Below are 72089 nucleotides of genomic sequence, written 5' to 3'. Positions count from 1 at the left end.
AAGAAGGAATAGAGGACACCAAAGGAAAGGAATGGGTAGCAGGCTTCAAACTAGTAAGAGAAAGTTGTTCTTCACAAAGCAAAGAGTCAACCTGTGGAACTCCTTACTTCAGGAGGCTGTGAAGGCTAGAACTAGAACAGAGTTTAAAGGGATGTGAGATCAAGTCATGGAGGTTGGGTCCATGGAGTGGTATTAGCCAGGGGGTAAGAGTGGTGTCCCTGCCCAAGGTTTGTGGAAGGCTGGAGAGGGATGGCACGAGACAAATGGCTTGGTCACTGTCTTTGGTCCATCCCCTCCAGGGTCCCTAGGGTTGGCCGCTGTTGGCAGACAGGCTACTGGGCTAGATGGACCTTTGGTTTGACCCAGGACGGCCATTGTAAGCTCAGGGCTCAGGGTCGGGGTCTCAGTGGACCCCCTTGATTTTCATGCACACCTGCTCCTGGGTGGCCAGGCTGGCAGCAATCCTGCCCTAGACGGCCACTTTCCTGTGCCTAGTGCGGAGGTCATGGATGAGGTCCACGATGTCCGCACTAGCCCAGGCGGGTGCCCGCCTCTTGCGGTCCCAGGCAAGCTCCTGGGAGCCGCCAGCCTGGTCCCGGGAAGAGGGGGAGGGCTGGGGGACATCGGGTGGCTGGCTCGATCCGTGCCAGGTGCAGGGTCTGCTGGGTGGGTGCTGGCAAGCTTGCACCTGGCACGGGCACCGTAGCCAGCCCGTGCCCCTTTAAGGGGTCCGGGGCTGGGAGGGGGGCATAGAGTTTCCCTGGTGTTGGCCAGAGTGGCCACCAGGGAAACCTGGGGAGGGCTAGCCTCCCACTAGTTCGAATTAAGGGTCTACACAGCCCTTAATTCGAACTAGCTAGTTCGAACTAGGCTTAATCCTCGTAAAATGAGGTTTACCTAGTTCGAACTAAGCGCTCCGCTAGTTCGAATTAATTTCAAACTAGCGGAGCGCTAGTGTAGTGCCTATGAAAGTTAGTTCGAACTAACGTCCGTTAGTTCGAACTAACTCTGTAGTGTAGACATACCCATATATATTAAAAGAATCACCATATCACAAAATTAATCTCCTGCACAGTAATTTTGTGTTTCTTTGACAATTCCTGCCCCAGATTGTCAGCACCACCTACTAGCAGACTTCTAGCACTGGAGCTAAAGCAGTAATTACACTATTTTACAGCTGTAGTAGAATGTTGTTCTTCATGTATATTGGCCATTAGTTTATTTTACAAGCATGTTAAACAAAATATTTGAATTGGAGGCATCATGTAAATACCATACTCTTCATATCCAAAATCAAGTCTAGAGAATTGTTCACATACCTAGAAGTGGGTAGTTAAGATTATGAGAATCAAATGAAACGTGACAATTTTGATGTCAGCCTTACTAATGAGAAATTAAGATTTAGAGGAAAGGTAAAGAAAAACTCAAGGAGAAAGGTAATAAATACCTGATAATAGTATACATAGTATAATAAATACAATAGATGGTCAACACTGTGTCGATATCTCAGTGTACAGAGTGAAAATTGAGAAATGATCAGGTTGCTAAAACTTAAGTTGTCTGCATTTCCTCAGTCCTAGAGACCATCAATAAGACAAGCAGTGACTTAATTCACAAAAATTCATCAAGTGGGAATATTCTCCACAGACAAATGACTTTGTATTGTGTGAATTAATGATAGTACCTGGAAGGATTTAAGACCAGCATTTAAATGACAAGAAACACTTAAAGGAAATGCAGAGAACGGAAGATTCCACGAGTTTTATGACATTACTGGAGAAATGCCAGTGATGGATTTATAAAGATCTTATCTACAAACTAACAGAATTATTCCAAGGAGTCTTAGGTAGCAGAGTATATATTAGGTCGTATTTAACTATGTGATTTTTGTGTGGGTAAATTTTTATGAGCTCTGTTATAGTATCTTGTATGTAAAGCAAAAGTAAGTAGGAAATATAACTTATGCTCTAATGAGGGATGAAGTAGTTTATTTTCTATTGTATGTTGATGCATTGAACTATAACATGGTATACCAGCGTTTCCTAAACTATGGGCCGCGGCCCGGTACAGGCCGTGGGAAAAAATACTGGGCCTCAGCATGGCTGCTGGGAGGAGGTGGGGAGGAACCGGCCACTGGGAAGCAGTGCTGGGGGCAGTGGGGCTGTCCCGCAGAGATCCAGGCAGGTGGGCAGGCGGGCAGGCAGCCAAAGCAGGGTTGGGAGCAGCACAGCTCTCCGGCAGAGATCCGGGCGGGCAACAAAAGCAGGGCTGAGAGCGGCGGGTCTGTCCCGCAGAGATCCAGACGGGTGGCGAAAGCAGGGTTGGGGGTAGCAGGGCTGTCCGGCGGTGGAGATTGGAGAGGGCTGGCAGCGGAACCAGGATTGCACGGGGGGTGGGAGAGCTGGCCGGGGGAGATCAGGAGGAGGAGAATGGAAGAATCAGTTGCTGGAAGCAGGGCTGGATGGGGGCAGCGGGGCTGGGGGAGCGAGCTGACCGGGGGAGATTGGTGGGTGGCAGGAGGAACTGGCCGCTGGAAGCAGGGCTGGACGGGGGTGGCGGGGCTGGGGGTGGCGGGTCGTCAGGGGAGCAGGGCTGACAGGCGGAGATTGGTGGGTGGTGAGGGGAACTGGCTGCTGGAAGCAGGGCTGGATGGGGGCAGCAGGGCTGGACTGCGGAGATTGGGAAGAGAAAGGGGGGGGGAGCGGGACTGACCTGGGCAGACGAGTGAGTCTTGCCGGGGATTCCATTCTCCCCCCTCCCCCCCCACATACGCCCCCTGGAGTAGTTGCGAACTGCCTGGCAGGTAGACACGCACAGACAGTGTGAGCACATCAACCAGCCAGGCAGCTAAGGACTAATACACCTAATTATAATAAAACGTACCTAATTAGAAAATACCAGGCATTTTATATGTCTGGTAATGTCTCAATTTCTTTCCCAGACAAAACCTTCAAATACCGGACTGTCCAGTACAAAACCGGACACCTGGCAACCCTACCCTTCCTTGCACCCTGCCTCTTAGCCAGATACCCAAACCCCAATCTGCTCCTGCTCCCGCCTCCTGAAGTGCTCATGTGGCGCCGGGTCCCCCAAGCCCTGGGCCAGGCTGGGTGGAGGATGCAGCCGGGTGAAACACTAAAAATTTATTCATTTTTCATTCTTTTTTTTATGCGTTTATATTTTTGGGCTGCAAAAGATAGTACTGAAAAAAATGGGTTCCAACTAAAGTAAAAAGTTTGGGAAACCCTGATCTAGCCAGCTTTCTATCCATCTTACAGTCCATTTATCCAATCCATATTCCCTTAACTTACTGGCAAGAATATTGTGGGTGACTGTATCAAAAGCTTTGCTAACGCTGGCACTGGGGACTTTGGGAGAACCAGAAACAACTTATTTGAATATTCATCATTTGCTTAGTGAATATGCAAATATTCAAATGAATGTTACCAGTCCTCCGAAATCTCGTGAATGGATTTACTGGTCCCTGTGCCATACGATGGGCTTTCATATCTTCCTAACACATCTTAAATAATAAAGAGATGGCGAGAATATGGACATGCAGGAAAAATTAGTCCACAAACAGAATTAGTATGAATTCTTTTTAAAAACTCTGGGTTATTTAAATCACATGGCCTGATTTTCTAAACACCTGGTCAAACTACTTATGGAGGATAATCACAGGGACCAAAGGTTTACTTTGGAGAAATCCCCAAAAGTTCTATTCTCCTTCTTCCTCCCAGACTACTCATATCCTTTTTTAGATTCCATACACCATCCCAATGACTTTTTTCCTTCCATATTCTTCTTTGAAGTTGCATCGATGAAGTTTCATTGATGATTTTTTTCTAATCCCTGTTATTTTTAAATTCATATTTTGGTATATGGTTAGGGGGTGAGGAGGGTGGCCCACTGCTGCCAAAGCTGCCAGTGGTTGTGCAGTGGGGACTGCAGTGGTGACAGTGACAGTGCAGTGGTGGCTCACCACAACCACTGTTGCCTAAGCTGCCAGGCTCAGATGCTAAGGACACCAGTCTTTGTCCTTTCCCAAATACCTCTTGACAGTCACTGAACATCTGATCAGTGGTTCCCATTCAATAGCTGCGTATAGTGGGGGCTAAGAACCCCCTTTTATTTTCCATGGGTGCTTAAGCTCTGCTATCATTCTCACCATTGTCACATGCACAGGTAAAACCAGTTCCTTACTTCAGTTGACTACTCCCCAGTTCATAAATCCAAGGATCACATTGCTCTGAGAACTCATATTGAGCTGCTTCTCTGCTATCACCCATATTTTTTTTTCCAGAATCGCTGCTTTTCAGGATTCAGTTCCCCATTCTGTAGTATGTACTGAATTCCTTGTTTCTCAGGTATAATTTGTATTTGACTGTACTCAGATGCATTTTGGTTAAATGGCCCCAATTTACTAACCAACCAAGATGACTCTGTCCTATCCTCATCATTATGCACCACTCTTCCAATCTTTGTCATCTGCACATTTTATCAGCAGTGATTTTACAGTTACATCCTGATTACTGATAAAAATGTTGAATACTGTAATACCAATGCCTGGGAAACTTCACTAGAAATATATCCGTTTAATGATTCTCCACTGACAATTACTTTTTTTTTTTTTTTTTTTTTTTAGATATCGGTTATCCTGCACTCAGTCCTTGAAATCATTCAATTTATTTTGGTGAAACTGTACTTCACTATGGATAATTAGTAGAAAAAGAATATAGGGGGCTATATTAAAAACATTTGTGGGTGAATTTAGAGTTCATGAAAGTGAGTGGCCAATAGTACAGTTTTAAGGCATGCAGAGAGATTCAACAGCTGGAACTGTCAGTACCAGATCTTGGTTTCTAATGTCACTGATAAGGTAGTAATTAACCTCTTTTAAACAGAGAATATCAACCGCAACAAATATTACAAGAGCAAGATCTGCCGGACCTAGAGGCCAGCCACTGATTAAATGTAGGAGCTTATTCTCTGGTACATCACCAGGCTGGATTTATTGGACAAACAAGCTATGTTCAGACATAGATTGTTCTTCTTCCTATTTCTGCAAAGATGATCCAGGATGAAAAGCAGATTATTCAATAGAAATAAACCATCAATATATTTTCAGACTTGCCAAAACCAGTATTTTTGAAAATTTAGTATTTCCTATAGTACAAAAGTGGATAACGAAATGTGCAGTATTTTAATGTTTTTCTTCATAAAACTATTCCATTGATAATAGGCTCCTGGCAAGGTGTGAGCAGGAGGGCGGGGCGGGGGGGATTTGTGTTCCCAGAAGGGGCAGGCCTTGGGCAGAAGAGGTGGGGCTGGCGCTCAGCAGCCATGAGCACTGCCTGGAGCGCAGTGCATTGGCCCCCAGGCAAGCCTCTGTGCCACTCAGAGTGCAGTGCCCCTCCAGCCCTTAGCGGTGCCCAGGGCATGCATCACTATACTCTGGCAGTGATTTAGCGGGCCTGCAGGAACTCCTGGCTCCGTTGAGTCACCAGGGCCCTAGGAAACTTTCCCCTTCCCCCCCACCCCTATCAGCAGGCCTGAGTATCTAAAAGTAAGCATTCTTGAATAACATTGGAAATGATTGAGAATTGCCTAGCTCAGATTATTTCTTATGCATTGATGATGAATTTGGTAATAAATATCACAACCTTGTTTATAAGGTCAAATTATCTCTAATGCACACAAATTAAAATGAAAAGCAGAGTCTGCAAATAACTGAAATGTTTTGTTTTGGAAACTACCATGTCTTTTGTCAAATGCTTCTTTATAGTTATAGATTTTGCATTATTTTAGCCTTTATTCCAAAGGACCATTTTGTTAATCCCAAACCACCTTACCGTATAAAGAGATCGTTTAAGCTCTATTGAAATGATGCCATCTCTTGTGTACAAGTAGTTATGTGCCAGAAACATTACACAACAGGATTGTGAGGAAAATGGAGAATAATTTCTCCATCTGGGAATTAGGAAGCTGGAAAGTAATTTGGAATTTGGCCAGAATACCAGGTTTAATAGCCCTTCTCTTGTGAAGAGTGCCATGGGATATTTAATGACAAGTTGTCAGGAAGGCTTCAGTTTTATGTGTCCTCCAAAAGATGTGATTGGCTCATGAAACTGAGATAGAGCTCTGTTGACTTTTAGTAACAGTGTTTGGACCCATTAACTGTTTACATTTCTATTGGCTAAAATAGCATAAACTATAGATAATCCTTTCACTTTGCTCTTGATCTCTTTTATCTTCCCACCAAAGGAAGTGAGAAGGCTTTTTAGATCACTAAAACATGTAATTTTTATTAGTTCTTTAAAATATGCCATCATAAAAAAGCACTAAAGATGATTGGTGACCTGAAGGCATGTTTAGAAACTTTCTCACTGTAAACTAATTCTTTGCCTTGTCCCAGGCCAGACACCTGAAGTCTAAATTAAATGTATTATATGCTCTTAATGTCAGCATCAGATTTGTAGAAGAATATACATGTACATAATGACACAAACAGCTATAATAAAACATGCAAATGTATCTCTGGCTTTTGTGTGTGTGTGTGTGTGTGTGTGTGTGTGTGTGTGTGTGTGTGTGTCTGTATGTTTTATATTATATGCATTTTATTTTGTGTTGAAATGTAAATAATTAGAATCAACACTGAATCTGTATTTCACAGTGTCTAACAAATTTGTGTATCTCATATTTTACTTTCCTGGCAGCATATTTTTAGAGTTCATTTGGGCTGTGAATACTGGGGAAGTGCAGTTACCTTACTTAGTTTTTGGCCATTTGACTATTCTTTATTTTGGGGAGTTTGAATTTTATGTAAACTTTCTGTTTTATGTAAACTTCTTCCCGTGGCTTATTGTTATACTTCCCTAACTGAGGAGTGAAAGTTGAAGAAGCAGGGGTTTCCACATGATTGTGATAGAGGATGCAGCCCGTACACTCAATAGAGAATATTTAACCACAACTACATAGTGCCATTTTTAAAGCTTCTTGTCCCCCAAGCAAGACTAGCTAATAGTTCCCTGAACAGGGTCAGAGTTGGTGTAGCAGAGAATTTCACAACCCAAAATGAAAGCTTTCATATTCCAGTTCAGAAAAAAGATGCCAGTAGAAGTACATCTCAGTGTCACATTGTTAGGCAGAGATGTTGTTATCATCACTGATGTATAAGTGCAAGAAGCCAGAGGCACAGAAGTGTTTCTGTGTGGTTAAAATATAGACACCCAGGCAATGCCAGTGGACATTTTACATTTAAAGGGACAGAAGTGACTTTTTGTGGGAGACAAATGAGCTCAAAGAACACTTGCCCCTATCAGTGCCCCTTCCACTTTGGTGTCCCATGTGGACACTTGTTTAGAGTTCCCTTAAGGCTGTCCCTGCAGCTACAGTGTGTACAGAACAAGATTGCCTACTGTATGAAAAGGAGGAGCAGAGGGTTCAGGCCCCTAATCAGCAATGACATTTCTGCTTCCTGACACTGCAGAATGAGGAACAAGGGGTCATTCAACATAGGAAACTCAAATGCAAACCTGCCAATTAAGGGAAACTTATAGTTAGAAAGAATGTCACAACCAAAGGGAGACAAACACACATTAAGAACAAAGACACTTTTAAAAGGAAAGTAAGCATGAAGAGTTGCTGAGGGATATGAGGGGAGGGGTTACGGATATGTGTGGAATAACCTCAATGTGCAATTCACAAATAGCTTTAAAATACATGTGATATGTTAGCTACATTTATTCACACAGTTATTTTCTTCTGTTGAGTATTGTGCTGACCAAAACAAAGGCCAGAGATTACAGTACATGAAAAACTTGGAGGAGCCTTACCCTTTTAAAATTAGCTTAAAATTCAGAAAGTGATCTTAAGTTACCACTGTCAGGCTAAATAAATATGGAAAACTGTGCTGTTCTGTTCTGATACCTTAACTATGAATTTCAATAGAGAAAGCCCATAGAACCATTAATACATGTATTCAAATGGACATCTAAAAAATTTTAAAGGAGAAAAAAATCCTTCTTTTGAGTTGGAAAATCTTTCCTTCACCTGTCCTAGATTCAAGTATCAGAGGGGTAGCTGTGTTAGTCTCCTCATCACTTTTGCTGTCCTAGACTACTCACTTTTGTTTGTTTGTTTGTGAGTGTAGTCAAAAAGACTGCTAGAAATATTCACACAGTTTACTTATCTAAACATTTTTAAGATATCATAATAGGACAAAAAGAATGCAAAATATCATTCAGAATGGAGGACAGAAAACCTGCTGGTTGTGAAGTCATATTATTTGAAACCTAATATCCTGTCCATTAAAAATTTCAGCCCATTGTAGTGATATTTATATTTTTGTCTATATTATTTGTATTCAAAAAGTCACAAGGAAAAAATACAAAAGTGGAAGTTTTGTTCTATACGTAATTTATAGTCCAGAAATGTCCCCTTTCAAGAACTTTTTATAATCTGGCTGATTTGGTATTAAAACATATACATTTAGATTTTCCATGTTTTAATACTAAGACATATCTATACCCAATCAAATTACAAAATAAAAAAATAAAAGGCTTGCTCCGATATAGAGCCATTTTTGAATGAAAATAGATTTAGAAGTAAATTTAATTTGATCAAAACAAATTAAATGAAAATTTTTATGACTACAGAGTATGTGAACTCTCTAATTTCAAAGATTTCGAATTGTGCTGCATAACATTACATAGTATCCTACATCCAGTTTTATGTTGAATATTCCCTTTAAGGAGAAATCTCTTGCCTAGATTGATGGCAGGATATGGCCTTTAGAAATATTTTTTTCCATAACCCAGGATGTCCTTGTGGCTAAAACTTGACAACAGTGTCTGCATAAAGCCCAACACTACTTGTTATTTGGGAACAATATGGGGTGACTATATTGTATCCATAATAAATATTGTCTTTGGAGGAAAAAAATATAATAAATCTTTCAGCACAAAATGTAGTGATTCCCTCCATTGGCTTCCATTTCTGCCACTTTTGCAAATAATTAGCATTAATTTTTGTGATCTAGTCAACCCTGGTCCTAAATCAAATAATTCAGGAAGTATTTCTTTCTCGTTTTTATATTCAAATTCATCCCCTGACACAAATCAGCTTTATGCCTTACCTATTATGAGGTAAAATGAAGTGAACCATCCCTGCAGAACAATCAGTTTGCTATGGTTCTGAGGAGGAAGTCTTGGTCCCAGAAAAACAAGATGCAAAAAATATGGTTTAACAAGGCTGCAGTTTTATTAACTCATCTAAGAACTACACAGTAATAATTTGGACAGCACAAGTACTAATTTGGACAGCATAAGCCTTTCCACTGCTATCAGGTCATCCATCCATAGCTGGTCTCAGATCATTACTGGAAACCCACTGCTCTCACCTTGAGAGAGGGTTAAAAGACTGGAGAAGTGAGGTTGTTTCATCACTGTACCTGGTATTAAAAGCCCCAGTCTTTCTAGGGGATTCTTTCCCCATAAATCCACTTCTGGTACCTGTGGAATGACCAGCCTGCCCACCAGCTCACGTGATGCCTTGCTCTCTTCTCCTCCCGACTCCAGAAGGAACAGATACTCTTAAAGGAGCTATTACCTTTTCCACCCATCATTCCAGGCAAAGCTGCTTTGCGATTGTGGAAACTGGAGGTTTGCAGCCTCTTCTTTCTCTTCAAAGACACAAACACAGCCACATACAAAATTTTAGTCAAAATATGTATATGCCATAATGCAAACAATGAGTTTCTCACTATTGTCATTGACTTTCATTCATTATGTTTTAAGGTTCACTGATGCTTGTATGAATATTTCATTTATTCTGAATTAATGTGTGTAGAGTTAAGATTTTTTCTTTGAAAAACTCATGAAATATGCACAATAGAATCACAGAAGTCACAAAAATGCTTTTTCTGCATGCATTATCTCATGAAAATAGTATATTTTCATGACAACCATTGGAGAAATCCTGGCCCCACTGAAATAACTGGCAAAATTCTCAGACTTCGGCTGGGCTAGGATTCCACCCTGTGGTTACAAAAGTTACCACTCATTATACGTGTGTGTGTAATACGTACACATTATAATTGCACATAAATAGATTTTTTTCAAAGCTAACACTTGATTAAAAACCTAAGTTTTCAAGATAGTAATAGATGTCTAAATGTATTTGTGTGACAAGTTATATCTGAAATTAGATGTCTACTTTGTGTGCTTTCACTTTATGTATGTGTGGGTGACCAGGCATTTGCCCTGCACTGGCCCTTTAAGGGCAAAACCCCATCTCTGAGCAAAGGCTGAGAGGGAAGCCCCAGCTGAGGCAGTTCTGCTAATGAGGGCCCAGCTGGGGGCTATATAAAGAAGGGCTCCTGACTGCTACTTTGGACAGAGAGCAGTAGGGATCTGACTGCCTGGGAAGCAGGAAGCTTCCTGGAGGTAGAGCAGTGCTGGAGAAGGAAGGCAGAACTGGTGCAGGAGGAATAACGGTAATTCAAATTAGGAGCTTTAATTTGAACTACCTAGTCCGTGCCACATGCAGCCGCGAGTAGGTAGTTCGAACTACAGGGCATTTAAAAATCCCAGGCTTCATTTGTAAGTTTGAATGCCTACATTAGCCACCATAGTTCGAACTAGGGTGGCAGTGTAGACATACCTTAGTTTGGTACTATCAGAAGCCGATCAGCACAGATCGGTGCTCCTACCTTTGCTCTACTTGGCTTAGATAGGCTGTGTCTATACTGGCGCGATCTTGCACCAGAGCTATGCAAATGAGGCTCAGCGTGGAATATTGCCGAGCCTCATTTGCATAACTAATGAGACGCCATTTTGCGGAAGAGGCTCTTGCGCAAGAAAAACCCCCTTGCGCAAGAAAAACCCCTTCTTGCACAAAGCTGTTATACTGATTATAAGCCACAAGACATATATTACTTTTTTTACCAGGGTATAGGGCTTTAAAGATTCATAGTCCCTCATATCTTAAACCTGGAAAGGGAGAAACTACCTACCCAAACTCCTTCTACCCTTCGCTGTCTGGGGTAACCATATTACAGCTCTTTGACTCAAAAGAAGCACTCCATGGGTACGTCTACACAACAGTGTTATTTTGGAATAACTGGTGTTATTCTGAAATAACATAGTCCGCATCTACACAATAAGTAGTTATTTCAACATAATGTCAAAATAATGTTGAGGTGAGGGATTTCTTACTCCGACTCCTGTAACTCTCATTTCATGAGGAGTAAGGGAAGTCAGAGGAAGAGTGCTCATAGAATCATAGAGCTGAAAGAGACCATAGAAGGCCATCAAGTCCAGCTCCCTGCCCAAGGCAGGACCAATTCTTTGGACTTCCTGTTACGTACACAGTACCAAAAGCCAAAATAAGGTTTTTTGACTTAAGCTACGCAGTTGACATAACTGAGGTTGCGTAGCTTATTTCAGCTTTAGCCCTGCTGTGGAGACATCCCTATGTGTCAGTGCACCCTCGTGCATGTTTCTCAGAGTGCATTTTAAACTGTGAGTTGGCCTTAACAATCTGTTTCTGCAACCTACAGCTGAAGGGAAAAGTTTGGGGCCCATGATGAGAGCAATCTGACTTTGCAGCTCTATGGCAGGAAAGTACCAAGTGAAGTATGGTAAGAACTCTCTTCCTCCCCTTCAAAACAGATTATAGGAAACTTATTTGTGAAGAAATATTCCATTATACAGATCAGATGATACTTATATTCAAGGTTTCTGAATATCATGCGAATGTTAAGGGCCATAAATATGACTTCTATTCTGCTATTAGTTAAATTTGCCCATAGTATTAAAATAAAAAAAAATTGCTCCATAGATTTTCTTTTCACTAAGGCAATTGAACAAATGCTGGATTTTATCACAGCTTAATATTACTATGTATAGAATCTTTTCCTTGTCTGATACTCAACAAGTATTGTAGATAATGGCTGATACTTTTTGTTAATTCTCTTTTATTGGCTCAAGCCTGATAGAATTTATATGTCAACAAGTTAAGGTAAGTGGTTTAGAAGGAATTGATAGTGGTAAGAGTAATATCTGACAAGTGTAGTAATTGAAAGTTGTAGTAATTTAATTTACTGAATGACAAATTGTAATATTGAAAATGTTGATATAATGTAAAAGAAAATTTAAATGTTTAGGATGCTCTGCAAAAATATTTTACTTTAAAAGTACTGAGATAAAAATCCATAAAGTCAGTGGAGTGACTCCGGGGCTTCGTCTACATTGGCCCCTATTACGGAATAGGCATGCTAATGTAGAACTTTAGAAGAGGCAAGTGCGCGGGGGATTTAAATATCCCCCGCGGCATTTGCATTTTTATGGCTGCCGCTATTTTCTGGCTTGGAGATAAGCCGGAGAAAAGCGTCCAGACTGGCGCGATCCTCCGGACTAAAGCTCTATTCCGGAGGATCTCTTATTCCTACTTGCAAGACTGGAATACTTGCAAGTAGGAATAAGAGATCCTCCGGAATAGGGCTTTATTCCGGAGGATCGCGCCAGTCTGGACGCTTTTCTCCGGCTTATCTCCAAGACGGAAAAAAGCGGTGGCCATGGAAATGCAAATGCCGCGGGGGATATTTAAATCCCCCGCGCATTTGCCTCTTCCAAAGTTCTACATTAGCATGCCTATTCCGTAATAGGCGGCCAGTGTAGACACAGCCCAGATGTATACCGATGTACCTTAGACCACAGTCTGGCCCTTTTTCTTCAGTTTATACAAATGGTTCTTAAATAACACTGTTTGGTAGATTGAAATACAGTGAATAAATCAGACTGACATTTTGCATCACATGTCATTTATGTAAGAGGACATTTTTATATTGGTGTCCTACCTTTCTAAACTGAACAAATGTTTCTGAAACCAAAAACTCAGCTAATCCCTTTGCTGGTTTAATAACAGATAAAATATTTTATTCCATAAATATCCATCAGAAACAACTTTAAAATATTAAACTGCAAACAATTTACTAGAACCCTTAGGAGCAATCATTATAACTCCGTATCATGCTAGTGCACACTGCATAGAAATTTCTCCAAATAGTGTATTCACTGACACATAGGTAACCCAGAAAATATTTATGTGGGTTGACCTGGAGCTGTTTTCTCACATTCTCCTCTTAAATCTGGTCCTCTCTTAAAACTGCTTTGTGTTTACTATAGTTTTCTTCAATTTCTCCTTCCGAATTGAACCTAGTCTGGTTCCTCTACTCTCAAAATGACAATACCCTTCTTCACAGGCAACTTCATCTTGTACCATTGCTTTTAGAATAGTTCCAATCCTGTCCAACTTCTTCTATCATGGACAAACAGTTTGGTCTAAGTGGTCACAGAAAAATTTCAGCTTAACTTGGTGTTGTAGTATCTACCTTTATGGAATATTAGACAAGAGAAGCCTCCATTGTCACTGAATGACGACTCCTTAAAAGACTTCTAATTGACAGACTCAGGCTTTATTGAGGCCATTGTAAATGGCTGAAACTAAAACTTCCAAAACACAACCCAGGCATGTTTAAACACATACAGACACACACATGCCATCATCACAACCACAACAATCTGGTTACAAATAATATTAAACATCAGAACACTTGAAAAACAACTCCTGTTTTAATGTGTTCCCATAAACTTTCTTCCTTGGAGTTTCCCTTTATGCCATCATTTAAAAAAAATGCAAGACAGGTTAGCAATTCTCTTTATTTAGCCTTTTATTTTTCATATTCCATTACATTTGATGATTGGATATCTGCATTTATAATGGTGATATGAAATGGGCTTGGCATATTGCATTCAAGTCAAATGATTTGAAATCAAGTGAGAACAAGTGTTGTTACATAGTCACAGAAGTGAATGTATCACAGCGCTTGTATTACATTCACAAAGGAATATATTTGACTCTCGCCTTTGAATCTAATTAAAATGCCACTGGCATACAATGGGGTGGCTCTTAAAGTGGCAATGGGATTTCTAAATTAAAGCTATGATTAAAAAAACAGTTTTAGCGGCACAGTTCCCCACTGGTAACCAGTGGGATGTGGGTGCCTTATGCGATTTTACAAATCACAGTCGGAACTAATAACCAAGTCTTGCCAATATCTTCATTTTATCTGTTCACCTTTGGATTTATGTAGTGTTTGATATTGGTACCTAAGGCCTGGTCTACACTATACCAGGAAGGTCAGCTTAAGGTACGCAATTCCAGCTATGTAAAATACATAGATGAAGTCAGTTTAACTTAAGCTGAGTCTTGGCGGCATCCACACAGCAGGAGGCTGATGGGAGCAAATGCTCCTATCTACTTCTCTTAGTTCTCATGAATGCAAGGAGTACAGAGGCTGGCCAGCGCTGCCCTCAGCATTGAATTTATGGGTCATAGAATCATAGAATACTAGAACTGGAAGGGACCTCAAGAGATCATTAAGTCCAGTCCCTTGTCCTCACATCAAGACCAAACACAGTCTAGATCATTCCTGATGGATGTCTATCCAAACTGCTCCTAAATATCTTTAGCTATGGAGATTCCATAACCTCTCTGGGTAATTTATTACAGTGTTTAACCACCCTGACAGTTAGGAAGTTTTTCCTAATGTCCAACCTAAACCTCCCTTGCTGCAATTTAAGCCCATTGCTTCTTGTCCTATCCTCAGAGGCCAAGGAGAACAATTTTTCTCCCTCTTCTTTGTAACACCTTTATAGCTAGTTAAAAACTATATCTTTCCCCTTTCAGTCTTCTGTTTTCTAAACTAAACAAACCCAGTTCTTTTAGTCTTCCCTCATAGCTCATGTTTTCTAGGCCTTTAATAATTTTTGTTGTTCTTCTCTGGACCTTCTCCAATTTTTCCACATCTTTCTTAAAATGTGGTGCCCAGAACTGGACACAGTACTCCAATTGAGACCTAATCAGTGCAGAGTAGAGCAGAAGAATGACTTCTTGTGTCTCACTTGTGTCTCACTCACACTAACTTGCTATACTAGACCCGCTAAATCAAATGCCAGATCAACCTCCAGAGTGTTGATCCACCAGTAAGTATAGACGTGCCCTAAGCATGACATGGTTGGAGTTTCCCAAATGGTATGTACACAGCTATGGCTACATTTGAATTGGGAGGTATACGTCTCAGGTTAGGTAGAAGTACCCATGCTAATTCGGTTTGATATAGTGGATTAAAACATCGGGGGTACGCAGGTGGCAGTTCAGAATAGTGTCCTGCTCGGTGGGGCGGTGCACAGATTGGAATGTGTGTCCCATCAAGCGCTCCTCCACAGTTCAGGAAGCCAAGGGCAGCAAAGCCGGTCACGACGCTGTCCAGGTCTACTAGATGGATGAGCCTGTTTAGCAACTTGGAACTGATGGCCCTCACCACCTACAGAAAGAGACAAATGGACAGACAACAAAATTTTAGAAGGGGTACCTGATCTCTTGGGAGGAGAACCCACCACCCACCTTCCCCCTCAAACACCCAGGGAATCCCCTCCTCAGAACTCCACTCCCCTTCCCGGCAGCTCAGGGTGAGTGAAGGAGCTCCCTCCCACTCCAACTCCCACTCCCACTCCACCCCATCCCCCACTCTACCTTGCCCTTTCCTGACAGTCTTCTTTTTTTACCCCACCTCCAACTGTGACTGTCCCCTGACAATGACTTACGTCCATCAGGATGGACCCAACAGTAGACCTGCCCTCTCCAAACTGGTGTCCCATGGAGCATTAGCTGTCAGGGGTGGCCAGCTTCCAGAGGGCAATGGCGACCCTCTTTTCCAGGGGGATGGCGGGCCACAGGTGGGTGTCCTGCCGTTGCAGAGCAGGGGCGAGCCAGGTACACAGCTCCTGGAAAGTGGCCTTCCACATCCGGAAGTTGCGGAGCCACTGCTGGTCGTCCCACAGCTCCATAACAAGCTGGTCCCACCAGTCAGAGCTGGTGTCAAGCCTCCAAAAACACCTCTCCACAAAGAAGTTTGGCGAAAAGGGCAGTGGGGCTACATGACGGGCGAACCTTTCGTACATCTGGTCTGGGTCCAGATGGGGAAGTAGCCTCATGACTCTGTCATGCAGATGCAGAAAAACATGCAGTATGATGGCGTGGGGCCATCGCCTGCCCAGGGGCAGCTCTGGCTCCATGGCAAAAAACGGGGATCCAAATCAGGAAAACCTCCAAACAAAAAACCCTGCTGTGCTGTCCCAGGAAGCTGGGCATGCCAAACAAGCACTGCAATACCTTGCATACCTCCTAGAGGGACAGCAAAGGCAGCTGTAGGAGCAGAGCAATGGGTGTTCTGGGGGGGTCCCTTTAACCACGCGTCTCTGCAAAGGGCAGGCAGCAGCACCGGAAGGAAATGCTGCCCCTGTACTCTGGCAGAAGCGGTTCCAGGTGGCTTTTTCTTTTGAAATAGCGTCCAGCAGTCAGGGTGCTCTTTTTCGAAAAAGATCGATTTTCCGATCCGCATAATGTAATCTAGATGCTCTTTTTCAAAAGCGTCTTTTGAAAGAGATGCGCAATCTAGACGTACCCTCTCAGAACTTTAAAATGCTTTTGTCACATCGCTTCTCTGTGGACAGGAGACCTGGACACCACATAAATGGCATATCAAACAACAAGAGGCCTTGTATACGTGGTCTCTGTGGTTATCTGCTTGGAAGACAACATTACCAACCTAGAGGTTCTCCAAAAGTCAAATGTCACAAGTATGGAGGCCACGCTGATAAACACGTGACTGTGCTGGATTGGGCACACTGGAATGCTTAAACATCCATTCCCCAGAAAAATCTTAGGTGGAGAATTGGCACAAGGACACCAGAATCACGGCTACACAGAGAGCATTGAGAATAGGATATGCTTTGGTGCAATAAAACCAAATGATCTTGAGAAAACTGCATCAAATAGATCAGCATTGTATTGACCTACAACACTCTAAACTTCCTAAGCCTTTGAAGAGGACAGAGGAAATAACTGACTTAACTTGCAGGGAAAAGTGTCATATGAGTGCTTGAGCTACTAATAAAGCCCCAATCTAGGTCTATGGGCTAATTATGGAATACAGATACTAAACAATAAAAACACTTGCATCTTTTTAAAATGTATATTACAGTGAAACCTTTGTTATCCAGCACTCTGTTAACCAGAAAACTTTATTAACTGGCATTGCCTCCAGCCACAATACTGTCACATCTTCAGGCGCATGGACCTGGCTTGGTTTACCATGATTGGCTTAACAAATTTTTATTTAAGAAGTACTAATCATCTTTAACTCAGAATAGAAATGTGAGACCAACTGCCTCACACTACAAAACTACCAATATTAAAAACTTGAGTTTTACAATTATTGTCCATTGGTTTTTCCTAAGTTACAGATAACCAGATAACCTCAGATAACCAGAATTTTAAGATAACCGGATTGCCCTAATCCCTGAGCGTGCCGCATAACCCAGGTTTTACTGTATTTTTAAAATTTTGGATGCTCATATATTCATCTATTCAGGATGTCCCAGGTTATCATTAGCCTATGCATTGTATATTTTGTTTACATATGAGAGATTCCTCTGGTACAAAATATTTAAAAAATGTAGGCAAAAAGTGTCAGAGCTGATCATGTGGACATAATCACACATGCATCTCCTACTAAATAAATTTTGGAGACTTTATTGACTCTTTCTTTTTTTTAAACAAATGGTTGCTTCTTTGTTGGTAAAAGCATAATATAGATAAATCCTAATATGTAATACTAAATTCCAGTTTCAAAACTGCCTTCCTTTGGATTGAAGATAGAAATGCCTTTGGTAATATTTTTGTGGTCTGCTTTGAAAAACACTGCAAACAAAAATCCTTCTTGAGTGCTCCTATAATACATTGTTTTCAAGTTTCTTTTACTTCTAACTGGGAGCTTCAATTGTGTATTGGTAAATTTAAGGCTTTTTGTAATCCAATACAATTATTTATTTGGTGGCTGAAGAGGTAGAAAAATAAAGAGGGGAATCTGTATTGGCCTAGAGCAACTGAACTGATGCATTGTGGACATGGTGAAAGGGAGTCTACAATCAGAGAATCAGAGAATACTAGGACTGGAAGGGACCTCGAGAGGTCATATAGTCCAGTCCCCTGCCGTCATGGCAGGACCCAGTACTGTCTAGACCATCCCTGATAGACATTTATCTAACCTACTCCTAAATATCTCCAGAGATGGAGATTCAACAACCTCCCTAGGCAATTTATTCCAGTGTTTAACCACCCTGACAGTTAGGAACTTTTTTCTAATCTCCAACCTAAACCTCCCTTGCTGCAGTTTAAGCCCATTGCTTCTTGTTCTATCCTAGGTGGCGAGGAAGAACAATTTTTCTCCCTCCTCCTTGAGGCACTCTTTTAAATACCTGAAAACTACTCTCATGTCCCCTCTCAATCTTCTCTTTTCCAAACTAAACAAGCCCATGTTCTGCCATTGCCCATATTCAGTCAGTGTGAGTGAATATGCCCGTTCTGGGGAAGTGAGGGAGATGAGAAAAATCATGATAAATATATTCTGTTGCATTTGCATTCCACATCCCTGTTGATTGGTATTAGCATTAGATTAAAATATTTATCACACTTGTTCTGGATAAATTGCATCAATATAATTTATTATTTAAGAACAAGTGTGAATGATGTGCTTCCGTGACGATAATATGGTTATTCACACTGTTCTGATGAATGTCAGCTTTAAATAAGTGGAAAAATGTAAGTCTTTGTAAATTCTTAATTTAGAGAACTGTAACAATGTTATTATTTTAAATATCCTCTTTTAATTTAGAAAAGGCCACTCAGAAAAGAGAAAGATTAAAATGTGTGAAAAAAGAGAAAAGGAATTTACCCTGCAGCCTTTATAACAGAAAAATCTGTCAGTGATGTGCCAATTTATTGGTATTGAGTCAGATTATCCCATGTGGTTGGTTCATCCATTCTTTCCTCTGTTTTGAATGTCACACAAATATATTTGCAAATATGTTTTAAAGCTGTACCTCACACAAGGAGAGTATATTTGTTTGGAAATATCTGTAAAATAAACATTTTCCTACTAAAGTGTTAGAAAGTTTTTGTTTTGTTTTTGGTTGTGTACTTTGGAGTTTCATTGAGAAACTTTGTGGGAGAAATTTGTGCTACAAACAGACTTGAATGAACAATGGGAAATGAATTTTAGGTGTAAAGGGCAACCTGGAAGAAGGTATAAACGCATAAATGGAAAAAGGAAGCAATCACATTTAAAATGGCAGTTTGGAAGAAATATGGGAGGTAGAAAAGAGTGCAGGAGGAAATCAGAGCTGAGATGCATGAAGGTCAGAGAGAAGGAGGTAGTCAAGGAATGAGCAGGGTATGAACTATATTTTTTGTGTTAGAGAGGAAAAGATGCATTTGGGAGCTTAAGAAGGAAGAAATGGTGGAATTTGACAGCAACCTTATGTCAGAGATGAAGAAATATTTAAAAGGGCGGTTGTGAGTGTATTGAAACTGACAATGAAAGGAAATTAATCAGGAAGGTTTTGGCCCAGAGATGCCATGTTTTGAGTCTAAACATGGCCATTAATTTACTCTTTCCTCATAGGTCAGGTTTTCTAACCCTTTTATCATTTTTGTTACTCTCTTCTGGACTCTTGCCCGTGTAGCCACACTGTTCCTAAATGGGAGCTCCCAGAATTGAGCACAGTATTCCAGCTGAAGCTTCTCTAGAGCCCTTGTTGTACATATGACAACTCTGTTTATACATCCACAAATGGTATTGTCTGTTTTCACAATAGCATCATATTATTGATCCAGATTCAATTTGTGATCATGAGGATCCTCAGATTCTTTTCAGCAGTGCTGCTGCCTAGCCAATAGTTTCTCTTTTTGCAGTCATGCATTTGGTTGGTCCTTTCTAAGTGTACGACTTTCCATTTTTCTTTATTGAATTTCATCTTGTTGATGTCAGACCAATTCTTTAATTTGTCAATATGATTTTGAATTTGAATCCTGACCTACAAAGGTTTAGTAATCCTTCTAATCCTAGTGTCATATGCACATTTTATAAGCACCCACTCCACTTCCAAGTTATTAATTAAAATACTGACTAGTACCAGACTAAGCGTAGATCTCTGCAGGAGCACAATGGCCATGTCTCCACAGTTTAAGAGCAAACTGTTGATAATTGTTCTTTGAATATTTGCAAAAGAAAAAGATGCAAGGGAAGAGCTAAAGCCTGGGATTGCTAGTTCCACGATAAGCATCATCCTTTCTGGATGATGCTTACTGAGGAACCAGTTAACTGGCAGCCATAATGTCAACTGATTTACTTTTTAAATTGGATTTTACATCCCTATCCCTTAGAATCATAGAAGGGACCTCGAGAAGTCATCCAGTCTCCTGCCCTCACAGCAGAACCAAACATCATCTAGATCATCCCTGATAGACATTTGTCTAATCTGCTCTTAAATATCTCCAGTGATGGAGATTCTGCAACCTCCCTAGGCAATTTATTCCAGTGTTTAGCCACACTGACAGTTAGGAAGTTTTTCCGAATGTCCAGTCCAAATCTCCCTTGATGCAATTTAAGCCCATTGCTTCTTGTCCTAAAAAGAGAAATGAGGACATCAGCAACACTGGAAATTGTGTTCTGATTCTTAGAGTTATATGGCACCCGGCATCTGACCTCATACTAAGGAATAGTGAAGAGGATATATGAAGGGAACCTCTCTTGTGGGTAGTAAGGCCCTGTGAGATCAGCTTTGTATACCACCTTGTTCAAACCACTTAATCTCGATGTAATTCAGTCTTCCAGCTGTAAAAAGGGATAATATTACTTTCCTATCTCACAAAATTACACACATGCTATGGTAATGGGGCCATATAAGCATATTGAATAATAGTAACACAAATACGGTTTCACTAATAGTGCATTCTATACTGCCTCATACATCATCAGTAGAATAACCAACTGTCGGCTATCTTTGTAATGGATACTATACATAATAGAGAGGACTTGGCTTGACTTTTAGAAGCCATCATCAAACAAAAACAACTTAACTTTGAGTTGCAGCATTGTCTTCTGTAAAGAAGTAATTTTAGGAAAAAATTGGTATAAAACATCTTGAGTTACTTTTCTGAGCAAGGAACTCCAAGTTCCTATTGTATATATTTGCATTGTATGATAATTTAAAATTTTATACAGCAAATTGAATCCTGTCATTTTCTGAAAAAATAACAACTCTTCATGGTAAGACATACTGTAAATTTGCAATTTTGCTGAAAGTAAACAGCACTCTTTTCTAAATAAACAGTCACTCATCACTTTTCATGTTTTTGAGATTGCGTTCTTTTTGAAGAGTGGTGAAAGGTGTTTTGTTTTTATTTTAAAAGGGGATACCGTACCAACAAGACTAAAAAAATCTAACGTAGGGCTGTGAATAGGACTTAGTTATGGTGGCACCGAGTAATTCAGACTTCATAAGTTTCCTAGTGATTGGTCTCTAATTATTTTGATGAAGTTGATAATTAGGCCATAGAATTACATTATGCTCAAACTGGCAACCAGTTTTATCATTGATCTACATTTCTTTTCACAAGAGATGACATCTTAACATAAGGATGGCATTGTGACAACTCATCCCCGTGCTAGTAAAGATTAATGCCATATCTAGAATTAAGTTATCATACAGCATGTACTCTTTATACAACTGCAGAATTGGAAAAAGGCTATCAGTCAAAATGCTGATGACATTATAAAGCATAGAAATAAATAGCTGATGATGCACAATGTGTTGAAATAAACATATTTCAACATGTTGCGCTTCATCAGCCATTTATTTCTAGACTTTGAAACAGTGCATTGAAAATAGTAATGTTTTTTGAAGACAGTTATGCTCCGATCAGCCTCCAGCAGAGTAGATGCTGTGGCAGTTCATCTTAAGGTAAGGCTACTCCAACTATGCATTTTGCATGGCATACCACAAACTGACCTGCCTGGTTTAGTGTAAACCAGGCCTCAGATATTTGGTGGACAAAATAACAAAAGGATGGTTTACTACACCCATCACTCCATTTTTGGTTCTTTAAAGAAAGAGATTTTGGAAGGAAGAGTAAGATATAGAGGAGCAAGGCAGAGGCTACTGCAGCAAAGTTCACCATCATGGCTGCCACCCCCACCATATCCTCAGATCCTGGGCATTCATCACCCTAATTCAAAGAGATGTCTTCACCAGAGCAGCCAGAGCGAAGGCTCCAGATGCTATTGCTGCCCCTACAAGCTCCTAGTGAATCCAAAACATTTCCTGAGATGAAGTGGAATCAAATTTTGACAGCAGCAAGAACAGCATCTCCAGTTTAGCTCAGCTAATTTCTTTTCTTTTCAAGAAAAAGTCAGTTCCAGACCTTAACATCAACAGGCCCAGCTCATCTCAACACACTTCTCTTCTACCCAGAAGGACAGTTATCTCCATCTTTGAGATCGTCTAAGAGACTGTCAGACAAGGGGCTTAGTTTTCCTTCTAAAACTCTCTCCTGCTAAAGGAAAAGAGACATAGAGGCGTTGTTAAATTAAAAGCCTCATTTACTACCTTACATGTCAAATATTTTAACCCTTTTCCCTTCTTTCCTTTATCTTTAATAAAGGTTAAAAGGACATTTAATGATGTGTTTGCCATGTTACTAAGCAGGCTGAGATCTGTCTATGCCAAGCCCCCTATCTTGTTAAATACCATTTAATGTTGGACAGTGACTGGGTTATGTTAACATCTTTGGCCCACTTATTCCATCTAAATTAATACAACATGTTAGAGATGGTCAGACCAACGATAAGGAGCTGTGTGGGAGAAGAGGAAGAATCTCATTTACATATGAGCAGCACCATAACTCTCAAGTGGGAAGCTGAATTTTGTTTTCTGGCATTATGGACTGGGGTATTCTTTCAGTAGGCCAGATAAAATTACATTCTTTTACTTTACAGTAATGAACTGTCTTAACTCCAGACCTTTAGTAAGATTCTATATGAGTTCTTACAAATCTTCTGCCAACCTGAACTTATATTGGTCTCCATAAAAGACAGTGGTAGTTAGATGATATGTGAGCAGATTGATGATGAATCCTCCACAATCAGGTGATAACACAACTTGTCAGTGCAAAGTGTTGCTAAAAAAAGTGTGCTAGCATGCTTAGATTTTCTCATATTAAAAGAAAATCCTGATACATTTTGTTTCTGTGGAATTCGTTTGCTTAGATTAAAGTGCTATTTAATCAAGATTGAACTGTCATCTGTCTGAATAGCCAAAGAAGTTCTAAACAAGGAATTTTACAATACCTTGCAAAATCAAAAAAAGCAATAAATACATTCCAATTTACAGATGTCAGGTCCCTCATTTTTCGATGGTAATCAATAAATTACTAAAATATGTTAAAAGACTTACTGCCATGCTCGTACTGTTTTCATTCAATACACAAGTAGGGCAATTGATGTGAATCCCAACATCTGGCAATCAGAGTGTTTTAATGAGTTACTTTTTAAAGAAATGCCTGTCTGCCGGAGGGGTCTATAATGCAATTAGACACATTAGCACTTTCTTAGTCGTTTCAGGGTATTTTTCATGAGAAAATGTGATTGGAGCAAGCTGTAAAATGTTTGCACTTTTGGAAGATGAAAAGTCCTCATACATTTGTATTTCAGCTACAGAGAGGGGGTTTTGGTAAAATGACACATGCAAGTAGCATGTACACATTTGTAACAATTTCTCAATGCTTGTTTGCAATATTTAAAGCTTTAGTCTTCTTAAGTATGATGCCATCTACCATAATTTATGGAGTTTTTCTTTTGGTCAAAATAGTGTTTTCTGAAACAATATTAGGAAATGGGTTTAGGATTAATGTGAGTGACTGTCTTGACTTGTCCATGCTGGTTTATGAATTATTAAAAACTAAACTATAACATATACAATTGAAGAAAACATAGTATAAATTTGTATTTCTTCTGCAATGACTAATCTGACTTATTGGTAATATTGGTTTTCAGGGATTTGTTTTCAACTGATTTTATTATGTATAACATAATTCATTGGGTACTGTTAAGTACTTATTAATTCCATTCTAACAATTAAAGTGTATAGGTGTCATTTCAGGATTTTTTAAATTAAACATACTTCAACAAATCACTCTGGTTCAGTAGTTTTATATTTGTAAACATCTAGAGCCTGATAAATATTCAGTAATGGGACTAAAAAAGAAATCCTTTTGTTTCACTGAGAATTGTATTGGTATTAATGTTGAAAAGTCAGCAATCAAGTTGTGTTACCTGTGAATTATACCTAATGTCTTTTCAGAAAATTGGATGTTTTGGTTTGGAAAAAAAATCTTACGACAATGTCAATATGTACATTTATGTATTATTTGCCTGTACCAGTTGAATATGTATAAAATATTCTGGGGTGTGAAAATAGATGTATAAAGATAATTTATTTGCTCTTCGCTCCTCATTTACAAAATAATCAGAATTCTCCAAGCTTAAAAAATGTAAGAAATTAAATATTTGCATAACATAGTATACAGAAATCTCTAATTATTTTATGAGACAAAATCATTGTCTATAAAAGTTATCTAATGTAATTTAAACTCTTCCTTTCCAGAGTGGTTTATCATAGCATCTTTAAATAAACTCAGTTGTGCAATAACTAAATGGGAAATTTAATTCTCAGTATTTTTCAGCAGTAGTGAATCTGAAGTAGTAGGACTGGTTTTATTGGAGCACTGAACTTCATGTGTTTTTTGACTTTAGCCTATGAATATAATTTCTGCTGATTTAAGAATTTTATGTCTATGCAGTAAGTATGCAATTAACTTTAGTTTAAGCAATAGGAACATGCTGTAAATAAGATTCTTAATTGTGTTTGCAAGATTTAAATTCAGGCTCATTGTTTTTTTCCCTTATTTCTTTGGTGGCATTGTGGTATATTCACATTGCTACCTCTAAATGAATGTCAACTTGTTTTACCTCGACTGCAGCCGATCGATACTTCATTAGGCTGAATTGTCTTGTGCCCATGCAACCTTGAAGCTGTGGCTTAATTACCACCCGTATTATGCCGTGGCTCAGAGAGCTGTGTTCAGCTGTGTCAGGTTTGAACAAAAGCCATGCTGTTGCCTGTATTTAGAAAAAAAATGGACTTTTGAACTAAAGAACTGTAATATTTTCTAAGTTAGAAATTCATGATAATAACCACTTGGATAATGTGTGGCCAGCTTCCAGTAAGTTTACATTTTAAAATATTTAAGCATATTACAAAACTTTCAAAAGACTTTTGCTTTTCATGTTCAGCCTATCGTTGATTTAAGATAATTTTAAATTAATGGCAAAGTAACATTCATCTGAAAGAGAAGACAGGGGAAAGTGCAGTCAAATGGCAATCATGACAAACGACATCTCTTGTCTGAGAGTCATTTTTCCTCACTAGACTGATTTGTCATCCTCGCTTTTGACATTTTTCATCCTGCTATGAAATCACATTGACAGACTAAGATATTTCTACACTTAACAATGGGCCACAGAAGATGGCTCCAGTGCCTTCATTTATTTTTGTTTTACAGTTACATTTATTTTTAAGCAACTGTATGTCGGTGGCCAAATCCCACTCTTCTTGCCCAATGTAATGTTCATAATGAATTATAACTGCGAAGTAAAGGTTGCAGTTTTTTTGCATATGATTGTTATGCAATCCAGATGAACATGAACCTATCTACTTAGCAGAACTCTCCATCCCAGAGTAGGGTCCCATTCTAAGTGAGGGTTACTAGACACAGTCCTACACTTTGTGAATTGGCTGAGGACTTTTTCCTGTAGATGTATTCTCTCTGCTCTAGATGCACAGAGATGTTGGAGTGCCATGAGAGGACTAGAACAGAAAGAAGGCAAAATTGAGACCTTTCAAAGTTTTGGCCCAAGCGAGGAGGAATGGGGGCATCATTTGAGTTCCCTGCCTCAGTTGCCAAAATGTTGTGGGCCAGCCCTGGAAACTCCTCTCCAGTGACCTAGTTATGGATGCAGGAATTGGTTTGGATAAATAACCAAATGGGACAATGTTCATAGATCCATCTAGTTTGAAAAAGTTTTGTTGACTTCTATTAAAACTATTTTTTGTTTACTTCTGTACATCTTTATTCCAACCATAATTGGAGGCAGAAAGGGAGCAGAAGTGCCCTAAAAATGCAGCTCACTATATATTTCTAGCCTAACTGGAAGCAGAAACGATGGAAAATTTGTAAGAGAATTGAATCTTAGGTAAGTCCAGTTCAGTCTTGCAAACACAAGGAGTCTAGAAAAGGTCTGGATAGCCATTAATATTTGTGGGTATTGAGCCAAATCAAATATTACTGCTTTTGATCCCATGACGGGGATTCTAATCTCTGAGCACGTCTAGACTTGATTTCACTTTCGAAAGAATATATGCAAATTCATGCTGAATTTGCATATCTTCTTCCAATTGCTTTTTCAAAAGAGGTTCTTTCGAAAAAGAAAGTAGTCTAGATGTAGTTCTTTCGAGGAAAAAAACACTTTTTCAAAAGAACTGTGTAAACCTGATTTTTTTTAGGAAGAACGGTTCTTTCAAAAAAGGTTTTTTTCCTCAGAAGAACCAAGTCTAGGTTATCTTTTTCAAAAAAGTGATGGGAAGAAGATATGCAAATTTATGCCAAATTTGCATATCTTCTTTCCAAAGTGAAAGGTAGTCTAGACGTGCTCTCAGGGACTAAGGCTCTGAAGAGCCCCAGAACATACTTTCTGCAGTAGAGTGCAAACATTGAATACACAACTACTCAACATTTTAACAGTGCAGTGCCAGACCTATCACAAAACTCTACATTCAAATTGCCAAAACTGAGAATCTTACATCACATGTGACCATAAAAGGGGAGAGAGGAACTAAGCAGTGTTAGTAGATATTATTTGTGAACATCCCTTCCAGGAGTTATGCCTCATAAAAGGAGGTTTACCTACACCGGCAAAAGCCGTTTAACTGTTGATTCACTTGCGCAAAAGTGCATTTGAGGTATGGACGCTCCACGGGTTTTTGTGCAGAAATAGCTGTTTTTGTGCAAAAACCTTGCAGCGTAGATGTAGCATTAATGTTGCTGGACCAGAGAGCTGCAGAGTGCCAGTAGCCTGCAACTGGCTATGAAGCTCCACCAGCCTTAGAGCTTTTGAACTCTGGCTGCCCCATGACAGTGGAGCCCCAGCCACTTAGAACCACAGTGACTCTGGGACAGTGGCCCTTCGGTGGCCCCAGAGCAGTGAAGCCCCAGCAGCCCCGGGGGCTGGGAGTCTGGTGGCTCAGGGGTAGGAGAGCCTAGCGATTTGCTGACAGATCCTGGGAGAGCCCAGAGTCTGTCATCAAAGGGATTGATCTCCCTTGGTCTGGGAAACTTTCTCCTTTGGGACTGATCAGGTCCCAAGGGTGCCGGACTAGGGAGGTCCAACCTGTAGTATGTGACTGAACTAGATTGTTTGGGCTATTTATTTTTTCTATTTTAAAAAAGTTTTCTCAACCTCAGTACTTTATTTATATTATTGTAACCCACACACCTACTGTGGTTACTGAGTACTACAAGTGGCACCTAGACCACTGCAACAGTTAAGATCAAGAGACCTCTACAGGATGGGCTGGGAGCCAGCTGGCTTTTAGCTCAGAGGGTAGAGGCTCCTAGAGTCAGCTCCTAAGGTCCCAGGTTCAAATCTGCCTTGGTGGTAGTTACATTGTCACAATTATAAATGTCATATGTTTGGAGACTAAACTGTTGTCTCTCCTAGGCAAAGAACAGGAGAGAGCAAAGTGCCACCAATGCCCCTGCAATGTTGGGGAACTGATTAGGTGATATATGCCCAGATGTAAATAGTCAACACTGTAGAATAAATCCTTGCTCCAAGTCTCTGCCAGAGGTAAAATTCCTGCCTGTGACCCCCGATCCTGTGTTCAGTTGTACCCTGAGCATGTGAGCTAGACTCACCAGTGAGGATTAAGAATGAAGAATTTCTTTATTACAAAGCACTGGTCTACTCTGGCCAGTGTCTTATCTTCAGCTTTAGCCAAACCCTGCTGGGTCAGGGGAAGGGGGAAAAAATCCAGAACATATCTGACTAAGGGTGCATTGGGGAAAAAATCCTTCCTGATTCCTCTAGGTGACTGGCTGTAGGCCTGAAGCATGTTATTTTATTATAGTTGCCTTAACGTAGAGCTGCATATAATAATGGCATATAGAAGGCAATGCACAAATTCTTGCTCTTTTAATGGTCCATGAATTCAAGAAGGGCTTGACTACAATATGGAGAAAATCGATGTCTCTACATTCGATCTTCTGTGGTTCAAATTAGCAGGTCTAGTGAAGGTCCACTAATTTGAATCGTTGGCACCAGTAGTCCTGCTCCTCAGGAGGAATAAGGGAAGCTGACGGGAGCGTGTGTTCCTGTCAACCTCCTGCTATGTGGACGATTCCAAAATATGATTTAAGATACTTTGACTTCAGGTACTCCAGGTAATTAATGTAGCTGGAGTTGTGTATCTTACATCAACTTTCCCATTTAGTTCCAGGCTAGAATGAATAGGGAGATTCATAGGCGTTAAGGCAGCAAGAGACCAACACAACATGAAGCCAGAACACTGCCACCATACAGACCACAGAATTTTCCTTAGAAGCTGAATTAAAGCTCATATTCTAGAATTTCATTTTAAATATTGCAAGTAATATTTAGTTTTTTGATAAGCTATTTTAGTTTTTAATTATGCTCACTGCTAGGAAATTACATCTTATTTCAAGGTTGAATTTGGCTAACTTCAGCTTCTATATATTGACTCTCATTATGCATTTGCCTGCAAGAGTGAAAAGCCCCTCCCACAGAAAGCACCTTAGAGAATATGGGTATCAATCCTATTACCTTTTACATGCTAACTGAAAGCTCTCCCGTTTGAGCTTAATTTCCCAGCATATCTCACTGTCATGCAACTCTGCCCCTATTATGCTCAAAACTTGCCTTGAACCTTAACTACTTCTGATTTGTGTGTGAGTGTATGTGTGTGTGGGGGGGTTATTACTCTCTTTTCCTCCTCTTAAATTTCATTCTTGTTCATCTATAACTTTCAGTGCTCAGGCATAAGCCGGATCTGCTGATATATTGTGAAAAGCTGCTCTCGGTGAGGAAATCCACTGCAACTCAGAAAGGGCAAGGATCCTGGTTTATGCAAGTGGCATGTAAATCAAATGATATGAAAATCATCTCTCAGCTCAGGGTAAGGGCATGAAGCTTCCTACTCTGGATAGTATTTCAGCCAATAGGTTTGAATAGAATCTGCATCTCCTCTCCCTGAGTTAGAGAAGTAATGAGACCACTGGACTCATACCAGCATGGATCTATTCCCCCTTCCTTATACCATTCAGTAATATGGGAAGAGTATATGTATCGATGTACATCCACTGCACCAGCAGATCCCAGGGGCTTATTTGGCTTTATTTGGGTCAGAGGGCCTTGTGCTAGCCTCCTTGAGTCCTCCTTATAAAAAAAACTTCCCACCCCAGCTTTATAATTTCCATTTTTTCAAAAATACTTAAGAAAAGAACCTGAACTTCTAGAGGCCTTCTAGACTGAGGTTTCAAACCTTTACAATTCATCCAAGCTAGCTAAAGAGTATTTTTAATTGAATAAATATTGATCTGTTTGGGAGAGGATGCTGAATTTGATTTTGTCTTTGTGGGGGGAAAAAAGAGACTAAACTCAGGGAAAGTCAGAAGAAACTAAGGGAAATATCTATGAGAACACAGTGCTATTGAAATGTGTTTTTAAATTGTATCTTGATGGTCTGCTCCATTGTAAGTAGTTGTACTTCTGTTTCGTCTGGGTTTTCTCCCATGAAAGATGAGGTGATCATTGCTGATGCTGAAACTGGATATATAGTCAATATCCTTTTGCACAAAATTTGAGGGAAAAAAGCGAAAAATACTGACTGAGCCTTATAAATACTGACTGAGCCTTATAAAATATAGAATTTCTTTAAAATGTGACGACCTTTTTGAAAGTGAAAGTGAAATTCTTTTGTTAGCTGGAGAATAATTATTCTCCTATGTACACCTGAGGTTTACTGAATTTGTTGATGCTGATTGTGGGGGTTATATTCTCTGTCAATTTTTTGTCCTGTGCTATATGCTAGCTTAGTTTGCTTTTGCTGATGTATAAAACAAGCTCTAAAACTATTTTCAAAGAGTTGTAAATGGAATTGTCTGTTAAGGTCCTTCTGTTAATGTTACCTGTGAACTATTGCTTTAAATTGGGCTGTCGCTGAATCCGCACATAGAAGGTAGGGTGTACAGCCTCATTGTTTTGGGGTGGTTTTTTTTACATTTTATTTATTTTTCTTGTCTCAGCCTTTTATACAGGATTCAAGATACTGCACGTCTGAGGGATTGTGCTCCTAAAATGAAGAGTAATGTGGTTTGTAAACAGTGCAGGATGTGCTTACTGCAGGACAGTTAACACAGAGTATATGGAAATGCAGTTTTGGTTTATACCACTCCACACTAACAAAATGAGAAACATATCTCGTGAGTCAACTTGTCGAGCTATACAAAAGTGAGATGATAAAAAGCTCAGAGTTTAGACAATTATACCCAGATTTTTAAAGGTATTTGTGTTGCTGTGACTAACTGATTATGTAGCCTTTCATTTTCTGAAGGAATTTAGGCACTTAGGAGCCTGATTTCTTTTGACTATCAATGGGATTTCAACTCATAAGTGCCTACTTTTCTTTGGAAAAATTATATGTAGGCCCCTAAATCAGTTAAACATTGCTGGGGAGCTGACAGCCTCTACAGGACCCTGGGAAAGGTGGAGCAGGCATGGCTTTGGGTGGAAGAGGCACGGCCAGGGACAGGCAGCCTTCTGTGCCTTCTGGAGTATGCAGCACCTCTCCTCAGAGTTCAGAGCCACACGGACTGTATAGCATGGCACTTCGGGAGTGATTTAAAGGGACCAGGTTTCTGGGAACTGATGTTGCCATGTTATCTGGGCTCCAGAGCATCTGTCCCCCTCCCCAACATTGCAATACTGAACACTGAACAACATCTCTTTATTTTGAGCTTATGCAACTCAATTGATATAGGTGACCTCTTTATGGAAAGGGGTTAATTTGGAACAAAGTAGTTAGTGTGTTTAAAATCTATCAGGTGTAGATTATCACAGTGGGAATTTGACCACCATGGAGAGAGTTTCACATAGATTTGAGGGTAAAGTGTAAGGCATGTTAAAAGCCACAAAGCAAGGCTCGCATACCAGAGATAGTAACTGACACAATCAGGGTCCAGACATCCCAAGGGGAGAATAGACTGTTTAAAAAACAGTGAAATCACCGATAGCTATTGTGTTTTTTTCACTGTAAGGCTACGTCTATACTGGCACCCTTTTCCGGAAATGCTTAAAACGGAACAGTTTTCTGTTATAAGTATTTCTGGAAAAAGCGCGTCTACATTGGCAGGATGCTTTTCCGGAAAAGCACTTTTTCCGGAAAAGTGTCCGTGGCCAATCTAGACGCGGTTTTCCGCAAAAAAGCCCCGATCATCATTTTCGCGATCGGGGCTTTTTGGCGGAAAACAAATCTCTGCTGTCTACACTGGCCCTTTTCCAGAACAGTTTTCCGGAAAAAGGACTTTTGCCCAAATGGGAGCAGTATTTCCGGAAAAGCGGCTGATTTCTTACAGTAGATCGTCAGTGCTTTTCCGGAAATTCAAGGGGCCAGTGTAGACAGCTGGCAAGTTATTCCACAAAAGCGGCTGATTTTCCGGAATAAGTGGCCAGTGTAGACACAGCCCTTGTGTATACCGAGTAAGATCACTTATGAAAGTGATTGGAAGGCACTGAACTTCATAGTCATTATAAGACATCTTCATGGGTTATGGTTATGAAGGAATGTGTGTGTGCATATATGTATAGAAAATTGTAACTGTGGTATTAGTTCAGCATCTCCTCTCAATAGGGCAGTGAAGCAATCAGGAAGGGAGGAGCAACCTCCCCAGTCAAAGGAGTCTGGTTTCAAGCACCTACCCAAAGGAGAAACAATGAAGAACTCTCAAAGCAAATTGGAACAGCTTGAAACTGAAAAGAAAACCCCACTCTTCAAAAATTAAGAAAGGAGGGAGTTGTCCCCGCTTTGAAATGTTTTAGTGACTGAAGAAAAAACCTCGAAACTCTTGTTAAAATGGAAAGGATTTGAACTGAATATTATCCACAAGACGGAGAATAGTCTCAAGGTAGGGGGTATGCTGGAAAATTGTTTAAATGCAATATGTAGCACTTATTAGGAAAGTGTTAAGGTTCTAGAACACCTATTTTGGAACAAATAACACTATAGGTGGAGAATATCTTAAATGTCAAATAAGCAGGTTTTCAGCAAGCTGAAAGCCCATGTGACCGAATACTTGTGCTTACCATATTAATTGAAAACAATTTTTAAAGAAACCTGGAAACAGGTGCTATTTTGCTTGACTTTACAGCAGCTTATGGTATTGGGTGGCACATGGGATCATTTGTTTAAAATATCAGCAATTCTTCCATCATAGATTGCTGATGCCATTGAACTGCTCTTCCAGGATAGACTATTGAATGTGAATGAGAAAACAAGTGCTCGGAAAAAATAGATGAACGGGTTACATGACATGCCACCAACTGAATCATGAATGTTCATCTGTGCACATGACATTTACTATGAGCCACAAGCTCTGGTTTTGTGAGCTGGAGATTACCCTGAGTGATGACTCTGCTAAGCTGGTTGACTATACAAGACATGGTGTCTTCAGCCTAACACCACCAAGACAGTCTCTGGCATGTTTCACCTCCTCCACGCCAATACTAAAAGGGAACTAAACATCATAATGAATGGCCACAGGCTGAAACATGAAGCATAATCAGTTTATATAGGTGCAACCCTTGTCCGAATTTTGGCATACAAGAGCCAAAATTAGTGTAAGAGTAAGATACCAGCAAAGGTTCAGACCCACAAAACCTTCTCAGCAAACTGGTAGGTTCTCTATGGGGAATGGATGTTCCATCCTTAAGGACCTCAGCTCTTGCCATCTTGTACTCAAAAGCAGAGTATAGTTTGCCAATATGGAGTTTATCAAGAGAAAACTGAGAATAAGCAACAACTGATTTGGGTTTATGCCAGGAACATCAGCAATGGATTCAATGTTTTCAGTCAGAATATTGTAGAAGTACGTGGAGAAATGAAGGAGTTTTATGTATAGTTTGTGACGTTAGAAAGGGGTTATGACAGAGTACCTGAAGAAATTATATGGTTTGCCGTTGTTCACACAATGAGCCAGAGACTATTATGGCATGTACAAGGATAGCACAACAGTAGTGAAAAGCAGCCGCAGCTACAGTGAGCCAATATCTGTGAAGGATCAATTGTAAGACCAGACCTATCTGTGATTGTAATTGACACCTTGATGCAGGGCAACAAGGAAAGCTCCATAGATCATGTGTTTGCCAAAGATGTTATATTGTGTTGCAAAGATAAGTGTGACCTGGAAAGGTTTCTAGAATTATGGATGGCTGCATTAGAAGGAAATGGTTTATGAGTCAGGTTCCAAAAGATGGAATACATGTGATGGTTCATTGAGAGGAATAACAAGAAACCAATAAAACAGGACAGTGTGGTGTCAGTCTGTGCAATAATTCAAATACCTGGGGTTGGTATTGAGCTATGATGAGAATGCAGATAGAGATGTTATAAGTCACATGAAGAGTGCTTAGTGCAAATGAAGAAGTTAATGGGAATTCTCTGTGATAATCGTGTACCAAGTTGGATGTAAGCAGGTTCTGAATGAGCTCTCACTGGCATCTACTGAGGAGCTATGGGAAATGTGCTTTCATGGATATGCCTACTCGGCCTAAATGCATGGCAGATGGGGCTGTTTTGCCAAAGTGATCAATTTTGGCTGGTGCTGAGTTACCAAGCATTCTAGTATTTGAACAGGAATGCTGTTGCCTTTATTATATCAATAAATGGCAGCAAGAACAGTGCTGAGCATTCCCAGTTGAGGAGAAAAATGTAAAAAATGACAAAGAGACTAGTAGCACCTTAAAGACTAACAAAACATACAAATGGTATTATGAGCTTTCAGGGGAAAACCCAGTTCTTCAGTTGAGGGGGTTACCCTAACCTGAACCTCATTTGCTAAGCAGTAGGTAGGAATGCCTAAAGATTTAGACACCATTTAACCTGCTGCTCTCTGGAGCTTGATAGAGTTGATTGGACTCAATTGAGAGTTGTTGTTTCCAAATGATGGTACCTAGAGCTAGACATTACTACTGAGCAGGTTTAGGGACTAAGCCTTAGACCTTATCTGAGGATGGTGAAGGACAACACAGAGACTGGTCCACTGACTCCTGAAATCCATGAGTGCTGGAAAATGATTCCTCACTCTCAGAGGCCTTGGGAGTCGGGCTAATCCTTGCCTACACACAATCCCCTAACCTGAAGCAAATTCTCTCCAGCAACCACTCATCACACCTGAAACATACTCACTCAGGAACTTATCCCTGCAATAAACTCTGTCCGCACATCTATACAGGTGACATCATCAAAGGACCTAACCACATAAACCACTACATTAGAGGTTCATACAACTTCACGTCCTTTATTGTGATATATGCCAGCAATGCCCCTCTGCCATATATATTGGCCAAACTGGATAGTTTATGGCAAAGAAGTAATGGACACAAATCAGATATTTGAAATGGCAAGACTCAGAAACCTGTGGGGGAACATTTTAATCTGCTTGGGCAATCATTAATGGATTTAAAAGTAGCCATTCTTCTACAAAGTAATTTCAGGAAGCAACTACAGAGAGAGAGACTGTGGAACTGGCCTTTATATGCAAATTTGACACCCTCTCTCAGGGACTGAACAAAGACATGAACAGGATGGGCTGTTATATTCAACACCCAAGTGACATCAGAAGCTAAGTATCAGGCACTTACAGCCCACTCTATTAGCCTCATTTAGCATGGGTACTATAATTGACAGGTTTTTTTTCTCCCCCTTCCCTTCTTTTTCTGCTTTAAGTTGGGGGTTTTCTCCTTTTTGCTTCACTCATCTGAAGAAGTGAGTTGTGCCCACAAAAGCTCATGATATATATATTTATTAGTCTCCAAGGTGCTACAGGACCACTCGATTTTTTTAAGTTACAGACTAACATGGCTATTCCTCTGAGACTTGACAACAAAAATGGTTAGCTTGGAAGGTGTGCTCAACAGTAATGTTTGTAGAGGAATAAAAACCACCGACCCCAGGTAATGGGAAGGTGAAGCAGAAGTTACAATGTCAGATTTATTCCTTGTATGTATTGAAGTTGCACCAGGGATACATTTGGACTATCATTGGTGGCCATGTGTATTCCTACATAGAAAATGTACTATAATGGGTTGGCACACTTTTGTCTGGTGTGCTCAGGGCTAGTTGTACACTGTACTGACTTAAGAAATTAGAAATGATTCCAAATGAAGCTGAATCTCCATTTCTTGAGGGGTTTCTCTCCAGAAATATGTATTCTATTTTATACAGGTCTAGTTAGTCATCTGTCTGCTAAAATATCCTAGCATCTTACCAGGTCACGTATAGCCTATTGGTTCAAATAGGATCTCCTAAAATCAGAATAGTCTGAAGCAGCTTAACCTACATTAATTTTTCAGCCATGCATTCAGATTCCTAAACTGTCTCTTTAGAGACACTCTTTAAATTAGCAGTGTGGAGTCATGAGGCAGAAATATGGTGGAATTTACACACAGACCAGGGGATTATGAAGATGCAACAAAATAATAAGATGGCTGAATATGTGGTAAGGTATTTTTAAAGAGTGGAAATCAATAATATAATGGCTAGAGAGAAGAATTTAAGAAACAGAACTCAGGTAAGTAGTTTCTTAACAGTTCAGACAGTAGGAAGTGCGGATGATAAAGGAGGTGAACCTGAGGATGGATATTTGTTTTAGTTAAACACCTAAAAGTAGAATGCCTCAGCCAAATCTCTAGATTTCTCATGTTTATAATCCTTCACTGGGAATCTCCTGAGAACTCACTTCAGCACAATTTTTCCATAATTTCTGCTTCTAGTTAAACTAGATGTATCTGCACTTTCCCAGATATGGTTCTGTTGAAAGTGGTAAAAACTGTTTGAATGGGCTTTGTAAAGAGGGTCTTCATCCCGGCCAAAACATCAGTATAGATATGTCGGTCCTCCCTTATGTCTGCATACAGGTGACTGTAGCAGGGATGTATTGGGGTCAAAGTGGAAAGTGTTTCACATGACTCATGACCATGCTAATTCTTTCACAGAGGCCTGCTTGCCTGCTAGCTACCTCAGCCCTGATGCACCAACTCAGTGTATGTTCTGGATCTCAAGCCCCCACAGAAAACAAACTCAGCACCCACCAAAAGAAGAGTCAGTTGGTGTGGGAAGAGGCAGAATGAGAGTGGGATTCAGGAAAAAAATAAAGTCAGCACCTGTGACTGATATTGCAGCCACACAGCTACTTTAGTCCATGTCTAAGACCCTCCCAAATTCATGGTAAATTTTGGTCCATTTTACAGCCTGTGGGTTTTTAAGTTAGTCTGTTTCCAGGTGTTTAGAGCTGAAATTTCATAGTTTTGAAATCATTGAGGTCCTGGATCAAAAGGCAATCAAGGTAGGAGGGTTGTAAGGCTATTATAAGGAGGTCAGGGATAGTAACCCTTACTTCTGTCTTACAGCTGACAGGGATGTTGCCTCCAGAGCTGGGCATGCAGCACAATTGCTGGCAGCAGTGCAGAAAAGACAGCACTTTTGTATGTCCGCTTTTCCAGGCTGTCTCCTTCTGACTGCTTGACATGCAGCTTCCCCACGCCATATAGGAACCCCCAATAGGTGCCAGATTTCATGGTATGCAATACACTTTTCACAGTCTTGAATTTGGTGAGGACTTATCTATGACAATGGTAGTAAAGGATTTCTTTTCCCCAACCCTGCTCCCCTAAGTCATTCTGAGCTAAACTTGTTAACGGGGGTTGGCGTATTGGTTATGGAGAAGGCAGGAATTTGTGCATCTGAGGGGAAACAAAATCTTATGTCCCAAAAATAAATGTGACAGTACTGGGGTCATAGGAAATCCGTAGGTCCACTAAGTTTCTGAGTGACCTTAGGCAGGTAGTATAATCTAATGGTTTTCAGTCTTTTGGGGCTCAGTACCCGTTTGCTAGCCTGTCACACCCCAATTAATAGCTTTAAGGCAAAAAAAATCTGGCTTACAAAATATTTCTTACTCATGATAATACACACATTAGCATAATAAGCAATGAATAAGTACACAGTGCATACGATAGTGACTGCTCCTGCAGCTCCTATTGCATGGAGCTGGCACTTGACTCGCAACAGTGCTCAGGTTTGGCCCAGCTATCAAGCCTGGAGTCATTGGTTGTCCAGTCTTCTGTTATCATGATGGAAGGGGGTTTAGTCCAAAATTGAGCAACACTGCAGTTCCATTGCAATGCCCAAAGTGAAGGCTGAGCCCTGCCAGGCCTGCAGTACTGGAGCTGAAGAAGCCACCACTGTGGGATGAGTGTGTGTCAGTCCTTCCTGGAGGAAGGAGTTAATTCTCCCAGGGCATCCCATTCCCTCCAGGTGCAGAACCAGTTTCTCCCCCTCCCTGCATTCTCTCCCAAGCAACTACAATGAAAAAAATAATAAAATAAGCAGTGTGAAGGAATGAAGTAACGAAGGGTAAAGGTTAATAATAATACCTAGCTTTTATTTGTCATCAGTAGATTACAAAGCTCTTTACAAAATGGTATCATTATCCCCATTTTACAGAGGGGGAAAATACTTTCAAGTGCTTTAGATGATGATCCGGAGAAGTTTTTTTAAGCAGAGCAGAGGTAAACCTTAGATAAATGTAGCCACAAAAAAACTACTAAAAGGCAAAAGTCAGAAAAGAATTAAGTGATGTTGATGGTAGCATCAGATAATACCAAAGGCACTCTTCCAATGCAAAAATCTAAATATTAAAACATGAAAATGTAAGGCATTCAGCACAGTCCTCACTGCCATATTAGTCTTCCCCGTTCAATACCACCCTGACTCTCTTAATGTCATCAGACAGTCAACAAATATGTCAAAATGGGACAGCCAGGAAATAACCATTAGAAAACATGGTCCTCAGTCTCTATTACCAGTTAGCAAACACATATTGCCAAACCTTTACATTCCTTCTGGCTGAGATTTTCAAAGAGCTCAAGAGCATGTTGGCATTAACAAGCTGTGAGTGTATCCATGTCTGACTGTTCAGGACTGCACCATGAAATAGTCAAGAGGTCTAATCCTGGTTCTTCTACCTGTTCTTAGTATTACTTTTAACTTCACAAATAAACTACGCATTACACAACATTAGGGAAGCCAACAATCATCTACCCATTTTATGGATAAGGTACTTGAATCGTTAGATAAGATTACAGCAAGGAATAAAACCCTGGCCTCTAATGTGATAAACCCAATCCTCATGCAATTCATCACACTGTCTTTAGGCTGAAATGGGCTAAATTATGTACTGTCTAAACCATGCTTTGGACAGTCTGTTCATCCCTTTCTAGTGGCTAGACCAGGTTTATGAATTTACTACTGCCTTTCTGATAATGGACATGTCTCTTTAGCTCATATGGTAGAAGCTGATGCTCTTAGCTCCAGATTTCTCAAGCTTTGTCCCCCTAGGAAATCCAAACAGAAGCATAGTTACACTTGCCTAGGCTGTCTGTAGCTACTAGGTCATTATTTATTTAGTTAGTTAGTTAAATATTTTTACCCTGCCTTTCTATTTAAAATATTCAAAATAATGTGCTCTCAGAGCTAGCAACATAACTCAGAAATCCTGATAACCCAATGTGACTTGTTCACAATGTTTGTATCACCCTGTGATAAAGTTTGTTTTGTTCCTGCCTCTATCAACTTATCCTCATAGAGTATACGGCATGCCTCTCTTATCAGTTCCTTATATAACTGATGTAGTAGAGATCTTTGCTGTGATTGAAGGTTGATTTAGGGTACGTCTAGACTACCACGTTTTGTCGACAGAAGTTTCGTCGACAGTATCTGTCGACAAAACTTCTGTCGACAAAGAGCGTCCAGACACATTGAGTTCTGTCGACAAAGCAAGCTGCTTTGTCGACAGAACTCCGTAGTCTGGACGCAATGTTACAGGCAATAACACCTTCTGTCGACAGAGTTCTGTCGACAGAAGGTGTTATGCCTCGTAAAATGAGGTATACCAGCGTCGACAAAACTGCTGAGTTCTGTCGACGTTATGTCGACAGAACTCAGCGGTAGTGTAGACGCTGGTATAGTTTTGTCGACAAAAGTCCACTTTTGTCGACAAAACTAGGTAGTCTAGACACACCCTTAAATTACTTCTATGACTAGGCTTGGCAGAATTTTATAATTTAGGTAGATAATATTTATTTTTAAGCGTTTGTATTTTTATATTTTTAAAATTTTACAGTTGTGCGAAATTATGGGAGGGGTCAGACAGTAAAGCAGATCAAAGAATAGTTATTTAATTACAGTATACATGGATTCCAAAAGTTAAAGCTTTATGACTGTTAAAACAGAAAGCTATTAAAACATCACGTCAGAATATACAAAGTAAATATCCTTGTATCACACTAACAAGTTCTCAAGCAGCCTGTTTTTTGCTTTATCTAACTGTAAATTTTGATTGCTAACAATATAAATATATTTTTGTCAGTTTGTGTGTGAACAGTGAAATTACTCACATTTACTAATAAAATCTAATCCTTCCAAGCCTACTCAAAATCCATGTAAGTTAAGTTAGTATGAGGACCATGAATATTTTTTTAAATTTAGTCGACATTGCAAAACATTATGCTAATGCTTACAGGTGAGTTTGTATGTTCTGCTTATGTTTGTTTTATTACTAGACTTTTAGCACTATTTTATTTTATTTTACTTTATTTTATTTTATTTTATTTTGGTTCTTTTGAGCTGTTCCTTTAAGAATACTGTGGGCAACATAGTGTAGGATTTATTTGGAGAAGCTAGAGTAGTAGTGTGTGAGAGATGTTGCTCATGTGTGCAGAAAGTGAAAGACCCTGTCTACATAAGGGCAGAACTTAATTTAATAAACTTATTTTCTCAGAAAGCAAGCTTCACTTCTGAAGGTATAACATTATTAAGGGACTGGATATAGCACAACATTACTAATGACTTTCAGAACCTTTTGCACCTATAGGTCACTAATATGCATCCTTCCCCCATCTCAGGAGAGATTAAAGGTTTTTCCCAAATAAGGGACATTTGGTGGCCGCTAGTGAAGATGAGTTTGGTGAACCACAGCTCCAGAACCACAGGTTCATTAACTTGCTTTGCAACAGTGACAGACTCAGCAAAAACTCTGATTTACTAAAACTAAACAACCAACCCTTCCTTACCATGAGAGGTTCCCCATAGGACAGGCGTTCTGGCAGGGCAGTGGCATGGGAAACTTGTCTTACTACAACTTTAGAATGTTTATATTCTATTATTACTTTGTATTATTGTAAAAAAGTTTCTGAGAAGCACAAGTGTGAGAAGGCAAATCATGATTTTTATCTGATTTTTAAATAAACTTAATCTGAATGGGATTTCATAGGATAAAGAAAGTAGACACTTCTCTAGTCTGAGGGCTTGCTACCTCCTGCAGTTCAAAGTCCTGCTGCAAGCAACCAAAAGGTTTACAGCTTCTTAAAAATGTTCTAAGAATCTGATATAAATGGAATAATTAGGCATCCTAACACAGGGTCCCTACCTGCTACATCTGTAATAATAGTTAAATAAATACTATATGTGAATAAGGAAACCATGTCATCACAGAAGAAGTAGACCGAGGCATTTTCAACAGTAGTTTTTACCTTGTGTTGTTCCTTTTTCTCACACACAAAATTGGGAATAATTATTATGCAATCTAGACTATTTTAAAAGATTGAAGAGAACAGAAGGGAAGAGCAACATAAAGAAAAGTTGGACTATAACTGAGATATGAGATATGAGAGGGGAACTGTAGGTGAAATAGAGCCATTATTGCTCAAGAAATTGTAAGCAAAATAAAGCCAGGATGATAAAAGCAAAATGAACAATAGAATTTTGCTATAGTGTGCCTGATCAGAAGAATCAATCTGAGTAGAAGGAATTGTAATGTCTATGAAGTAGGCTAGAACTGAGTGATGTTGCCAGAATGATATTTAGGGAAGATGCTGCATGAGCTGCCTGCCCTACAAAAGATTACATCATTACAGATTGATATAATAAGTGCAGCAGATGGATAATAAGAGTGCAAAATGACGGTAGGTATGTTATTATACATGCTGCTTGGATATAAAAATTCAGGTTACAACACATAGGCAATGTTCTAATGTCATAAGAGGTTTTTTTCTGCATTTTGAATAACAAAATAGGGAAGACAACAATGTGACATTTAAATCAGCAGCTATAAAAATTTTTCAGAATGTGAAAATCAGGAAACTAGAACAAAGATGAAAATGAAAGAAAGACTTCAAAAATTTCTTGAAATAAGGAAAAAATAACATAAGGAAGATTTCTAAGGCACAAACCTTGACTCATGCATGGATCACAAAGGATCTCCATGGTGCACCCATACTCTACAGCTTCAGAAGAGGAATGAAAATCTGAGGAAGAGAAAATCCTCCCAACTGTTCTCAATTAGTTATAATGCAGTTTCCCAAGCTGTGCCTACATGGAGGTGGACTCTGCAACTCTACTCCCAGATTGCCATGTGATGAGTATGTCATTAGAAGCAGTGGTTCTTCCAGTGATTTCCAGGGAGGTGACTCCGGGCTGAGTAACAGTCAATGGGACTGTGTGTGTGTCAAATGGTGTGCACTGGACATGCTCAAAATGGAGCTATCTGCCAAGGAAGACAAAAAGCTCCTCCTTCTCCACAAGGACACTTAGATGTAAGTGGGGAATAACAGTCCTAGTCTAAAAACCAGCTTCAGGCCATGTTTCATAACCTTCTATTCAGAACACCACCTGTTCTTCAGGCCTAGTTTGTAAGGGTGACTGCAATATGGCTAATGGATCCTCCATGTTGGAAGGCATTGGATCTGCACAGGACTACTCTGGGTTTCATGGAGCTCATTTATATGAGTTCCTGTCCCCTTGAGCATCTGTATGGTTCTTGACTGCAGAGAAATTGTGAAGATCTTTCACATTGCTTGACCATCCACAGGATCCAGTTAAGTTAATGAAGAACCAGCATATGTGGCAGTAAAAAGGCAGTAAAACCTGTCTGTAGGGTTGTCAACTCTCCCGTTTGGACAGACCAGATGCCATTTGCAGCAACCATGTCTGATACGGAAGTGTCGACAACCCTATGCCTATGTAGAATGGGGGTCAGGATTTTGAGTGCTGTTAGGATGACCATGAAGTAGTACAAGAAACATTAGAAATAGTCAAACAGTTACTAAGAAAGAAGGGAGAAATAAAGAAATAATGAAGGAAACATGTTTTTTTTTCCACAAATGATAACTATGTTGCAACTTCTGACAATAAACAAACCAATCCTGCAATCCTGGAAGGACTACATTAAATAGATGCTATATTTTAAAAAAATCTATTTAAAATTAAGAAATACTGCCAATAGTGAATCTTGAACTGGCTACATGTGATAGGAAGTACTTTGGGAGATTACTAGTTGAGGCTCTCCAGGCTCACCATTAAAATGAATTATAGAAGGAAAAAAACATGCAGAAGGTAAAGTGGCTCAATTCACTAATGAATCAAATTGCTAAGAGGAAGGCAGTCAATTCAAAGTCAGAGAATGATGAAATTCAAAATGATAGTTTAGAAAGTGATGCAGATAACGAGGCAACTTGATGCAACCATTCATATTTCACAGCTAAAAAATACGAGGTTATATCATTGAGTTCATTCATGGGTATATATAATGTCTGATTTTTGACTGACAAGATGTTCAACAATTAGAGAAGACATGGATGAACTCAGAGAAGCTGAAAAGCTGGATGCTGATAGGACTAAAGTGCAAAAAACATTCTCCATATGAAGTTTAATATAGCGAGAGAGGAAATTCTGGGACATTTCCATATCAATAAAAAATAATATGGAAACAGTTCTGGAGAATATTTGCTCTTCGGTCTCTGTCTGCATCATTGTTTGTCTGGCAGAAGGGGAATGAAACAGATAACCAAAACTACCAGAAGTGCTTGCAATCAATTCTGTTTGTGACCACAGCTGCTAATGTTTCAACTACCCTATGTTTTCTGGTATCTCTACCAGTCTTCATACACAACAGGTGTACTGTGGCAGCAAATGAGAGTTTCCCTCTATTTTTATTTAAATCCCTAGTGGAGACAATTTAACAAGTTTTATGATCGATGTGAAAGGTATAGTTTGAAGCTGTGAGTGAAAATTAAATAATTCACCAAAGAACTAGTGGCATGCTACATAAATGTCACAACTTAAACCCAAAAATGCAATCACCCAGACTATGCCCATTTACCCAGTTCTGCGTTGAGAAATGTGAAATAATGAATCAGGGAACAACACGTAGAAAAAGGAAGATGCTCTCAGTTTCTAGGTACTCTACAACCCAATGGGGTTCATAAAACTCTAAAGGTCAACTGCAATAAGTAAAACAATATTAATATCTGAGGTGCTTGACCGGAGCTACTGAATATAAATAAGGAAATATTTTTAATCTATTGTATATAGACTAGAGAAAATGCAAAAGAGTGCAACCAGACTTGCACAATTAGAATTTAGTTGTTCAGAAAAAAAATGAAAAGCTAATTGGGGAGAGGTGAGAAAGAGGAGAGAGATTGGATATAAATTTACTGAAGTATCACAATGAAGATACCTCAGGAGAATGACTACATTACTTCTTCTATATTTGAAATGTATATTGGCTCTTGGATAGATAGCTGCCAAATTCATGGCCATGAAAAATGCCAAGACCATGAAATCTGGACTTTTGTGTGCTTTTAAACAGATTTAATGGGGAAGAGCAGCATTTCTCAAACTGGAGGAATCCAACCCAAAAGGGGGCTCTGAGAGTGTAACACAAAGTGATTGGTTGGTAGTCATTGCATTGTCACCATTACTTCTATGATGCCTGCAGAGCTGGATGTCCAGAGAGTGGCAGATGCTGGCACCAGCAGCAGTGCAGAAGCAAGAGTGCCAATACCATTCTATGTCACCCTTTCTTCTGCATTGCCTTGAGAACAGGGCAGCCAAAGAGTGGTGTTTTCTGGCCAAAAGCCCAGCTCTGAAGGCAGCAGCACAGAAATAAGGGTGGCAATTCGGTGGCCTTCCCACAATTCAATTTTGGTACAGGACTCTTATGGTTATAACACTGTGAAATTTCAGATTTAAATATTTGAAATACAGACAGTCCCCGGGTTATGTACAAGATAGGGACTGTAGGATGGTTCTTAAGTTGAATTTGTATGTAAGTCGGAACTGGTACATATTGTAGGGGAAACTCTAGGCAAACATTTCTCCAGAGCTCAGTTTTATTCTCCCATGCCTCACTTCCCTCAGTCCTTTATTCTCAAGCTGAGGTGTCTCCTGAGAAAAGCCACTCTGTGTCTCCCAGGTCTGCTGGGGGGGGAGGGGCGCTATCTTAGCATCTCCCTGGTCTGCTGGGGGGAAGCAGCTAGTGCGGGGTTGCCTCACCCCGTTTGTAAGTAGGGATCTGATGCAAGTCGGAGCCATGTAACCCGGGGACTGCCTGTAATGAAATTTATAATTTTTCAGATTCTACAAATGTGAAATTGACCAAATAGGCCGTGAATCAGTAGTATATTGGGCTGAATATGGATATTGCAAATCTGGGTGAGTAAAATATCAAGTGCAGGAAAAAGGGATCTTAAATGCTAGTTGAGGCAGTGCTAGTATTGTAGGAATGTATCTGGGTTTTGTTTGGTTGGTTTTGTTACAGAGTTGTTACTAGTTGATACTAGTATCCAATACTCTGGATAAACTATCTGGGAGAGCATTGGAACCACTAGTATAATTTATTTAGGTCGTCAGTTCTTTGAAACAAAATTTGTTCTTTAATAACTGTTTATGCAGTGCCAAGCACAATGGGGCCCTTATTTTGGTTGGGGCCTCAAGGTGCAACTGTAATATAAATAATAAAAGAGTTTTAAAAATAAAATATAAAATATTTTAGGAAAAAAGTAGAGTAACTGATGAGACAGAAAATTTAGATGATATTCCTGGCTTTATTTATTCCTAATGTGCTCTCTATCCCTGCAATATGAAATGAGCGATACATAGTAGGTGCAAAGCTTAAAGGGCTGAGAATTTGGATGTTGACTCAAACTAAGTCTATGTCGGTCTCTGAAATATGGCTAGAAATCTCATGAAAATAGGCTCTCTCACGAGATTTCTCTACTTTCTGCTTTTAGCCAGCTCGTAAGTACTGCTAGAAAAGCTTTTTCAGTGGTATTATTGCATTTCTGTTCCAGAGAGGGCTAGGAAGGGGGCAGAGATATGAATATTATTAATAATGGAGATAAGTTAACCAAACATTTCAGAAACTTACTTAGGCTAATTTGAGATTTGGGGAAAGATTAAGAGAGTTTTTCTTTTTTCCAGTCTGCCTCTCTCATTCCTAATATATATATTGCAAAGTAATATACTCTAATTTTTATTTATTCTGCATGTGTTGTATTTCAGTAGATCACAAATGCTCCATCTATATACATATATTCCTCTGTTTATTAGAGTTTACATTTTATTAATTCATATTTGGCTTGTAATCCTCTTTCCTCTGCCTTTCAGAATGGCCTCTACTCAACACCTTCTGATCTGCTAGTTTCCGTTGCTAGTGATGCTGTTTGCCAGCAGCAAAGGAGCTTGGATATGGCATGACTTTTACTCCTGACCATGGAGACTGATAGTCCACAAGATATTAAGCTCCCGCCAATTTCTATTTTCTCTTTCAAAGATTGCTAACCTCATCTCTCCAGGGTCTGCAATTCCTGCTAGCCTGTAAACCAGTGTGGGTAATATCTGACTCTAATTTGTAATTACTGGGTCTACATCACAATGAGTCGGATCAAGCATTTTTGGTCTGCCTTTATTTAATTAGTGGATACATGCTTTTGTAGTGCTGAAGTACAATTGTGTGGAGCAGATCCTCAGTGCTTTAAAGTTATTTTTCCATTTCCGCATTTTATGTATCACTCACTTGTTTTATCCATAATAAGCAGCAGATCATTGTTACTAGCATTAATATCATTCAGTGCTCTGCATATTTTTCAACAAAATTTGTTTTTGTGAAAAAACAAGGATAGCACCTTGTAGAATTGAAGCAGACAGAATGCTCCTGAATTCTTGCCTCTTCCTTCTGCATACGCCCTATTATTAATGTATATTATTACTTCCAGTATGTCAGAAAAAGAGACAAACAGTCAGAGGCAGAAATTTCTCCCTAATTCACTCTGCCTAGCCAGCAAAATGTAACACAAAATTATTCAGGGGAAAAATACAATTTTCTGTCATCTCTGCCATACACTGATAACAAAGCTACAGGCTAATATGTTTTGATATTTTTGTCACTCGTTTATCATGTGACCTTTCATGCTATCATTAATACAGCTGAGGGACAGAGCAGATACACTGAAATAAGGGTGTGGAGAAGTCAGATTGCTTCTCCAACAACTAACGGTCAGTCACAGCAATTTATGCTTTTCTTCAGTATAGCAGTGACTGAAGAAGAGAAATTGTTATTAAAATTTGATATTACTGTCTAGGCTCTGCCACCTAGAATTTGCAACTTTTAAGCTCTGATGGGAACACGGGGAGGAGGTTAATAAATTTTCCTTTGAATTATGATATTAATACAATAAAATGTGCTTGCTCAGATATTCAGAGTGTATATGTGAGAAAAAAAATCATATTGGAGACATCTGAACATTAGTCGTAGTTATATCCAAGCCAAAATATAAATAATATGAATACAGTCACTTTGTATTGGTTCAGTTAAAATTGGTGACTTTTTGGTTTACAAAATCCATGCCGCTAATAATGATTTGCATTATTCTACAATATTTGCAGGACTCTCTAGGAAGAGCAGTGTATCTCTTTTTAAAAATCTATTTTATGATAGATGATACCTGGTTTATATTTGCATGCAGTTTTACAACATTTCTGACAATGGTCTAGATTTTTATGTTGCCCTACAGAAGCTGGTCTATTAAAATTTAAACATAAAATTGATTTATATTTTACATTAATGAACTAAGAAATGTTTTATACAGTATATCAGGGCTGAGAGAGAACTTTACAATATTTTAGTAAAAGCAAAATACTTTTGAGTACCATGATTATGTAAAAAATGAAAAATCTTTCACTAATCTAATCTTCTTGTCCTGTGATTTTTAAAAATGTTTATATTAAGAAAGTGTTAAAAATTTAACAAAGCCTTCCTCCCAACCCCAATTATATAGGGAGATTGTAATTTTACTATTTGGATTAGATTTCCTTTTTCCTTCATGTTCATGTCTCTTCCAGGTTAGAGTAAATAATTATATCCAATGATAACAGATTAAAATAATGTAATTATAGAAATCATTAAATACACTGCCAACTAACTTATTTAAGAATTAAATAATGTTTTTCTTGAGCTGTATCTCTCTTAGAAATATATTTTTAAACTGCATTAGAAATTGACCTTTTTAGGTTAAAAAGAATAGGGTGAGCTTTTACTAGGAGGATTTTTAAATAGGTCCCTGAGAGAGGCTGTACATTTACAATGAATTGCTAAATCTTATTTTAATATGCAAAGTGAAAGGTAAAATTTTAGATTTAAAAAAATAAAGGCCTGATACTGCTAAACATATGCGCGAGTGATTTTCCTCACATGAATAGTCCCATTTTGTTAATAAGGATGCCTCATGTGAGCAAAATTACACGTGTTTACACTATTGTACCCTATATGTTTTCATAAAAAAATGGATAGAACAGTACCACTTTGAAATGTTTGCTGATCTTCCCATTAATAAACACATATTGTGTACTGTCTAATATGCGTGTTTGTCTTCAAACTCACTCTCTTTGTATATATATTCCAAAAGAATGTTTACATTATTTTGCTTATGTTGTCTTTGTTTTAATTTATGCATCTTAATGTTCTTTAAAAATAGGAAAGCTCAGTAAAGCGATATAAACTTTATCCTTCTAATATCCTACACTAGCTGTACCTATATTGAATGTAAAAATGTTATGTCCCCAAGAATCTTTTATATTACAAATCTCTAACAGATGCTCTTATTTTATTGACATATCCGCTAATTATAAATAATTCCATAAATTACTATATATTTATGTTAATTTGAAAGATTGCTCTCAAGAATATTTCTATACACAGAAGCTATTGAAAATTTTGCAAAGTCATTTATATAGAACTTAATATGGTTAATAATATTGTTAATAATACCTATGAAATGCCAGTTATTGTAATTACCAAGTAAAAACATTTTGATTGTATTGGTTTTGATAGAGTTATTGATTAACTTGAATAAAAATAAAATGTATAATATTCATATGTGAAACAACACAGTGTAGCCTTTTCAAAATACATAAAAGAAAAAGAATTAGGTAGACTCTTATGCTCTTATTTGGTTTATTAGTATGTTTAAGCAAGGAAATGGCAAAGTGGACTTCCCTTTTGCCTCCCTATCAGTAGCAGCAGCCCTGACCTGGAGGTGCAGCCCCTATCTAACGATAAGAAAATATGTGTCTCCATGGTTGCTTAGTCTTGTGCCACTCCTGAGCAGATTATTTATGAAGCTGAATTATACTGAATTCCAGTATAGGGGAAAGTGAAAGGGGGGAGGGAGAGAGGTATGGGCTGTGGGAGGGGTGTGTTGGGCTACTATCAATAAAGAATTCAGCTGGATTGAGAATACCCAACTCATTTCAGGCACATTTATTGAACTTACAGCATTTGATTCTGGAAAGAAAAGTCTGAACTCAATCTCGGAGCCACATAGACTCACTCTATCCATATTTTGAAATTAATGTCATTTTAATTAATGCCTAAAAAATGAGGATGAAGAATGGAAGCAAAAAGTAAAAGTAAACTCCAACCATTATCACTTGACTTGATTTATTAATGCACAGAAAGGATGCAATTTTTTTCTGTAAATTTGAGTAGCTCTTGAAACGTTGTATATTATAAGCAGATATACAAGGATTAAATGGTAGGATTTTGGGCATTTTTGTAACTTGGTCCAAGGTGCCTGTACATTTAATAAAATGAAAGTACATACTGTTTTAATTTTAGTAGTGATCTGATTATGAAGTTGTCATTATTTTCCATTCCAGTAACATAATGTTTAACAAAAACAGTGATTTTAAGCCTGGCATTCATGTTTGCATGTAAATAAAGCAAAAGCCACAAACAAAGCCAGCAATCTCACTTACTTGCCTTCAGTGGTAAAGGATGGAAAGCCTGCCTGCTACCAATCAGCAAGTGGTTGCTATGGTTACAAGGTCAGGAAATATGCCTTTTCCCCAGTTGTCCAAGGCTTGCACATGTCACTTCTGAAACTATGAATTTTATATACAGGTCAGGAGATGCATACCAAAGAAATAAACAGTGAACTGGACCATAATGACAGCTAACGTTCAAACGTCCTTGAATTTTTAAAATTTCTATCGAAACACATTTTGTCATTTTGAATGGGTTGTGTGTGTATGTGTGGGGGGGGGGGGGGGGCGGAGGTATAAAATTGGAGCAATCCTTTCCTGTAATGAAATTTGCAAAGTAGGTACAAACTATACCTCATTATTATAAGCTGCATCAATAACTTGTTTCAGAAAGATTCTTATGTTCTTTCCCTTTATTTTTTTAAACTCTTAAATTACAGCATTGGAATATTATAAGAATATAATTTAATGCAACTTAAGAACACAGAGTAATAACTACTTTCTGAAAAACAGATTTAATAATGCTGTATTTATCTGTAGACAAGATGGTGGTTAAGCTGTTAATGAAATGCAGATGGTCATGTTTTAAAGTACAAATGCTTCTTTGCTCAGTATACTAAGCTTTTGGGGAGTTTTAGTATAATCTCTAAAGGTTGAAAAATGATATACTATTTGTAAAATGAGTAAATTGTAAAGGAAACCTTGATTGTTTATGTGTCGTTGAAGAATTTACTATGAAAATTAGTCAAAGGCCTCTCTGGGGACTTAGCATTTTGCTACAGATAAGGTAGGTCAAGTAAATTTAGTGATATTTTTAAAGGGTCTGTATTATTTTTATTTGAATTCTTAGTAGTACATTTTTCTTTCACAAGCATTTAAAAGGTAGATTCTGTTGTTAATTTTAAGAGTTATTGTAATTGTTTCTGAACTTTCAACTCAGGACTGCTTAATACACTTTAAAGAATGAAAAGTGGGGGAAGATTTTGAAGTAATATGTAAAAGATTATATGAAAATGTTAGGTTATGTTGCTTCTCCCAGAGTTTTGATGAAACAAATGTTATAGCTGTATAATTATATATTTTTAAGTATAGATTCATTATTTCCTTAGTAACTAAAGAATGTACAATTGAAGTTCTGTGTAGCAATTTAATAATGCAATATCCAGCACAAATACTTCAGGTACTTGTAATGTTTCTCATGTTTTAATCTATGCAACATGTACATTACATAAAATAATATGAAATGAATACTTTAAAAGATTGCTTCATATTTTCTAAAAAAAAAAAAAAGTTATTGATACACTACATTTGTACTTTTCATCATGCATTTTTTCCTTTTCTGCTTGCTATGGATCTCAAATTTCACTCATTTATGTTAAAAGCCTAAAATAGAGTGAACAGGGCATAAAATACAAAGGAGAAGATGTTGGTACCCTTTTCTTCTGGATTGCAGCTTTTGTTCAAATGAACTTTTGGGGGGGGGGAGGGTCAGAAAAGATTAGTCTTTACCTTGATAATTTTTTTAGCAGAAAGCAGCATTCAAATGAGAAACTAAGTACATTTCTTTTCAACAGGCAATTTACCCCATGATGAGATATGCTTTCACTTATTTTTCTTTGACATTCTAGCATCTAGCAGCACAGCAGGTATCCAGAGGTTAGGCTTCAAATAAAGGATAACTACATTCTTACATTAATAGATGTCATTGTATGAATATGTCATATTATGGCAGCATTTAGTTCCTTTAATTGTTTTTTTAAATTATACATGATAACACAGACTCAGACAAAGTGAGAAAAAATCTGAGAATCTATTATTTTATCATTGTTGTTGTATTTGTGCACATAAGCTTTTTATATAGTAGAAATATTTGCCATACTTGGGATGCCACTTGCTATTAAGAAATTGTTGGAGAAAGGTTCCCATTTGATAGAACTCTTCAGTAAGCATATTAAATTTACTCTTCACTACTCAAACTGAAAATCAGCAATGCCAATATTTTACCTATAAGATAGGAAAATAAAATTATGCCTTCTGCAGTACAAATACTGTCCCACAAAAATAATAGGTTTTACATGTTATATTGAGAATTACAATTTAATATGCTGTTAAAATTCGAGATTCATAACATTTTTCAGTTCTTACATAGTTTTACAGGACTCCATATCTCACTGGTTTGTGGACTTTTTTCCCCCCTTTGTGACCTTTTTGTATGGCCAAATGAGTCTAGGTTGTATGTCGTCTGGCCTGTGCGCAACCTTGTCCATTAGCCAGTCCCCAAACCTTTGATGTGAACCATCAGCCCTATGATTTCTGTGGTTCATTCATTTTTGTGGTTCTCTAACGATCTCTGCCCTAGCTCTGAATCCTGCCTTTATTGTAGACAGAGCTGACAACAGGCAGCCTTGTCTTTCATTTCCTTGATGTACTTTGTACTGCAGCATGGCTTTTGTTAGTATTGATGCAAACATTACCATAAACCACCACCTAGGGACTAGAAACAATTGACTAACTGTTTTCACATCCAATACACTTAAGTTGATCAGACACAAAGTTTAAGTACAGTTCGCTATAACAGCACCAATGCTGTGTGGTCTCAGCCTCTATAGACTGAAAAATAAAGGTCAGTGCAATGTGGATGCTTATGTCAAGACAAACTGCTATGAATTTTATTGAAGAGGTGAATATCGGGCCGAGAACTTATTCTTTCAGCTGTTCAACAGGAGAAATGCGAATTTTGATTCCTGGACTATTTAAAATTATTTTCTCTTTATCTAATTTAAAAGGTCATTTGTAGCAAGAAAAAAATAGAATTATAGAGAGAAAGCAACCATTTCATGAGCAAGTTCAGATTCCTGATGAGATGTGCATTTCAAATTGGCTAGTGTTAAAATTTCTCAGTTAAATTCTAAACAGCAGGCTAACAATCAGTGAACTCATTATAACTGAATATTCCATAGCATATGGAAGAATTTCAAAGTTAGCTGTATTGTACATGCAAAACTGTGCCTGACCCTTTTTTGTGTAAGGAGCAGAAGCAGGGTCATTTGCTTTTTGAGCCTTGTTAGATCCTGGATTCAAGCCTTTGTAAAAAGGGCTATTCAGATTCAGTTTCCGTATGATGCTTCAAAGATGTCAGTTGCATCTTTGAAGTTTCTTCCTAAATTAAGCAGTCGAGAACTTGAGAAAGTGAAACAAAAAGATTTGAGAAAATGAAGTAGATTGAAGGTTCTGTATGTACCTCAAATCTCATACAATGCCTCATATTAAGCGTACAGTAATATAATTATTAATTTCCTGATTTACTTTTAAAAATATTAACATGATGGAATGTAGCCTAGTATTTAGAAACTGAAAATAGATGCCTTGAACAGCATCCAAAGATTTAGATCGTCATTTGAGGGTGGGGGGAGCCAAGGGAATCAGCAAAGTAAGTATTAGCATTTCAGTTATTTCAGAGTCTCTATGCAGTCATTCATTTACTGAGGGCTAATTCAACAATAGTGTTCTAAATGAGGGCAAGTTTCCCAGAGTTATCTGTTGCATTAACACACAATTTACTGCAGAAGTAAGATAATTACCTTATAATGAATCTCTTTTATTGTTGATATTTGCAGTTCTTATATGTTTTCAATTATATGTGTCACTTTGCATTAACATTCCTCCATAAATGCATTATTAATATTGACTGAAAATGTTCTTGGAATGTGTTTTTTTAAATGCTGATATTTCTTCTTTTATGAGTAGGCTCAATGGGGCAGGGACTCTAGTGTCTTTCTTCTTCCCCCTTCTTCTTTGTTCTTGTAAAGCAACATGGATAAAAATAATAATGACCATGTTTGATTTTGTGTTCATAATTCAATGGCCCTAGCCATATAAAATATTTACCATATGTCAAATCAAAATGCCTTGACTGGTGGGAAGGCTGGTCAGACCAGCTGGGAAATGACCAACCTCCTGAGTCAGTGAGGTGGGGGGAAAGTGCCCCTGCTCAAAGATGCTGAATCCTTTTCCTTCCCAGTGCCCTTCTTTGTCCATCAAAGCGGTGGAATCTTGAGGGTGAGATAGGGAGGGTCTGCCTCCCACTAGCCAGCTGAAGGGGACTTGAGGCGGGGATGGAGATGGACTGTTTCTTCCTGATTAGCTAACTTCTCTCTCTGCTGGTGACCATATTGCTATTATAGCTGTGCTAGCTTCCCTCCTTCTAGTTGACGTATTCATAGAATCATAGACTTATAGAACTGTAAGGGACCCCAGGAGGTCATCAAGTCCAGCCCTCTGCCCAAAGCAGGAGCAATCCCAACTAAATCAACTCAGCCAATGCTTTGTCAAGCCGAGACTTAAACACCTCTAGGGATGAAGATTCCACCACCTCCCTAGGTAACCCATTCCAGTGCTTCACCACCCTCCTAGTGAAATAGTTTTTCCTAATATCCAATCTAGATCTCCGCCCCCTGTAACTTGAGACCATTGCTACTTGTTCTGCCAACTGTCACTACCAAGAACAGCCTCTCTCCAACCTCTTTATAACCTCCTTTCAGGAAGTTGAAGGCTGCTATCAAATGCCCCCTCACTCTTCTCTTCTGCAGACTAAACAAGCCCAAATCTCACAGCCTCTCCTCATAGGTCATGTGCTTCAGCCCCCGAATCATTTTGGTCACCCTCCACTGGACCCTCTACAATGTGTCCACATCCTCTCTATAGTGGGGGGCCCAGAAATGGATACAATACTCCAGATGTGGCCTCACTAGTGCCGAATAAAGGGGAATAATCACTTCTCTAGATATGCTGGCAATGCTCCTCCTATTATCAAACTGCGCTTTCTCCTGAGCTCTCCACTGTGTCTTTGACCAGATCACCTTTTTGGAACAAGGAAGTTGCTGTTCTTTCCCCCCTGAATATAGCAAGCTATTAGGAAAGAGGAAGGATTTGCTTCCTCTTAGCTTTCTGGAGCCCCTGTTTTTGGTTAAGGGAGGGTGGAGTTTTTATGCCCAGAGGTAATCTTCAAAGGTTTACTTGGTTGTAAGTTTAGATCAGTTTCCCTTGCAGACACAGGCTAAAAGGGCCAGCTCCCAGAAGTAAATACAAAAAAGAGACCCAGGATGTAGCTGGTGACCGTTTAGCACATAAGGAGAAGGGCAAAACATAAGTCTTCATAGACTGAAGAACCACTCAGAGGATATGTCTACACTGCCCCCCTAGTTCGAACTAATGAAGGCATTCAAAGTTGCAAATGAAGCCCAGGATTTAAATATCCCGGGCTTCATTTGCATCTTGCTGGGCGCCGCCATTTTTAAATCCCCGTTAGTGCGGACTCCGTGCCCGCAGCTACACGCGGCACCGAGTAGGTAGTTTGAATTAGGCTCTCTAATTCTACGAGATGTACCAGAAGTTCGAATTAGAAAGCCTAATTCGAACTACCTACTCCGTGCCACGTGTAGCCACTAACGGGTATTTAAAAATGGCGGCGCCCGGCAAGATGCAAATGAAGCCCAGGATATTTAAATCTCGGGCTTCATTTGCAACTTTGAATGCCTACATTAGCCACCCTAGTTCGAACTAGGGTGGCAGTGTAGACATACCCAGAGGGACTCTCATCCTTCCTCAAAGAGGAAAGAAAAGATGTCTTAGAGATTAACTGGATCCTAAGGGCTAGTCTGAAGAGGGCCTTCTGTGATTTCCTGCTCATCTGGCCTGATGCTATTTAACTTTATATTCAACCCAGTAAAACAGGGGTGAGAAACCTAAGGCCTGGGAGCCAGCTGCAGCACCCAGCTTGCCTGGATCCAGCTCCTGAGGCTGAGTGCTCCCTGCTCCCAATCATTGGGGAGCCTGTACTGTTACTCCAGCTTTCCTGCCATCCCCCAGAAGTGCTGGAGCACACAAAATCTACTAGCTGGGGTTCCCCAGACTCTGATGTGCAGAGGGAATGTGAGGAATATCTTCTCCTTTTCAGTTGGGGCATATCGGTATTAATGATTCATTGTCTGGTTAGATTAATTCTACATGAAATTCAGTATTTGTTTTGGTTTTGGTTTGGTTTTGGCTTCTCACTTGTGTGTGGCCCTGGGCTGATTTTTTTGTGGGTCAGTGGCCCCCAACCCAAAAATGTTCCCCACCTCTGCAATAAAAACTTAGTATTTATGGGGAGGAATGTGATGCTGTCTACTTCTACCACTCTACCCATTGAATTGTTAATAAAGTTTCAGCCTGCTACTTTAAAATCTGCACCTGTGTCTTATGTTTCATTTGCCTTATGAAAATGCCTTTGCCTTCTAATGCAGGAGAATAAGAATAACATGCTTATATGTAATAATAAATTGTATAGTCTGATAGTTAAGTAAGACACTTAGCTACTAGAATGTTCTGTCTTTACATCTGTGAATATTATAATATTGTTAATTTAATTTTTAAACATTTAATTCCATAACTCAATATTTGACCCAATCCTGCAGTTCCTGCTGAGGCAAAATTCCTATTCTGACAAGTTTGTTAAATTTTTCAATCATTACAGTATATATTGGAATACTTTTATAACTGGAAAACATCTATAATAATTGACTGTGTTTCTTGAACAGGAGCTTATCCAAGTTCAATTCATTCAACAAAGATGCTAGAGAGCCGAAGTGATTTAAGTCCTGAGTTCAATGTGTCATACCCTTCCTGACATCACTTTATTTTTTAACCGTCATCCAATGGACCGTATAAGATATATAGGGGTTGATGGATTTGGCTGCTGAATTTATGTGAAGACTCTCTTTCTGAATTGTCCCATAATTGGGTTCTTAAAATAGATTTTCTGAGGTAAGTGCAACTGTAGTTGTGTATAGTAACCAAGTTCAAATCTGTGTGTAATATGAAACACCACCCGGAATTTATAGAGAAAAGGATAATGACCAGTGATTAATAATGATTGTATAGATTTAATGTCATAATTAGACAGGCAAGAATGACTAATAGGCCAATGAAGAAATGGAATTCTATGAAATTTTGTTACTACTAGAAAAAAGTCTATCGGATCAGACGATAAGTTGTTTGTAGTTAGAAATGTTGCAAGATTGTTATTAATTTATTTTAAACTTTGCATAAAAATGAAAGAATTTCTAGTTAAACTTTGAAACAGATATGTTTATTTAGTATAGGATTTATGAGTGATTTTATTATTAAAATGATTCATTGTCTGGTTAGATTAATTCTACATGAAATTCAATACCTAAGGGGTAGTAATAAAGTGCTAATCTTTGCAAATCCTTTAGATTTTCTCCTTCTAAAATGTAGATATAAGATTTTATACAAATTGTATTTTCCTTACTACTGCCTGTGTTTCAACTGTACTGACAACTTAAACATTTATTGTTCAAATAAAATAAAAATGTTGAGTATTTTACAAAGTCTGTTTTTTATGTTCTCTAATATAGCGTGGTTTTATTAAATGTTCATATTTTCTGTGAAAATAGAGCATAATTTCTGTGTAAATATATTAGTCAAAGACATGTAACAAAATAGGACTGATATATTCTAGACAGGCACTACAGTCTTTTACATTGTGTATTCAAATAGACTAGAATTGAAATATCCATTCTAACCATGGCTTCTACCAAAGTACCTGAACAAATCTGGCATACTAGTATTAGCGCTGAAAATTTTATCTACTCTGTGTAGTACCTGTTAAAAGTACCCAGCAAATTATTAGTCTGTTTGACAGGTTAGTATTATCTCATTTGCATTCAGTACCATTGCTGCAGAGTGAAACAGGAGAGAAATACACAGAAATATGAGAAGAGGAGGAGTAAAAAGAACAGAGAAAAGGGAAAAAGGCTTTCTAAGTGTGGAGAGGACTTGATCTCTCTCAGGGATACTCCTCTTAACACACTTTATGTCAAGCAACTAGCATGGGTGAAGTTCTCAAGTTCTTCAGACAAATACATCACAGAGACACTTACATTCACAAACTCTACAGCAGTGTGTGATTGATGTATATGAGAATGTTTTTGTATGTGTGATTGATAAATGTGAGTATACAAGACTGTTTTTTCTCACACTAACCAGAGGTTAAATATTTTTTCTCTTTTGGGAGGAGTGGGGAGTCAGATGAGACTCCTGGAGGATTAGGGGAAGCGGGAGATCCAGGCACATTTATTTTGCACAAAAGGGAAAGTATTCAGCCACTTTGAATAGATCATCCAAACTGCTTGTCTGGTCAGCTTTATCCTTAGAGATTTAAGTTACGGGGTCAGTGTATAATCTTAGAGTCTTGTCTAGCTTCCTCTATTAAAAGGTGAAGCACTCAACTGCAGCTGCACTAAGCAGGGTGCCTCTATCTATAATAGGGCCATCAACAATTCAGAAGATACATGTTGACTGTACATGGGATAGTGGGAAGAGCACAGAATTGTTCCAGAATTGGCCATAGCCAATTTAATGCTAATCTCTTATATAAGCTTTCATCAGGAAAATATTCATCGACTGATATGCTCTTAGAAAATGCAAATTACGTTTGCTTTGGTGGTCCTGCCCCCAGCTGAAATAATTAGAAAAGAATGACGAGCTTAAATAACATGGAGTAGTGCAGACCGCTTTTGCTCCTGCCAGTACCATTATTTAGTATTCCAAAATTTAAAAAAAAACTCAAGTAAATATTCAGTATATTTTACATGGAATTAAACTCAAAGTGCTCATTAATAGGGCTTAATTATCTCCTTCACCAAAAATATAAGAAAATAAAGACTATTGGAAACTCCATCCTTCCTTCACATCCTCCCTTGAAAGGTAGGAATTCCATTTCTTTGCAAGAGGAAAGGGTGCAGGTAAGGGGATGGACAATCTGCAAAACCCATGAAGCCCAACCTCCATCCCTATGGATCAGGAGGCAGCCACGTAAGGGGTCTTTCCTTCAATGAGGCAACGTCACCATCTCCTGGCAGCCTGGTTTCTGGGGAACCGATGCTGCCTCAAGCCCCTCATACAAGTATCCCACAAAACAGAGTTAAAAGGTGGTGAGTTAATTGTTGCATGGATCAAGAATAACTCTTCTGACAATTTCCTACGGGGATGTGTGCTATTGAGAGGGCTGCTTTCTGGCTTCCCTATTTCATTGGCCTTGCTCCTGAAACAAGACCTGACTCTCCAAGCACGGAGCATAAACTCTGCCAGAGAGAAATTTCCAAGGAAGGGGAGTAAAAGACCATGCTTTCTCCTAGCTTGTGCTGGTGAGTGTCAAACCCATAATTTAAGGATCCCAAGCCTGGAAGCTGAGGAGAAGAAGTGACTGAGTAGAAGAAGATAATGACATGACATTCAACATTTTGTTCTAATAACGACCCCACAACAATAATCCATTCCTTTTTACCTTAAACCTGTGCTATGCTATATATGTGACTACCCATAATTCAGATGGAATTAAGATACGGTTTTTACCTGTAAAGCCCTAGATGGCCTGGGAACAGTCTACATGAGAGACTGCTTCTATCCTTACCACAATGGAAGCTGGAGACATACATTTGCAGAGGCAACTGGCAGTAGATTATGCACCATAAGGACTTATACTTACTGATCACGTTGGTCCAAACTACAGTAGTCTAGTTCTGTTGATCTTTAAGGTACTTTACAAAGCTTATCTATTTACTTAGGCTGTGGAGAAGGAAGAGAAGAATTCAAGCTTTTATTGGGGTATACAGCTTGGTAGGAGTTTCAGTCTGGATTGAGCTTTTTGTGGTGGATTCAGTCAATTTGTTTCAGAGTTTGTCAAAGGTATTTACAGCTCTAAATAAGGCTTTCCTATGTATTCGTGTAGAGTGGCTAAAGAGCATGAATGCCAAACTCAGGGCAAGCTGTTAAGATCCAGGATACAAACCACAAACTAGTTGTGAGTTCTGCACTTATATTTCATCAACCAATTATCAAATATGAACTTCTCAAGCACTCAAACAGCCTTAACATGGAGTCAAAGACAGTCCCTTTGGGTATTTTGATCTATTTTGTCACCCAGGCAAGCTTGCCTTTGTCGTAGATGGTCCCTTATGTCAAAAATCATAACAGTATTCAGGTTACCTCCAGTCCAAAAGGACCAGTCACTTATCCCAGGAAAATGCACTTCTGACCCCAAAGGTGTTTGTAGCTGGTCCTATAATAAACTAACTGCAGATTTATTAACTAATAAAAATAAATTACAAATATTTAGAAAGTTAAAGCAGATAAAGATACACACTCAAATGAAATACAGTCTTAGGTACCAAACGTTTATAGAAGCTACTGTAATAAGCAAGCTTTATATGTCATTAAGGACTAACCCAGGACAAACACTGGGAATATTTTCCTTATTCTTAGTAATTTTTGCCCCTGTGAATACAAACAGCACAAAGATGCAGTTTGTTCTTGTCTGGGAATTTTTATGCTTTTTTTCCAGAGTTCAAGTTGATTGGATGAGTTTAAATACAAATGTCCTCTTCATAGGTTTTTAGGGAGCATTCAAGAAAGTCTTTTGTCCTCTGATGTTGCTGTGTTAAACAGACCTAGTATGCCAGTATAGTGCTTAATAGGCAGCAGGTTTAAAACAAACAAAAGGAAGGTTTTCTTCACTGAGGCTGTCTACACTACAAGTTTTCTCGGCAAAATATGCAAATGAGGGATTTGCATGAGTTGTGCTCTCATTACCATATTTTCTGCTGATCCATATTTTTTTGCCAAGAAGTAGACATAGCCTCAGCACACAGTCATCCTGTGGAACTCCTTGCCAGAGGATCGGGTGAAGTCTTGAACTTTAACAGGGTTCAAAAAAGAGCTAGCTAAATTCATGGAGATTAGGTCCATCAATGGCTATTAGCCAGGACGGGTAGGAATGGTGTCCCTAGTCTCCGTTTCTCTGGACGTAGAAGACAAGGGAGGGATCACGTGAAGATTACCTGTTGTGATCCCTCCCTCTGGAGTGTCTGGTATTGGCCACTGTCAGCAGACAGGATACTGGGCTAGATGGACCTTTGGTCTGACCCAGTATGACCGTTCTTATGTTCTTATGTGGTTTGTCTTGTGTCTATCGGCCTTTATCTGTTGGACAGGAGCCAACATCTTCTGTGGCAGTCTAATCTTTCACACCTATAAGGCTTCTCGCCTAACTGATGATTTAAAATATCACCGCAAAGACTTTCATAGTTACAAAGCAAACACTTGACTATTACCTTATAACATGGGATATAGATGAGATTAATGTGAGCAGCAACTTGCAAGTAGTTCATAAAGTCAAACCATTGAACACAGTTTTATAAATCTCATATCTGTTTTAACAACACTAGCACACAGGTGAGCCAAACTGGTTTCCCCCCAAGCATTTGTCACTATTCAGTTGAGGCCGATGGGCCTTGGCATGAGCTGGCACCTAGTATGCCACTATAGTGCTTAAAGAAAAAAACCACAACCCTAAACTAAATATGCAGAGCTACAAACTTGTCCTGAACATATTTCAATAGAAATGGTTTGGTGATAAAAACATGTCTCACTGTGTATCCCCTGGCTTGAGAAATCCACTTGCTTGGGGTTTGGGGAAATGTAAAATGGGTTCAATTAGGTTGTAACACTACTGGAGAATTCTCTGCAGTATTGGATGGTAGAGAGCACAGTAACCCAGGCAGAAAGGGGCAAGGCTAACATGACTACCCTTTTAACTAAAATGGAGAGGCCATGGAGCAGAGCAGCTACTGCTGCTGCTTGTTTAAGGAAGAGGAAGGAAAGATCAACAAAAGGTGTAGTTTCTTTAGGAAGGATTGAAGGGGTGAGGAGCAGCATGCTTCAGTTATTAAGTCTTTCTCTAAGGGGAAGTCAAATTAGGTAAGTTGCCACCTATATGGGTTTATCCAGACAGTCCAGATTTTGGCTTCTGTGTCTGCGTGTCATTTAGATTGCAGATACCCAAGATTCAACAAGGAAATCTGGTCAAAAAGGGGCCCCGGCAACTCAGACACCCAAATGAAAAGTTCCATCACTGCAGGGAGGTGAGGAGGGAGGTGTTGAGCCATTAGTCTATGCCAGCCCCTGCTCAGCTGGAGTGGTCTCCTACTTATAGGCAAGCTCCTTGACATGACTCAACAAGCAACGTGGGGAGGAAAAGGAGCAAGCAAAAGAGGCAGGGTCTTGGAGGAAGAGTTGAAATGGAGACAGTGCCTTTGGGATCCAGTTACCAGAAATTAGAAAGAAGACAACCCTAGCTGTAAGAGACTTCTCACATAATAAATGAGTACTATAACTTGGGTTGGAAGGGCATGTCTGTGAATGGAGGTGGAGACATGGAGACTGGATGGCAGTGTGAGCCGATGTGTGGGAGCAAGGGAGAGATTGAGGGAACACAATATAAAAGTAATATTGAGTGAGAGGACACAGGCAAAGGAGAATATGTGAAAATGGGGATAAAAATGCTAACTATATCACAGCAGTATATCACTACAGGTGCTTATTGGAAATATAAGGAAAAAAAAGGGAATGAAGCTAAGAAAGTAGAAAAAGTATAACAAAAGCACTGTCACATACTAAGTTATATTACTAATGAATTACACCATTAATAACAATGTTACAATTAAATACATTATGTAGTAAACAGCAGAAGTTTTATTTTTTCATATATCAGGGTCATAACCTTGGGATAAAAGTTCATGGTGGTGCAGGTCCTTTACACTATGATGAGCATGTTTAGTGCCTGGGCTAGTTGGTGTGAGGTAAATTTTCTAAGTCATGTCGTAATTAAGCTATCTGATTTCTCAAGAGCAGTAGCTGTTGAGCTAATATTAGAGCACATTCTGTAGGCCCAATAGTACAGTCATTACTGAGGCAAAACATTAAGGTCCTGAGCCAGCCCACATTTGTGCATGTGTTCATCTATATGCACATGCCTTCATTGATGGGCTATTCATGTGTCAGGTATTAAGTATGACCAGAAGTGCTTGCAGGATCAGGGCCTATTTCATCCTGTTACATCTTAATTCAGTGTTCAAATTCCCATCTTTCTTCAATTCTTTGATATTAAGGTACTGGATTTAAATGCTCAACAAAGTCCTCTCCTTTTTTTCCTCTCTTCTTTTCTTTCTCTTTTTTTTTTCCTTCTTCCCACCCCTCCCTCCTTCCCTTATTTATTCTTGGATCTGGACTTCTAACACTCCTGTCATCTGAAGAAGTGGGCTGTGCCCACGAAAGCGCATGATACCATCCACATGTTTTATTAGTCTTTAAGGTGCTACTAGTCTATTTGTTGTTTTTTAAGTTTTTCCTTAAAAAAACCAGGTCCAACATAAAATGCCTGAGCTTGCAAATATTTAATCTCAAAGCAATATAAACAAACAATAGAACTATAATTATGGCTCTTCTCTTCATTCCAAAGCCTTCTTTAGGAATGTGGAAACTATCAAGAATCATTTGGAGTTCTCCATTTTCACTGATAGGTGGCACTAGCAATTTTCCCATTTGCTTCAGCTAGAATAATTTATCATTCTAAATTTTAAACAGCCAGAATGCTTGCCATTTTCTCAGACATTACTGCATTTACTTTTGCTGCTTTAAATGTATCATAGTATATGTACTGAGAATGCATTCGTTAGACCCATTGATGCCATGTAGATGCCAATTAATCTTATTTTTAAGGGACAACAAAAAGTTGAAGGTGACATTTCTGCCAAAAAAGTTGTATCTGCTGCACTTTCAAATAACACCATGATTGGAAGAAGTTAGCAAGAAAAAAATCTCTATTTTGGGGGGTGTTTTATCATCCGTTTCACTATTTCCCCTGTACAGTTAGTTTCTGTTTTGGTAAAATGATCTTGTGCACATCAAAAGAGGAAAAGAAAAAAGAGGCCATTATTACCAAAAGAGTTCTTTGTTAGAAATTGGAAATTTTTAAAAATAAATGTTTAAAAGAATCAAGATGGCATTATGTCTTTAATTTTATGATGCTGCTTGTGCTGTCATCTTCATCTTGTCATCTGCTAAGCTGAACTTTAATGTGGTCCAGTTTCTATAGTCCAGTGCCATCTTCTTTACTTTCATCCAAGCTGATATTCCTCATTAGGTCAGTGTTCAATTTTCTTTCAGTGCATTTTTTTTCCAGAGGACTTTTTGGCATTTTCCTGTTGATGTTCAGCACAATATTCTGATTGCTTAGAAACCAAATTTTATTAAACAATCTGATATAAAATTTCTAACCCCTTGGATTATTGTTTCCTTGGTCTAATATTTGAATGATCCTTCTGTGTTTTTAATCTTACTGTTTGTGTTTTGTCATGTTGCCATCTTAAGGATCAGAATTTTCCTCAGGCAGTTGTCAATACTGTCTAGGGTTTTTTCCCCTCCATTTTAGTCAATTGCCATTATTAGGCTCTATAAAACAATGTTCATATGAATATGAAGTATCTTCATTTTCAAACTTATTTAACTTCTGTTTTCTATATATCAGCAAGGTTTTTTCAGTGCCCCCACTAAATTGCATTTACTCATGAAAGTTAGAAATCAATTTGTATGTGTAAAAGGACAAAGCTTGTAGTCCTTTATACCCAAAGCTAACTTCATTGGGAGTTTTATTTGAGCAAATAATAAAGGATCTGGCTCACAACAATAATGATACATTAAAATCTATTGTTTTAAAAAAGAAAATTCTATCAGAAATAATAATCCAAAAGCATTTTTCAGTCAAATGAACTACTATGAAAGTGATATATTGTAGTGGTTATTGCAGCATTGTTATAACTTTGGACTGATGTATGGTGGCAGTTAAAATGATGTCAAAACAGGAAATGTACAGTATCAGAAAATATCTAGACAAAATATGCATAGAGCCTTTTTATGATTGTTTGGTTTGGCTCTGGTTTATGAGCTCTTTTCATTTAGCCAGTTTTACTTGAATCTCTTTAAACTTTCTACAGCAGTACTTGTGAATTTGGGACTAGTAATTCTAAAAAGTGCCAGTTGGACCTTCAATAACGCCACTGCTTGGTTTGATTACCAACCTTAAAATCTGGCCAGGTTTACCAAATCTTGACCGAGTTTTGAAATCTTCAGTTAATCCCTGGTTTGAGGGTTGGGGAAGGAACCACATGAAACTCAATGAATTGTGTCCAGTTTATCCTGAAACTAGACAAAAAGTGGCTGGTCTCTCAGACTGAAAAAAAAAACCCCGCAGCAATTCCAAGAGAAGAAATATTAACTTTCACAAACTAAAATTGCAGACTTTTGCACCTCTGTAGGTATAAAGTTTACGGTGGTCAAGTGGAGATTCAACCACTGCTCACCTCAGATACTCAGTTTATGAGCTGTTTCTGCTTTTTAGACAGAACTTTATAGCTATTTCTCTTTTGCTTCTCGGGATCAACCCCTGAAACTGGTTGCTTAACACCAGAATTATGTACACATGGGGTAGATTCAGCTGGTGTAAAACATTGCCATTATGATTGGCTTTGCACTGTGGCATCTGAGAATATACTGTGAACTGTTGGTAGATGTTATCTCTTTAATGGGCACCCCTGCAGCTGAATTAACTAACGATAAATTCACTAAATTAAAGGTATTTAATCCCTGAACCACTTGCCAATCTTTTGCATTTAAAAATCTTTTTATATGAGTAATTTTGCTCTTGCTGCTTCTAATGACTTTGGTGAGACACAGACAGAAAACTGAATGTAAAGCTGTCTCTGATTGCAACTATTTTTACTTAAAAACAAATTAGCCTGGTTTTCTAGTCCCAGTGGTTATATTTAACTCCATCAAAGTTCCCCCACCAGTGGTGTCAAAGATGTATTAGTAGTCCTCTAACTTCAACCTCCAAATGGGAGCTCCAAAAGGAAATTGTGGTACATCTGAACTGGATCTTAAGTCGTGTTCTCCACTTCCTATGCCTCACCCACATGGACATACTCAAACTTGCACCCATGTTTTGAACTACTGCCCACTGTAGTTAATAAAGACAAAAATCTTTCCAAACCAGCTGCATATCAGCATAGGTGACCTCACAAACTAAAATATAATCAAAATGACCTTTTGAAAAACCAGACTATTTGAGCCCTATTAAATGTACTAGATGAAAACCAGGAATAATAATACAAATGCCCACTGCTGGGTGAATGTACTGTAGAGAACAAATTCCTTCATGTCCCCAAATAGTACAATCAACAACCTCTTGGGCACGGAATTGACAATTAGGAGGTCCAAAATTGAAGATTATCCCATTGCCAGAGCCACAAACTGCAATTTTAACTTCCAGAGGGAGGGAGGGGAACATGACCCCACAGATGGAACCCAGTCATCAATACACTTGGCTAAATTTAGGAAGCTGTCTTGCATGCCATTAATAGAAGATTAAGTAAAGACTATAATGTAAAACTTTTATAATAAAGTCAAATAAATTAATTATGTTGATTGTGTTGCTGGCCCCCTTTAAAGGTAAACATGTGGGACTTTCATGGTTCCATCTAAATGCAACTATCTGATGGATACATTTGGCATTAAGTTTTTTTAGGTGATAAATTGCTTCTGAAGGTGAAGGATAGCTTCAGATAGGCAGATGTTCCTATTAGTTTAGGTTAGCTTTGTTATAATCCATTATAACTGGTTTGATTTTTTCCATTTCCAACAACTTTTGAGTGTGTTATGAAGCTAATAAAAACATTTATCAAGAGAAAAATATAAGTATGCCTTTTCTCTGTTGTAAATGAGGGCAAAGCATGTAGAAAGATGTCTTGAAAACATTGTGATAAATACAATTTTTGGTACAAATCAAGCACTTTAAAACCCACAAATGCTCAAAATAATTTCTAGCATAATTAAATGTTAAAACAGAATGGAAATCTGGCATCGAAAGGCAAGTGGATAATGTTCCATCTACAAAGAATGCTTCCAGAAACTTTGGATTCAGCTGCATAGTTTAGTAGATGTTGTAAAAGGCAGGAGATCACAGTTCAAATATTGGATTCAATCCAGAGCTTCAAACTCGAGATAGGGGGAATTGTGGTTTTTTAACCACTTTTCTACTCTTGTGATCTGGGAACTGAAATGGTTCTGGTGTGATTTAGAACAGCCACAGGACCAAAGACTAGGGCTTTTAAATGAGCCATGGGACAGGCACTTTCCCATGGGATTTATTCCACAAACTAAGAGGTGTCACTCTCAAGATGATTTCCTGTACAGTCAGTCTAACCTTTTCAGCTTTTAATATCATCATCTTTCTGGTTAAATTCTGCTCTCTTGCATTATGCTAAATAATTATTCTCTCTCTTGGGTGTTTACTCCTTTCCAGTACTTGTAGATTGTTATTTTACCCTCTTAGTCATCGTTACAGCTGGACAAATACCTCAAAAACCTTTGTGTAAATATTTGTGAAGTTTTTAAATGAGTTTGGTAACCTAGTTATTTTTGAGTCATCATTAGCTTTATCCTTTTCTTCATTTAATATAACCCCCCCTATTTTCTCTCCCTTGCTCTTTTCCCTGCCTCCGCTCCTGCACTCCTCTCCCACACTCTGTTTTCCATATGTATTAAAGCCATCTTTAGTATCCCCAGACCCTTTGGCTAACATGAACTCATTCTCCTGTTTCTCGGCACTCTTTTGCATGCCTTAAATGATTGTATAATGCTAAGTTCCTTCCTCTCTTTTCCATGTAGAACACAGGATTTATTTAACCTTGGACCTTTGAGCAGCCTCTCACGCAGCCACATGTTCCTTGTAACATTCCTTTTTTCAAAGGAATTGAACCCTAATTGTGTCACCTTAAATAATCATAGGTGCAGGGAGAAACACAATTTGTGCAATCAGAATAATTATGCCAAAAATGTGCATTTCTGCACGTGTAAGTGGGATCCTTTTCCTTGGAAATATGACCATTAAACTGGAAGTGTGGTTCTATTAAAACCTTTTAGCACTATTTAGATATAGTTGGAATGACATGATATGATTCAATTGACCCTGGTTGTTACATTATTAGAAATACTTATAATTCAAATGTAATTTGAAATTATATAAACAGGCTTTGGGCTTTTTGGAGTATTTGGTTTATGTGCTGGCACAGGGTGAATAGCAAGCCCCAGGTGAGGTGGCTTAATACAGCTTATCGGTTAGTAATAAGGAAGCCATTCCATGCTCAGAAATGCAAAGTGTTTTTTTTTTACATTGGCATTAAACAGAATTAAGTTATGTGTGTATGTGTGTGTAGCATGCTTCTAGCTATTCTGTATTTTATTAGTTTGTTTGCTTTGTGGGGACTCAACAACCTCACATTTTTCTTTTATTCTAGAACACTACCTATTTCGACCCTACAGCAAAACCTAGCTACAGTCCAATAGTTTCAGCTCTAAAATGTATTGTGTCATGCTCTGCAGTGAGGATCACATCAAGTGCCACTCTCCACAGTGAAGAGAGCAGTAAAACACATGCTCCTGGGGCTTATCTTTTTTCCCAAAAAATATTGAATTTCTATCTGTGGCCTACAGCTCTTGCTTTCAAATCCTGCTGAAGCCTCTGGTAGCAAATTCCAGTAGGAGGAATATAGTCTAAGCAGAGGCTTAATACAATACTAAGAACTTGTTCCTCTTTGGCAGGAAGCCATCATTCCCAATGGGGTAAAGAGAATTAAAGGTCCCTAAACTGCTCCTCTTAAAAAGTTGAAGGATTGTGTGGCTTGGTCAAACTGACACTGGAACATTGAGGGGTTTTTTCACTTTAAGTGGATCAATGTCCTGGGAGATATTTGCAGTCTTTATACGCCTAATGGCAGTGCACTGCTGTTAGGGCATTGCATTAGCACCACTTTCACACAAATGGCAACTGGCAAGAAATAGATTTCTAGCTTTCTCAGTTGGTACCTGACATTATGCTGATTGCTTTATAGAAGGTATTTATATCCTGTATTAAGTCTTCATTAAAAATGTTAACAGGAGAAACATATACATTTCAAAGTACTTTAGTACACAATCCAAGCTGCCCACTTTCACTGCTCTTACAACCCACATCTTCAATAACTCAGTCATTGACTGACCCAAAAATTAAAGGGGAATGGATTGATCATGCTACATCATATTCTTAGCCCTCCTCCAGTTCTTCTGCATTGCTTTGTTTTACACCAGCCTCTCCCCAAATCCCAGCAAAAGGAGCATGCATGTTGCGTGTGCCATTGTGCTTTGCTGAGCCCCAGTATTCGGAACAGCCCCCTCCTAGAGCCACACAGAATCAGGTTCCAATTAAAGCTACTCTGAGGCCACTCAAATCAACCTGCGGATAAAACTGTTCCCTGCTGGCTCCAGCTTCAGGGGCCACAAATATGATACAAAACAAGCTTCCTCGAGCCCCAGCCATTCCCTCTAGTCTCATGCTGAGCACAGTTTGGCCAGGCCAGAGAATCAGGGCTTGCTTCAGTAAGCTAGTCCAAAAATAAAATTTCTCCCGGTCACACTCATTCATCTATATGTGGACTTATTTCAAAACATCATAGACCCTCAATTCACTTTTCTGTTTTTAAAGTTGTTGCTGTCCTTTAACATTATACTGAGGATCAGACTTAGAAATGTTTTACTCACAAACAGATGGAAGTTTTCTTCTGCACATCTATAAACCTCTGGGGATTTGTACTAATTTTAACAGGGGTTTATATTTACTCATTTTACACCCTGGTTTTATTTAAACAATGCCATAGGACTGACTAATTATGGTAGGATGGACATGTTGCACTATCCTGGTGGTTCCAAGGGTCTGCATAGGCTTTCTTCCTGGCTCGGGGTTATTTCCTAGTGAGAAAAAAGCAGTGTCATAGCCCCTGGCACAGAGAGCAGATGTTTCCCTGAGAATGTAATGACTACAAGTGGGTATGACTCAGGTTTATGTCTCATCCAAAAATCTCCTTGTCTAATAGGTCATGAAAAAGGGTTGTAGTAAATATTGGTATGTTCTCTGAAATCAAGTGTTTATGATATAGGGATTTTCAAGCAAAGTCACCATATTGTTTAGAGTTACCCTCAGTAGTTATGTATTTATTAATAAGGGAATGTAACACTCAGATAACGTCAGCTTATTTCCTGGTGCTACGTCTTGACTACAAGCCTTTTTTGAAAGATACTTTCGAAAAAGCCTTTTTTGAACAAGAGCGTCTAGACTACAACCAGTACTTTCGAAAAAGCAAGCCGCTTTTTCGAAAGAGCACACAGGCGGTCTGGATGCTCTCTTTCGATAAAGCACAGTTTGCATTACATAGCACCTTTTTTGCATTACAGAGCACTTTTGAAAAAAGGCGTTATTCCTCGTAAAGCAAGGTTTTTCATGGTAGAAAAAACTGCCGCATTCTTTCGATTTACTTTTGAAAGAATGCAGCAGCAGTCTAGATGCAGGGGAAGTTTTTTCGACCATGCTGTAGTCTAGACACACCCTGGGTTAGCTGCTCTTAGGGTTCCCCTCTCTCCTTAAGACTCTTTAGCTTGGACCCTAGATGCTGTCTCACTAGAATGGTATTTTCACCTTGCTATTATCTTGATAGGTCAATGATCCTCTGCTTTAGGGAATCAGCAATACCCAATTAACCCTTTAGCATCAGGATCAAGACCTGCTGACTTGGTGGTGTTATTTCAGGCAAGCAGTCTGCCTGTTAAGGTCCCTGAAGCATTGTTTCTTTATACATACTTATGACCAGAATTTGCCATCCTTATTGGTACCTTACTCTGTAAGCAACTCCACTGAAATTAAAGGCACTTATGGAGCAAGTTTCTAATCAATGTGAACAAGTGTGGAAGAAATAAACTCTGTAAAAGTGAGAGTTAGGGCTGTCTTCTGTAATCAGTCAGTCAAGTTTCTAAGACAGCATCTGACGAGTCAATATGGTCTCTACATGTATTTGAGGTCAGAGAGGCTGTGTGGATTTGAAGGCTGATCCGCTGGAATCTGGGGCTAGGTTTTGCTTCTGGTTTTGAACATATTTTGTATGTGATTTGGATAATCAGGAGTCTCCTGTGGTTCTGTATTGCTAAGCCCAGGAAAAAGAAAGTTTAAAAAAGAATCTTGACAGTATTGATGCTATTTCTGGTTTTGTTTAAAAGTCACAGGGATTTATATAGAAAAGGGAAGGAAGGAGATGTCATAACTTCTGTGCTAAGTGAAAAGTTTAGTTTGTATAAATCACAGACTGTATTCATCATGCTGAAGTCAAATTATAAACACCGTGTTTCACCAATCTCATAATATTTAAGAACCTGCTTCAATAAATGCTAATTTCTTCAGCTGGCTGTTTTGTGGTCTCTTCTCTTCTTTCTTTGCTTTGAATCATTAAGTTTCTGGACCCTCAGTCCTGTTAGTTCCTGTTGCTACTTTTCCATTCTTGCAGTTTTGTCTATCTTGAGCAGGTTAAGTCTGCACTGCAAAGGAAGATTGAAGCTGCTGCTGTTGATCTTCCAGGGTTCGAATTAGCGATTGAGTTAAGATAGCTAATTCGAACTAAGGGGGACACATCTGTTGACGCTGGTAACTTTCATTTCACCAGGAATAAGGGAAGTCGAAAGGAGAGTGTTCTTTCTTTGACTTCCTGCTGTGTAGACAGAACCAAAAGCCAAGTTAAGCTACTTTGACTACTGCTACGCAAGTAATATAGCTGAAGTTACATATCTTAATTCAACTTTGTCTTGCAGTGTGGACATACAGGCAGAAAGCACTTGAAAAGCTCATCCTTTCATTCCCAAGATCCAGTGCATTTATTCCTTTTCTTTTTTTTCTGTTTTAATTTCTTGATGATGTTGTCATTATCTGTGAAGTTATGATGAGCAAGTTTGTGCCATTTATAGATTCTGGGATTGTAGCCAGCTATTTTCATGCTTTCGGTGCTATTTAAATATATTGTTCCTTTTGACAGCAAAGCGGCTTCCTCTTTGTTTTGCACCTATAGCAGTGAGGTTCATGGACCCAGCAACAAAAAATGGTGGTTTTAGTTTCCATTTAACAGCCCCATAAAAATGAAAACAGTGGAAGTTTTTGGTTCCTTCCTCTTAGTTATCATATATGCTATCGCTTGGTCTTGCATTTCAAAGGAGAGTTTCACATTGGGACTGATGACTAGATATGGCCCTTATAAAGTTGATTCAGGGGGATTCATTCAATAGATCTTTCCTTCTTTTATTTGATAAGCAGCTGTGAAAATGTGTAGTAATAATGACATACTGTAATAAAAACCTCTAGACAAATAGGAATAAATATTCAGCGTGCTATGAGAACAATAGCTGCTCGGCTCCCTGTATTGTTAATATAAAAGTACACCTAATCCATTGTGCAGTGCACTCAAAATGTACTCCATTAAGTTAGGAGTTTGGCTTCTGCTCTTATTCTCACAGTCTCTGAAAGGCCATTCATTGAAGGTTCTCACTTTTTGTCTGATTATGGATCTTTAAGACAGAAAAAAATAGAAGAGTTCACAATATCTCCTCCTCAAATTAAGTCCTTCATAATACAATGAAGACATAATGCAAGGTTACTGCTAGTACAATAAAGCTTTTCAGTTACCTTGAACTATGCACCAACACTCCATTTCTAATAAATTAGATAGAAAATGTTTTAAGTTCTGTTTG

The sequence above is a fragment of the Pelodiscus sinensis genome, chromosome 2, assembly GCF_052426305.1.
Source record: "Pelodiscus sinensis isolate ZL-2025 chromosome 2, ASM5242630v1, whole genome shotgun sequence".
In the NCBI taxonomy this organism is placed as follows: Eukaryota; Metazoa; Chordata; order Testudines; family Trionychidae; genus Pelodiscus; species Pelodiscus sinensis.
The sequence above is the reverse complement of the archived record's forward strand: the minus strand, read 5'-3'. Positions refer to the sequence as shown.